Source organism: Bactrocera latifrons, unplaced genomic scaffold, assembly GCF_001853355.1.
Source record: "Bactrocera latifrons isolate USDA-ARS-PBARC rearing strain unplaced genomic scaffold, ASM185335v1 scaffold_95, whole genome shotgun sequence".
In the NCBI taxonomy this organism is placed as follows: Eukaryota; Metazoa; Arthropoda; class Insecta; order Diptera; family Tephritidae; genus Bactrocera; species Bactrocera latifrons.
Genome location: NW_017537656.1, coordinates 363154 through 417646, shown reverse-complemented (window position 1 = coordinate 417646; position 54493 = coordinate 363154). Strand labels below are relative to the sequence as shown.

Genomic DNA, 54493 nt, shown 5'->3' with positions numbered 1-54493 from the left:
AAAAGTAAAATAATTAATATTACAATGCAAAAAAAAAAAAAAAATTAACCGACTACTTAAAATATTTTATAAAAAAAGTAACTAATAACAATAATATATCCTTAAATTAACATGAAAATACCAGTACTGCATATTTTTGTTTAAGCACTAATGCAGTTAGCACCAGAATTCTGAAAAAAAAGTAATAAAAGCTGGCAAATGAATTCGGATAAAATGTCATCAAAATAGTACAAAAATAAAATTTTATTCAAAAATTACAAAAAAAGGAAAATTGAAATCAAAAATTAGAATAAGGCTTCAAAAGGTATCAACTTTCACTTTTTGTTTACAAAAATATAATAAAAAGAAATAATTTCTTCAAAGAAAATTTTTAAAACTGATTGATGGTTACAAAATTACAATTATAAATTACATAATTAAAAAAAAATTACATTCTTAAAAAAAACTAAAAAATTTGTTAAAACAAAATAATAACTTTTTAGAAGTCCCTCCTAAGCCGTTGAAACAAAATTATACACATATGTTGAAATTAATGTTAAATAATACCCAACTATGTATTTATATTTAAGTAACTAATATAAAAACACACTAATATTTGTAAAAAAAATTAGCTTTAACATTTTTTAAATAAAAAAAAAAAAACAATAAAAAATATGCATAAAAATATTTACAAAAAAATTTGAAGATTGTCGTTTTAGTTTTTGTTAGCTGGTTAATAATTCGACTACTACTTTGAAGGATTTTATATGCAAAGCGTTGAACCTTGTAAGCACATCAGCATGCCGCCGACTATGCATGCTCGACACAGCGGGAAAGCTCTATGAAAAGCTACTTAAACTTAGACTAAAAGCCGCTATCAACGAAGCTGGCGGACTATCCCCCTGACACCATGGTTTTAGATCCAGAAAGGTAGAACTCTAGGCGCTATCCGAAGCGTCACTGAAAGTTTAGAAGTTGCACAGCGTAGATGCCTCAAATATCAGCGAATAGTTCTGTCGGCGACCTTAGACGTTCGAAAGGCCTTTAATAGCGCTAGGTGGTCGTAGATGATCGACGTTTTAGAAGAAAAATTAGAACTACCGACTACCTCAATGTTGTGGTGCGAAGCTACATATCTTAGTAACGGAAAACTTATGCGCCAGATTAGAGAGAGATCCCGACAAATAGAAGTTCCGTCAAAAGCAGCACAATGGACGGAATACTAAAACTTGAAATGCCAAACGAATCATACATATAATCGGTTACTGAAAGAAATAGCAACAGTAATCACAGCTCGAGACATAGAGAAACCTTAACATGCCTTGACTTACATAACTTCCAGCTCGCTACAGATAGAATAGAGCTACGACTGTTGACTAACTAGCGCTCTCCCTCTCGTAAAGAATTATTCGCAAAATAATTAAAAGAAAATGAAAAGAAAAGAAAATGAAAGAAATTTGCCATCATCTAACGATCTCAATAATCTTAGTACTATTCTTCTGCAGTAATTTCTGTATCTAATATTCCACCTTTCAGCTTTTCTATACTAAGTCCAGAAATGTTCTTTAACTCTAACACTACTCTTGCAGATCCAGAAAACTATTTTACTATTATTCTTAGTCGTTCGTTTCGAGAAAATAACTTTGGTGTAAATGATTCACTCTCCTATTCCAGTCCCTTAGTAGTTTGTACCGATATCATTTCATCGTCATCATTGTTTCAGAGAATTCCATGTGATCCATTATCTTTGAAACGAAAACGAAGTTTCCTTTAAGTAAAACACGACGTTTTGTAGATCGTATTATATATATCTACACGTTTGATCTTTAGTAAAACCTTAAAACTTTCCGCATAATTTTTAAGGAACCTGAGAAAAAGGATCATCAGCTATTTTTGAGAGTCGAAAAGGTGTGCTTTACAGGTCTTGGAATAGTATATTTCCAGTACGAATTCCGATATACCTCTGCAAAACCTAAGTTCTAAATGCTGAATTATAGAAACAACTATTTCGAAAGGTTATTTTTCGAAATTTTAAATTTAAATTTTTTTTTTAGGGTTAAAATGCTTTTCGGGATCATTATCCTACGTGGGTGGTGTATCCACTAAACTACTCTCCCCTTCTATCATGGATATTTTCCCTTGCTCCTGCACCGCTTTCTCTTATTCTTTCAGAACAAAGTTCCCAGGATGCGCCTAATGCAAGACAGTTTTAACTCCGCCTGAGTACAGGGATACCTTTGGCTTTGTAGCCAACATCAAGTTGTTGAGCTCATCTTCTATTGATCTAAATTTTGCGGTGCCCGAGAGCTTGCGTCTAGGTCCGTTTTATTAATGCGTAGTACATACTCCATACACGTGGTAATTTTCTGTCAATTCTCGGCGTTGATTGTCGTTTTTGCTCCTACATTGTCTGTATTGGTTTCTCAAAGTTTATTTCTTAATGTCCACCGTTCTTCCTCCTCATCATCGGCCCTTAAAGAGGTATAGTTTGCTGCGTCTACTGGTTCGTCCTTGCTGCGTTGCTTATTGTGTCAGATCTATATCTTTCATTAGTTTCGCCGGCCATCTGCATTTGCTCTCCCTTGGCCACCGATCTTGCCCGTTTTCCTTGTCTCCGTTGCTTTGTTCCGTATGTTAGACAACTTCGCAGCAAGCTTCATATACACTGTTCAAAGTATAAGTATTGAACAAAGGAAGCAATTCTGTGTCTTTCAAGAAACGCTTTAAACAAACTAATAAATTAAGCGCCGTGATCAGTTCGATAATATAGTATTTAAAGCTTGGATTTTTTGTACATACCGTTATATAAATACACTCACCGAACAGATGAAAGGTGTGCAAATATAAAAAAGTACCAAGATAAGCCAATCAATTGACGTGCAAGAACCGCAAAAACATAAACACTGTCAATCTGGAGAATCTGCCGTGCTGAGGGTGTGGTAAATATCACATGATGTATCGAAGATGAGTAACAAATTGGACTTTGAGCAAGACAACAGCCGATAAATTAATCATTAATCAATATTTTTAAGTTTCTCAAAGTTCAACTCACAAACTTTTATATAAAGTGCGACACCCACAGGATAAGACGCATAATTGAATCAAACCTTTACCGTGCAACATGAAGTTTCTCGTACTTTTCGCAGCATGTAAGTCCAACACATTCACGGATATTACTTTTATATAGTATATAATACAATTCCTTTACAGCTCTGCTTTGCGTTCAAGCCTATCATATTCCATACGGATTCTATGATGGTTCATCCGAATCCAGCGAGGAGGAGTATCAGGTACTCGTGACGGCTAATAATCAACCACCACTGAGCTTACCGGGCGTTGGTGTCTACAATCACCCCCTTTTACAAGCGGTTAAAGTGAAGGTGCCACGCTATGTTAGCACAGAACTCAAGCAGCATATTATCACGCAGACCCTAGCTGCGCGCGGTTTGACTCTACACACACAGCCGCCACAAGGCGGCTTAAACAATGTCGCACCAACTACCGGTGTACGGCCACAACGAGAGGTGCTGGCTACAGCTGCAGTAAATAAGGGTAGCGTAGTGGAAAGTGGCATAATCGGTGGTGTGCAGGAGATAACAACGGTGGCACCAGCAGGATTAGCCGCTCCAGTTGTACCTGAGGCGCCAGTCATCCCAGTTGTACCAATGATATTGTAAGGGACGCAAAGCGACACGTTAGATATGGCTCTAAGTCAGCATAGTTTCCTTTTGAAACCGGAAAAAAATATTGTGTATTCTAAATTTTTTTAATAAAAAGTACCTTTCAATAAAAATTATCGTTTTCTTTGATATCCATTTCTATTTGCTTAATATATTTATCTTTCAATATTTTAGTTAACTACTTAGTTGCAATTTTCATTTCAACGGAATAGGAATAGTGGGAAGTCGATTCGGCGCCGTTCGCAGCAACTTGGACTGACGTTTGGAACCACTTGGCGGATTTTACGTCGAGATCTTCAATTCAAAGCGTACAAAATACAGCTTGTGCAAGAACTGAAGCCGTTCGACCTTCCCAAGCGACATCGCTTCGCTCTATGAGCATTTGAAAAGCTCCAACAAGATCCGACTTTTTCGAGCAAAATTTTTTGTTCAGCGATGAGGCCCATTTCTGTTTCAATAGGTATGTAAATAAACAAGATTGCCGCATTTGGACCGAAGAATAACCTGAAAATACCTTCCAACCTTATCTTCCATAAGTTGTCATCGAGGTTATCTAATAGTAGGCCCAGGAAACGTGGTGTTTCGACGTGGTCGGACCATAGAGAGAGAGAGATGTCAGATATGTAGGGTTAGGCTCGGCATGCAAAGAGGTGGTTAGTGTCATGCGAGGACTCGTTGCACACATATTTTTGATATGTCAATGTTAATTTGGATAAGTAAGAGTTTAACCTGCTACAATATCCCGAGCGAACCCGTGCAAGGGACACCCTCGCGGCAACATGAGCTCCTCGCCTGCAATGGGTTTTGGTTTGACTCCAAGTATGTTTGTCACTAAGAGGGAGTCGTTGAATGTGCTTATGGTCTACTGTGAATGACAGTCAAGACATATTTGAAGTTAGTTGCGTTCATAGTTGAGGAATAACGATTTGATGCACCCAGGAGGTGGTTTCGTTTCAAGTAGATGATTACACGGATGGTTTCTACGAAAACACCTCAGCATAAACTGCTTGGAGAGGAGCTCATTTCGTTTCTTAACTGGGTGCATGTGGACCTCACTGTGTAGATGTTCGATGGGAGACATCAAGAGGCATCCCTTTGTAGTCCTGCCGGCCGATTATGTTATAAGTTGCCAATAACGTTTCTTCGCCTTTTCCCCATGTGGTGCTGGCTAGCGGCCTGAGGATTGTGTTGCGGCTCTGTTTTTTGGCAACAATCGTAATCTTGTGTGGAGTGAAGGAGCACAGGCTGTTGAATGTCACACATAAAACCTAACTCTAACTTGATAGTCAGAATTCTAACACCATCGACTGCAATGGCTGTACTTCTTCGTCCGGTTAGTGAATATGTTAGCTGTGGGTTTAGAGGCGGAGATTGTTAGGTTCAGTGCAGTGAGGGAGCGAGAAAGGTCGGAAAGATAGCCGTCTACTGCCATTGGCTAGTTTAATAGGTAACTTTGTATGGCTGATATATGGCATAGAGGTCTGATATCGGTTTTTCCAAAAAATAAGCAGCTGCTTAGAAAGGAAATTATATGTTCAAAGTTTTAGATCGATATCTCCAAAACTGAGCTATGGTTTCTCAGGATCTCCAATGTTTCCTTCCACGCGCTACAAACTTCGTGGTAAACTTGGGCTATATCAAGTAAAAACAAAAAAAAATTCAAAACTTTGCTTAAAATCAGCGAGTAGTTGAGTGATGTGTACTTAAGGCTAATCGTGGATCAGAATATGTTTATTGATGACCTAAGAGAGAACGCTGTGGCTTAAATCTCCGCTTACAAACAGCCTATCAATTAAAATAAAAGTGAATTGATTCAAATAAGCTGAAATATATATGTATAATAATTACGCAATTAAACGTTTGATACTAAAAATTATATGTAAATTTATATATTTAAGTTTAATAAGAAATAAGTATTCATAAAACAACAATAAATCAAATTCAAACGAAACCTGGCACACGCATGCATAATGACGTCATTCAGATGATTCGAGTAACCAATAAAATAACATTTTGTAAAGCAAGTGTTCGGGGAAGGGTTAAGATACAACTAAGAATTTTTGTAAGTGTTTTGGGTATGCATTTAAGAGAAAGAAAGATCTAGATAACTTCAGATAAGCGAAGTTAAGAAATGTTATTGTATTATTAATAAGTCACACAGACTATTGTTATGCCCGTAAAGAGCGGCTAATTGCAGCGAGCGCGCCTTATTGCAGACCAGTTTATTTCAAAGTAAAACAATGGTCAATTTCAGAGTATTTTTAGCGCAAACAGCGACTTAAGGTGCGTCCAATTTGTAATGTCTGCCATATAAAAGCACTTACATTGAGGATCAGCGACATTTACGAGCAAAGCCTTAAGATAACAACATGAAGTATCTAGTGATTTTCGCCGCAGGTGAGTAAAATTAACGCTTATGACCACTTCGCACTTGGGTTAATATAAAAATTCTTTTTGCAAATTCCAAATTGCAGCCTGCGTATGTGTACAAGCTGCAATTTTGCCACAGATAACATTAACGGGTTCGTTGGAATCCAGTGAGGAGGAGTACAGCATTCTGTTGCCCGCTAAAAATCCGCTCAACTTGCCGGGTGTTGGTGTCATCAATCAGCCAGTGGTGCAAGCGGTCAAGGTGAAAGTGCCACGCTACGTCACGCCTGAAATCAAGCAGCAAATTATCACGCAAACGTTGGCGGCAAGAGGCATCAACCTGCAAAGCTTAGGCACACAACCCAAGCCTACGGATGCCGTGCCACGTCCACAACGTCAAGTGGCTGCTAAGGGCGCAACAGCCAGTAGTGTTGCGGCTGCTGTTGATTCACTAACCGTTGCTGTTAATCCCGTTGAAGGCGGCAAAGAGACAACGCTACCAATTACACCAGATGTACCTGCCGTGTTGGCAGTGGATAGGCAGGCCGTTCCACAGGTATCAACTCTCCCAGCAGTGCCGGTAGTGTCAGATGTAGTAAGCGTAACCAAGGCACCCGTCGTGGTTCCTCCCGTAGCTGTGTCAAAACAATAAATCAGCATTTCGTTCTTTCTTAAAGCTTTTGTAAGAAATTTAAAAAGCCAGCATTCGAGCAGGCATCGATAAAATATTTTAAAAAACTTTGTAAAATATATACATTTTTATGTAAATAAACTGTCTTAAAATTTAATAAATTGATTCGTAAACATAAAGGTTTTCATTTGCTCAGAAATATGATAGGAAATATGTCAGTCTGCTGTTGGCACGGGGTTACAAAACATTGTGAAATGGTATACTGCAAGGATTTCGAATATAATGCTCCAATTGATTTGACACTAATTAAAATATTATATAAATAATTTTTAATCTCATGTGGACACATTGAGAAAAATCACCTAGAAGTGCTATCTCATTTTATAATGGCTTCAAGACCGTTTTCCCGTTGATATTCACTATGATTGTAAAAAGTTAATATTAGGTTTGACACACCTAAAAGGATATTCCCTGCCGTGCCTACTCTAAAATATTGTAAATTAGTTTGAACTTCCGACTTTTTGCATGACTTTATTAATTTACTTAATTTTACGAGATCAAGTTTCGACGTTTTTCCTTTCACATCTGTAGAAATTATTTTCGCAAACTATATAAATTCTTTTACCATAACCAGAGGTTCTGCTTTGAAAGGTTGTCAATTCATGATATGCATAAAATATAGCCATTATAACGGGTGATCCAAGGAGCAGTACTTTTTCAATAGCCCTTTTATGAAAATCCATTTCGAGGTTCGCTAGTTTTTTAAAGAAGAAACTTCAAATTTAATGGGGAATGTTTATTATCATTCGAAAAAACATTCCTTGACATTTACTTTCTGCCGATTATCTCTTTCAAATATTGGTCGAGGCCACGTCTCAGATGGCCCTTCCGTTGAGTCCAATTTTCGATGGCTCGTTCGGGCATTTAGACTGGTAACTGACAAACTGTTTTGCTCCAAGGCCTGAATCGTAGCGGGATTGTCCGCATAGACCTTAGACTTTACATATTACCACAGCAAAAAGTCTAACTTTGTGATATCACAGGATCTTGCTGGCCAAGCAATCGGCCCAAAACATGAAATTATCTATTCACCGAAGTGTTCTCTTAAAAATGCATTTATTGATGCAATGTGTGGGATCTAGCGTCGTCTTGTTGTAACCAAATATCGCCGATATCACTATCTTCAATTAAGGCATTAAATATTCGGTTACGTTCTGACCAACATCATTTTTGAAGAAATATGAACGCATTATTCCATCGATTCACAAACTATCTCAAATGATGCTTTTTCTGGAAGAAATAGTGGCTCTTAAATCTCTGCAGGTTGGTCTCCCTCCAACGAATGCGGCAATGTTGCTTATTTACATACCCATACAGCCAGCCAAAATCTGCCTTCAAATCGTGGGATGTTTGCGCCAAATCGTTCCATACGTCAGGCCGTGTTGTTGCGAACGACTCTCCACGATCTTTATGTTCACTCGCAGCTACGGCTATATTCTCTCTGCATGCTGAACGTGATCTAATCGGTCGAATATTATCCGATAGTGAATGCTGAATGAATAAGTGCTCAAGACGGGCAATGGTGTTGTGCACAGTATGCTCAGTAGGCCGATTATATTGACCATATGTTGAGCAAAGCGCGCGAAATACACATATAATACGGTACATACATTTTTATAATAAAGCTGAACGATTTGAAAACATTGTGCAAGTATAACTCTATCCATGATGAAATTCCAAATAATACTGAACAAAAATAACATGGCATCTTGACACGATTTACGCGTGATCTGTCAAAAAAGGCTATGGAAAAATACCTCTACTATTTGGAACAGCCGAACAATATTTTGGTTTCGGAGACTATAAATAAGAGTTAATCGCAGATGGGCACATTTTTGGAATAGCAAAGACTAAATTTTGCGCAGGCTAAAATATCAGCAAGTAGTGTCATGTCGTTTCGATGACTTTATTATGAACTAAGGAAAGAGATTCTTCTTCTTCTTGATTGGCGTAGACACCGCTTACGCGATTATAGCCGAGTTAACAACAGCGCGCCAGTCGTTTCTTCTTTTCGCTACGTGGCGCCGATTAGATATTCCAAGTGAAGCCAGGTCCTTCTACACTTCGTCCTTCCAACGGAGTGAAGGTCTTCCTCTTCCTCTGCTTCCCCCGGCGGGTACTGTGTCGAATACTTTCAGAGCTGGAGTATTTCGTCCATCCGGACAACATGACCTAGCCAGCGTAGCCGCTATCTTTTAATTCGCTGAACTATGTCAATGTCGTCGTATATCTCGTACAGCTCATCGTTCCATCGAATGCTATATTCGCCGTGGCCAACGCGCAAAGGACCATAAATCTTTTGAAGGAAAGAGATTACGGTAGCGAAAATACATATAATATTTTTTGACTAAATCAAAGCAAGACAAGCCAATATTTTCGCTCGAAGTTTTTTTACAACATAAACATTTATTTATTTATACGCTAGGTGATTTATTTCACTGTCACTACTAAAGCTCCCCTTTAAGCCTCAGCATTTATTATTTTACCTCTATAAAGTGCGCATGAAATTTCATTCGAAACTTTTAATTAAATTCATTTACGTTTTTGTTGTAGCTATAGAAAACCTTAGCCCAATATATTGTTTGAACCTATGACAACTTGACAGTGTTGGCGAATAAAAAACGGATTCCATTGATAACCCGTAAACCAATCTCTACAGGGATCTTAAAATATTGTCAACGTTTTTGCGGCACGACAGAAATACTTCTTTAAATAATTATAGCGTTAACAGGCCGTGGATGGCTAAAAATTTGATTTCATTTCAAGATATTTCCATGACGAAAACACTGCCTGTCTTTCTTGGCCGTGTTTGGAGTGCGTTTCTCAAAAATTATTGGCATATTGGTAAATAAATGTTATACTGTGTTAACAGCATAATAAACTACAATCAGTTGCTAACGCGGAATGTTGTACAAAAATACAAGTAAGGACCCATAAGTATAAATAAACTCGAGAGACCGGCTGCGCAGTATTTTGCAGTGGCAACTACAAATACTTAAACATTTCTTCACCGTTGTATGAAGAAAGGGTGCTAAATAATAAGACAAGAAATGGAAATTAAAAATTTAAATAAAGCAAACACGCACCTTAGTAAATGTATGTGTATGTGTGCGTGTGTGCACGAATAAATATATTAAACCGGCAGGATAATGAAACAAGTATTAAAATTATGAGAGCGAAAACAAAATTCGACAAAATACATGTGTATGTACCTTAAGGCGGAACGATTTATAAGGAGCCGAAAAAAGGGAAAAGTCTCGTATGCGGGAAATATTGTATATATTAGTCAGACTGACTAAGTTTGCCTAAGAGACTATTGGTCTAAAAGTGGTTTCGAGCCAGCGGTGTTTTAAGCCCAAGTTTTTTCGACATCAAACAATGTTTTTTGCCAGTTTTTGAGTTATCCGTAAGCAATTTAATGGGTCTGGTAGTGAACGTGGGCAAGTCGAAATATTTTCTGGCATCAAAAAAAAAAAACAGCCGTCAGTAACAATATCAGCCTCGAAATGGAATGGACGCGGAATAGCTCGTGCCAGCAAGTGTTACTTCGGAAGGAGTAGGTAATTGAGCAGTAAGGTTTTCTCCCGACGAAAAAAGACCAAACTTTACAAGTCACTCATCATCTTCGTTCTGGTATATGATGCCGAGGCATGGACGATAACAAAACCTGATTTTGAGAAAAACGGAACGATGAACTGTACGAGAAATATGACGACAGGGAAATAGTTCTGCGAATTAAGAGATCGCGCCATACGCTGGCCATGTCATGTCGTCCGTATGGATGAAAATGCTTCAGCTCAGAAAGTATTCAACGCAGTACCTGCCAGAAAGCAGAGGACGAGGAAGACCAGAGAGAGAAGGAGCTGGCTATTGATTACTTGTCGGGATCGCTCAAAAGGACTAACTATATCACATACATATCTCGCACACAACTCTTACACACAGTTTTTTTAAACTTCGCCTTAAAATCGTTGGCTTCGGCAAAGTTCTTCAGAATAATCCGCAGACCCACTCTAGTATGCACATATGTATGTGCGAGTAAGGCTTATGACGCCGATTTCAAATTTTGTCAGATGCACACACCTTCAAATTGAAATTCGAATTTACGAGTGAATATACGAAATACGTTAGCCACAAAAAGGGCTAAAAATAAGTAACTCACTCAATACGAATAATTAGCTGACTCAGCAAATGGCTGTACATTTAAATTCTATATAAAACCCCGAATTTGAAGCGAGTGCGCGCATTGAGGAAACGAACGTGCTGATGAAAAGACAATGAAATTGCTTGTGATATTTGCCGCAGGTCTGTTACAGGGTGTGATAACTTGTGAAAAGCTAATAAAATTATTTACTTTCTTTCCTTGCATATTTGTCGCCGCAGCGCTGCTTGGCGTGCAAGCAGTACGAGTGCCGTATGTAGTCACCGACGCCGATGGAGAGAAATATCAAATATTACTGCCACAACAACGTCAAGGACCCGTATATAATCGTCCTGCATTTGAGTCTAAACCGAATGACTATGAAGTGTATTTAACGCCGTTGGATCATGAAGAAGTGAAGCTAGGGCGTGGCGTGAGTTTGGATAGCAGACGTCCCGTCTACGATTACAGCGCCGAAGACTATCACTGGCCGCCATATAGGCAAGATGTTGTTGGTGCAGCGCGACGCCGCGAAGATTCCGCGAAGCAATCGGACTCTGCATCCAGCGACGAAGAAGATGAAAGTAAACAGGAAAGACGTGGCAATGCGCGCAGTGGCCAACAATATGACTCGGATTCGCAGGAGCGTGAAACTGATGATGATGACGAATACAGATTGATTTTGCCGCATGCATTGCAAGGACAAGTGCATGTGCCCGGTCTAGGTGTAGTCAATGCGCCTGCCGTTAAGAAAGTTAAGGTTAAAGTGCCGCACTACGCAGATGCCTTCCTCAGACAACAAATAATTGAACAATACTTGGCTTCCCAGGGTCTAAACCCGGAAGGCTTCGATGTGCAGGGTTTGGTTGCACGCGGCCCACAAGCCGAAACAACGCGTGAACGTGGTTGGGATCTACAATACTCAGTTAATCAACAGCCGAAAGCCAGAAGATTTCCACGTCCAATTAATTTGCAACAACTCATGTATGTTACCGTGCCGGAACGTAAGCGACGTCAAGCTGTGGAAGTAAGCGCCACAACTAACTCAATCGATACCACAACAGTACCTGATGTAACCGAGACAAGTACAAACGCTGAAACGACTACAGTCATCGAGTTGGCGGAAGGTGTCACCATAACTACTGACACACCGTTGGTAGCCATGACAACATCACCAAATGCAGCACCTACTGTCGCAACGCCTTCCACTTCCGTAACTACCAGTAAACCTACAATACTACCCACAACCGAATCTGTACCAATCATACCGCTATTCGGTTACGGTTCAATATTACCAGCTGAGGTCTCGCATGTACCTTTTGCACCGCGTATACCGCGCAGCCCGACAGTACCCACTAGCAGCACCACTGAGCTTCCATTGGACGCAGTTTTGCCCTTCAATAAAGCTACAACTAGTGGTTTAAAACGACATGTGATGTCAACTTCGCACATAGTGGTAAACGGTCAGTCTGCAGGTGCTGTGCCTTTCGATGGAAAAGTCCGCACACAACTGACCAAGGTCACGCCGGTGCCACCGTTGCCAAATACGGATGTGCGTGGTCCCAAAATGTCCGACTTGTCACATATGCGTAAGGCGCGTGCTGTGAACGCAGCACCTGTAACTGCCACCGTAACGGAGGTCAATGCTCTCGCTGGGGAAGTGAAGACGGAAACAACGGCAGTCAATTGCGATATACAGTGCACCAAATTAGATTTGAACCCGGTTTGTGCATTCAATGGCGAGTGTTATCACGAATTCGCAAATCAATGTGCGATGGAGACCTACATATGCCAGCGTCCGGATTTGGGTTTCACGACAACGCCGAGAGAGCGTTGTGTTATGCATTGGCTCAAGCGTTGCAGCTCGCAAGATCTGAAGATAGAATAGTGGTTTCGCCGGAAAAAAACCAGTAAACCTTTTTTTACTTATTTTGATAAATATATATATATAATGTTCGGGAAGAAGATTCTTGAATCAAATATATTATGTAAATAGTAAAATTTCGATTATAAAAAATTCAAAAATTTAAATTTTGTTATTACTTTTATCGGAGGTCTTCCTCTACCTCTGCTTTCCGACATGACCTATCCAGCGTAGTCGCTGTTTCTTAATGCGCTGAACTATTTCAATGTCGTTGTATGTCTCGTACAGCTCACCGTTCCATCGACTGCGGTATTTGCCGTTGGCAAGGCGCGAAGAAACATAAATCTTCGGCAGAACATTTCTCTCGAAAGTACTAATGATACTAATAATATTGTTGGAAGCAAAAGTTAATACAAACCTTTAATGTAGCAGATTTCTAAACTCAGTAAATGTTGTGAAATCCAAGAATATCAAAAATTGAGGAGCAAGATATTGCCGCAATATTGAACACGTTGTTATGCAACAAATCCAAAGTGGCGTTTATAGAAGGCCCTTCAAAGTTGAACTTAGTAAGGTGGGTCAGAGTTGTTTCTCCAATAATCTTACTCCATTTTAGCTCCGCATTCTACGTGATCATACATTCCCATAATCATAATGGTTCGCATCATAAATGATAGAGATCTTTGGCATTTTGAGCGATTTTATCGGCAGTGGTAATGGTATCACTATTATTTGTATATGAATCTTACTACTAATTGAATCTCATGTAATCTTGATTAGAGCTGATCAACTACTACCGCGTAGACAGTCGCAAGATGCTTATGAATGGAGCTGAATCGTAGGAGATCTGAGGAGATCTCTGGCTCAGCAAGGTTAGTCCTCTATAGTTGTAGTCTTTCAATTAGCCATTGTTTTACCGGTGTCAAAAAGATCCTTATATAGAACAGCCGTAGAAATTAAACTTATTCTCTGGAACAGCATAATATCGTAATGAATAATACATAGGACAGAATCAATCAAATCTTAATGCATAGTACAGATATCGAAGGAATAAACGAAAAAAGACTACATCGAAGCAATAAAACCTTTCACAGATGCAGTTCTTATAACATAAGGAGGTACAAAAATACTATCCCTTTATTGAAGTAGTCCGGAGTAGTAGTTTTTCGGATATTACAGTGTTGTCTTGGGTAATATCTATGCCAAATTTCGTGAAGATAGCTTGTAAAATGAAAAAGGTTTTCACCGCAAGAACTTGATTTTGAACGGTCATGACAAAATGGACCCAGCTCATCATGACGAAGAAGAAGACGAAGAAGAAGATATATAAAAACTATATTTTTTAGCTGATTTTCTCTTTGAGATAAGATGGGGGTAGGTTATCCTGGTAGGCCAATAACCCGCGCTTAACACGAATTTTAACAGACTCTGCGGGACTATCGATACCTTCTCCAGTGTATGCCGTGGAGACATTTGGTGCTTGCAGCGTAGTTTTGCCAATGCGGGATAAGTGCACAAGAGATATTCCATTGTTTCCACGATGCCCTGTTCTAGATATTTCCTGCAATCTTCTCGATATTTTAGCCCCACCCTGCGGTCGAGTGTCCATGTTGAGTTTTTAATTCGGGGGTCTCTACTCCTAGCTTTTTATACCTACTGCCAGGTACGTCATTACTAATGGCCGTTGTATAACCCACCTCACCTACATACTTCTGAGGATGCATATAAAGCCTTCCATCATAAGGGGCTAATTGAGAAAATACCTCAGTTTCGCTAGGAGTCGTTTGCCTGCATTGTAACGACTCCGACAGGAGCCAGCTTGAGATCTTGAATTTTAAGAAGACATCCTTTGCCCAGTCGACACCCGCGCGGACTATTTAGCTAAGAGAAATTTTTGCCGACCCCTTTGTTACATACTTACAATGTCATGTTTGGGGTACAAAAAAGATGGAGGACAAGAAAGGCTCGCTAAAAATCCACCGAGCTCATTCACACTAAAGAAATACAATATGGAATTCTTCTCAATCGTATCACCAGTTGCTTTGCGGAACTGGGGTCTAAAACTGGCCTTCAAAATATCCATAAATTTGAAGATAACTATATTGAAGATAACTGAAAGAAAGGCAACTGCGTTAAGATCAAATAAACATAAAATTCGTTGAACTGTGGTGTCTATTGATTGGAAGAATTCTCGAAGGGCTTTAAGCTTCAATTTTAAAATCAGAATACAATGGAATATTTTAAGTTGGTAGTCTCCTCGCTAATTAAGCAACTGAACTGTGAATTGGTAATCTCGTGCAAAGTTCTATAGTTTGTGATCAAGGTCAAAACTAGGGTCAAAAGTTCTTGATAAAAAATTTCAAAATGCACAGCTTTAAAAATTATATATATTATTAATAAATAAGTATGCTTGCAGTATATCTATTATATATATATTTACAATTCAATAAAACTGTATTAAAAAAAATTAATACTTAAAAATATTGCGTGATATAAATATAAAAAAATTGTAGCATGACATTTTTTTTAAATAAACTTAATTATTATAAAAAATGTAATTATTTCACTCCGTTCACTTTAGCACCAACACCGCTTTTTTCTTTCCACGGAAAAAGTCGCATGCAATATTTTATCTCATGCGATAAGGAAAAATATCGCTGACCTGCATATTACCGCAGGCAAATGATCACATAGCGCGTATAATTTTTTGTTTTTTTTTTTTCTTTTGAAAACTAAATGATTTTTTCGTATGCAGAAAAAATATTCTTTTCTTTTTTCTTTTTCAAAACCAACAACAAATTTTTAGTGGCAATGTGAATGCTGTTCACTTCTTCGTGTTGTGACAGTCGATACAGCGTGCTTTACCGTTTGCTGACTTCCACTGTGCGCTGCGCTGCTTATCGTAAGGAAAATCATCATCATAGTAATGTTGTTGCTGTTGTTGTTGTTGACCATGCTGCTGCTGCTGGTGTTGATTGCTAACAAGCGCCCAGCTGGTTGTTTTGGTGACGGTGATGTGAAAGAGCGCTGCAAATTATAACGGTAGAGAGGGTTTATTAAAGTTTAAAAATTTGTTAAAATTAATAATTATAAATTTAAAAAATAATTTAAACGAATTAAAAACACTTAATTAATTAAAAAAAATAATACATTTTAAATTAATTTAAAAAATTAAAATAATTAAAAAATTAAAATAATTAAAAAAAATAAAAAGAGAAGATTAAAAAAAAATAAAAAATAATTTAAAAAATATATATTTTTTATAAAAAATTAAAATAATTAAAAAATTAAAATAATTGCAAAAAACAGAAAAAATAATTACTTAGGCAGAGAAAGGCGGTGAAGTACTTCATGATCTTAGCCTGTTTTCTACGCGTTGTAAAGAAAAACTTAATTTTTTGCAATTTTGTCATTGACTATGTAGTGGCCTCTTCTTCCGTTCGCTGCTTGCAATGTAAGTGTTAACGATCCTCAAGCAATTCAAAGCTTTTATATTTTCACACTGCCCTTATTTGTAGTTGTTTGCTGTGACGCAAATCGGTTAGGAATTTCATTTTGTTTTTGCCACTTTTCACATCCATTTGCTTTATTTTGCGCCAAATGTCGTGTGGTACCACAAGACTTGCTGCTCGTTTATTTCATGCAATAATAAAAGAATATTAATAACAAATTAACTTTTTTCTTTAATATTGGCACAATCGTGTGCTCAATCGGCACACATATTTTATATATACAAATTTATATATATGTATGTATTAGTGCGTGTTTGTTACATTCGCCCCTGTTCAAGCTGGGTGTGCTTTGGTTGATTTGGCTAATTTGCCTTCTGACGCGAAGAAATGCATATATTATATTGCTGGCCAAAGCAACGTTGTCAAGACGGACTTTCGTAAGATTGTTTGTTGTTTTTGTTGGGTTTCGTTAACACGCATACATATTTGTACTAATACTGAGTTAAGGTGCGTTCACATAAATATTCCGTGCCATAAGTGACCAGAAATTAGAAAACTTGGAGGCCTTACGGACCGATTTTAATTAAAATTTCAAATGAGCAACAGTTCATCCATCAACTAATCGATTAGCATGATACGATAGCGCTCGCCATTGACTATCATGTTCTCACCGGCATAACTGATTGATGAAATATGGACCGTACTTGAAACTTTTCAAGAGCCCATAGAGCGAAGCGATGCCACCTGAAAAAGTCGAGCGGCATAAGCTGTCTTTTACACGACTTCAATCTAAGATCTCGACGCAGGATGTGAAAAGTCGTTCCATAAATCCGAGTTGCTACGAACGGCGCCGAATTGTCTCTCCACCATCTTCGTGTACACTCTCAGTTATGGCTGCTATATTTTCTTCAGTGTGTGCTGGACGGGGTCTATTCGGTAGAATATTATCCAATGGGTCTCAATATGGGTGATGGTGTTGCGAGTAGTACAATTAGTAGGCCGTTTATGTTGACTATAAGTTGAGCGAAGAGCGCGAAACACATTCTTAACAGAACTTGAATTATTGTAATAGAATTTAGCTTACAAATCGCTACGTTACGTTGTTCACGCGTAAGTCTTTTCATGACTATTGAATAAAGTGCCTCTGACTTTTTTCATTCACTGGATGCTAGATCGGGCTTCAGCTCTAAGTATTAGTGAAAACTACTTTGATGTTTAGTTATAAATTGAGTATCTCAAAAGTTTTAGTCCTCACCTTCTTTTAGATTTGAAGTCGGAAATGCATTTTTAATATTGAAATTCCCGGCCGAAATCGGAAAGTATTTTTTCACCGATATACGAACTAATTTCAAAGGGACTCAGTTTTCACTTTATTTTTGTTCTTCAAGTAGTTTTGAAGATTGCATAGAAATATCGATTTATTTCTGACATATATCCTGACGCCGATCTAACGAAATTATTTCCTGTTATTTTGTGATCTCGTGAATCTCTTCTTCCACGCTTTTATTAATAATAACTTCGTATAGTCGGCCAACATAGCTCTAAGTTTCGTTAGCTAAGTTTATATCAACTTTATTTACGCATAATTTTCTGTATAGAAGTTACATTCAAGCGTACTTATTGTAATGATCAATCCGGGATCCACAGGACAAGCGCTAGATTGCAAGAAGGCGACGAACTATCCCCGGATGAAATTATGGTAATGTTGCATTCTATAAGAAACTCATCGGTTTTACAGTTTCCAGCAATTCTGCCATATAATGGCTATTGTCGAAGCTGTCAGAAGGAAGAAGGAGAGGAGATTATGCTACGTTAATGTAAGGCATGTATAGGACTATATTCACAACTAAAAGCACAGGGTTTCTTGACAACATTTTGGAGGTTGAACAGATAAAATTTTTAAAACTGTTTACGTTGGTGAACTTCTTCAGAAGCATGGGATGGTTCAGAGTTGAGACCAGTGAATGTGGGGATTTTAACGAGTCAATTTAAAAGTCTAAGCCGCTACTAGAATTAACTCCATAACCTTCAAAAGGAGCAAGTATAAATTTGATATAATCAAGAATTTCACGTGTTGATAAAATATTGCTTTGACTTGATGATGAGTTTCCGGACACTGCCTCAGTAAAATCAACCATCAAGTATGGGAATCGTAAGTTTAGAAGTAGTAAAATAACCACCGACGTGGATAACAAAAAGTTCCATAAAGTAATGATGGATGATCACAAAATTAAGTTGCTTGAAATAGAAGGTCCTGTGCAAAGCGCACTCTCGTCTCGGCTCGAGCTCACTTCTGACTAAAACAACGACGAGTTGAGGATCTGGAGCAATGTTTGGAAATGTACAAGCTTAAAAAGCCCGAGTTTTTGCATGGATATATGACAATGGATCAAACATCGCTTCATCATTTCACATCGGGGTCCAATCGACAGTCATATGAGTGGTCTGTGCACGATGAGCTCGCTCTAAAGAGTGGAAAAACGCAAAAGTCGGTTGGCAAGATTATGGACTCTCTTGGAATATAATTTCTTGAATTCTTTGAGAAAGAAAGAAACATAAACAGCAACTATTATAAAGTATTATTGGACCGTTTGACGAAGTCGCCGAAAACTACCGCATTTGAAGGAAAAGAAAGTGCTGTTTCACTAAAACAATGCACCGTGTCACAAATCAGTGAAAACGATGGCAAAAGTAAATAAATGGGACTTCGAGTGTCTTCCGCATTCATCGTAGTCTCCAGATTTGGTCCACTCTCGGAAACAAGAGCGTTCGCTGGGAAGAAATTTTCGTCGAATGAAGAGGTGATCGCCGAAGTTGAGTCCTATTTTGAACCAAACAACAACTCGTACTACGAAATGGTATCATCCTTGAAGGGAACTATCTTGAGTAAAAAAAGAAACGAATTTTGTCATCAACATTTTTTTACTGTGGTAGGCCAGCACTCACACAGCCACTCTTTAAAATTGCATACCTTCAAAAAAGTTATGTTTAACAAATTGAAAGAACAAGTAAAACGCCTAAAAGTATGCTCAAGTAAATTACAACTCTACTGCAAATAATTGGTTTTGTTTATATTTCGCCAAAATTAGCAGACGCACTAAATAAAATTTGCTTAAATTAAACAAAGCAAAAAAATGTTTTCGTGTCTCACTTGAAACTGGTTCTTGTTGTTATTCCACTTCGTTCTTTTCATATATATCAGCCACTTAACGCAGTTTATTTTTTGCAAAGACATTTATGATTAACAGTCAATTTAGTAGCAATTAATTATGTGTACTTGAGAGCAATCGTTGTCGAACGCTGGCGCTTGTTGTGAGTGATCATGCTCAGTGATCTTCTTGAGACACGAGCAACTCAATTCCAAAGCGATTATAACATTTTGACTAAACATTTCGTATATTTCAATTAAATTTGACTTTGTCGGCATTTACTAATAAATATGTTAATTGAATGGGTTCTTTGACGCGCTGCCGACTTCTGTTGCTCGAATCGCACAACCGTTAATGTGTAGCAAGTTCGTGAGTAATGTGGTGTTGTTCCGATTACTTTTTATCAGCAAACGGGGTTGAGGTGGCAACGATCTTCTTGTGAGCCAGCTTTTGCGTAGAAGAATTCATCATACATAAAAGCTATTTAAAGCTCAATGAGCCATTCCAGAAGGTTGACCCCATTCACAAGATTACACCGTTGCGTTGAATAAAGGTAAAGATCGGTTCGTGCGACAGATCATGCGCTGCGCGCAGTATTCGTTCGGTCGGCATAATCGCCTAGTAGAGTTGGCCACCGATACCTGCTATCACAAGAAATTTTCATCCAGCGATGAAGCTCACTTTTGTGCTGAATGGCACTTGGAGTGAAGACACAAACCATTGCTGAAACGCTGGAGAAGGAAAATCTTGGTCAAGAAAAAAAAAAAAAAAAATTAAGAAAAGTGGAGGGAATACACTCAGAATCGGAGTTTCATCCAAATTTGATCAACAAAAAATCTTTTATTCTTACCAATATTGATAATTTTTCAAAGTGCTATGGAAAATCTATAAGTGTGTTTTGGTCATACAAAGTTTAAAAAGGTGGTGCTATTCAAAGATGGTACACTGATAATAGCAACCCTACAACTCTTCGATACCATTTTTGTAGTAGGAATTGTCCTTTGCTTCAAAATAGACCCAAGTTACGGCGATCACCGCTTCGTTCAACAAAATTGTGTCCTAGAAAGCATTTTTTTAGACCTGAGAATAGAAAATAGTCACTGAGAACCGTATACTCGAGCTCGGATGACAGACGATTGGACTTCAGTGTGAAATAATGGTGCCATGTTTTATTCATTGTCAGATATCGACGAAAAAACTTGGGTTTATTAGTCTTGAGCATTTCCAAACACTGCTCCGAATCATCAACAAATGAGCGAAAAGGGCGCCACCCACTTACTACAGAGCTTTCTCATACCAAATATTCGCGTGAATGGTATGATTTACATGTTCAGTTGATGGCTAAAGAGTATCAGCTATCTCCAACAACTTCATTTTACCGTCATCTAGACTTATTTTGTGGCCTTTTTTGTTGTTTTCTCCGCAAACAGCTTTTTTGGGGTGTCCACTGCATACATCGTCTGCAGTGCTCATTTCGCCGCGTCGAAACATAGCATACCAATCCCTGGTGGTGGATTTTCCTGAGGCAGTGTCTGGAAACTCGTAATCAGGCCAAGTTTTTGCTTCAACTGTATTTTTTCACTTCAAAAAGCCATATTTTATCAACACTCAAAAATCCTTTTTATCCATTTTTTCCACTATAACAAAATGATATAATAATTCACAAACTGTTGATCTGACAGCTGTCAAATTTTTAATGCGGCTTTTAAAGGTTACTACTAAAAATTATATGGATTTAATTCTAGTAGCGCCATCTTATTGTCAAGCCGAAGACTTTTCTATTGATCTGTGACCTATTACGTGAAGCGAGAGGCTATAATTTTATGAAGACAAGAAATGTCAAAAAAAAAAAATAAATAAATAAAAAAAAACACAAATCGGAGTATAAATAAATAAAATAAAAAAAAATAAATAAATAAATAAATAAAAAAAAAAAAACACAAATCGGAGTAAATGCAGCATTTAAGGAAATTAAGATAAAAAATATATTTTACTTGTAAATATGTTTTATCATAGTCTCAAATAAAATTTGGTGTTGCTAACCGCTTTCAATAAAAATATTAATACATTTTGTAAACTCACAAACATTTCTCAGTACATTTATAAATGTAAAAATGCTTGAAAATAAATCAACAATAAAAAAACAGCGCCATTGGAGCAGAAAAATTATTGCTACGCTCCGAAAGAGCCTAATGGAAATTAAACGTAATTCAAATTTTTGCAATACCTGTTTGAGATGAGTTTAAAAACATTAAAAAAAAAAAAATGAAAAAGATACGAGAATGCGAAAACGTGCAAAATTTTAACGAAAATTAATTGTAAAATATTTTGTCGCAGCAAAACGCAAGAAAATTTGCATAAAAATAAAAAAGTTTTAATTTTGGTTGATATTACAGACAAAGAAAATGAAGCGGTCACAGCTGTAAGTGCATCATTAGAGCCGATGAGCCGAAAAAATTACAAAAAACTTTCTTATTCTGACTGAGGTATAAAAAGCGCTTGCCGTCAGCAAACTGAAGCTCAGAACGTTCTCAGACGTTCGCTGTACGCATTTACACAAATTTGGAGCACAATATGAAGGTTTACTTGTTGCTGGGTAGGTCGTAAATATATTAAAACAAATTGAAATATTATTAAAATACAATTTTCTATACCAGAATTTATAAGAACAGACATTTTTTCTTAAAAACATTTTTGACTTATTAAAAACGCGTTGCATTATCAATTACAGCACTCATTGGTAGCGCTTGCGCCTACCAGATCAGCGCACAGCAGCAGAACATGGTCAGTGTGGGTCAGACGGGCCAACCAGGCCAATCTGGTCAATCGGGAAAGCCGGGTCAAGCAGGCCAACCTGGTCAGCCGGGTAGATCAGTGCCGTCGAGTCAACCGGGTCAATCGGCCCAACTGGGACAATTGGATCAAGCAGGTCAACCCGGTCAACCAGGTCAACCGGGTCAGTCAGGCCAAGCCGGGCAACCAGGCCAACCGGGTCAGCCGGGTCGATCTGGCCAATCCAGTCAACAGGCCCAAAAACCCCCACATCACAGTCATCAAGCACAAAATCAACACGCACAAGCGATTGAGCAACATGTTGGGCAACTTCTTGCGCATGGTCAGCAACATGGTTCGCACCATCAGCATGAGCAACAAGTTGTGTCCAGTCCACTGCAAGTACATCAACATATTTCACATGGACAACAACAACAAGTGCATCAGGCTCAGCAACATCAGCATCATGCCCAGCAACATCAGCATCATGGACAACAACATGAGCAGCAAGGACAGCAACATCAACATCATGGTCAGCAACATGGACATCAAGGACAACAGCATCAACATCATGGTCAACAACATGGACATCAAGGACAACAACATGAACAGCAAGGCCAGCAACATTTGTATCAAGGCCCGCAACATGTCCATCAAGGCCCTCAACAAGGCCAGCAAAATGTACACCATGGACAACAACAGCAACATCAAGGTCAGCAACATGTTGCACAGCAAGCCAAATCACAGCAGCAACAATACCAAAAAGTACCTAATGCGCCGCAACTAACGCTCACCGGCGTCGTGCAACATGTGCCCATACCGCATCAGAACTATAAGGTGCCCAATCGCGTGCAACATGTTGTCGATCTGGCGCATGCGCACATACCACAAGTGCTGAACTATCACAAGTTGCACAAGAATGACGTGAATCCCGTTGTTGTTGCTGGCAAAGCAGTAAAAGTGCCCGTGATACCGCCGAACGTGCAACAAATTGTGGAACATGTACACACACACGTTCCACAAGTAGTAAATCACCATATACAACAACAAAAACAATCGGAGGTTGTGCAAAATCAACAAGATGCCAATGTCAACAAGGAACAACAACAACCAGTGGCTGGAGTACAAGGTGCTATTGTTGCGCGCAGTCAGTCGGTCGCGGTGCCACCACAAGTGCAACAAATTGTCGAACATGTGAACAAACACATACCACAAGTGATCCTCTACCTAAAGGAGCAAGCACAAAAACTACAAGAGTTTATCAACAAATTTCAACAGCAACAACAGCAGCTAGCACAAGATGTTGCCAGTGAACAGCAGGCGGTGTTGCCGCAGGTACCCGCTAAAGTGCAACAAATCGTTGAACACGCGCATCAACACATTCCACAAGTGGTCAGTCATGCACAGCAACACATACAGCAAGTACAGAAACAACAGCAACAACAACAAGAGAATGAAGTGCGGCAGGTGCAAACTGTTGGACTCTCTCCAGCTGTTGCAAAGGTGCAATCTTCCGTCCCCGCAAATGTAGCGCCAGTTGTCAATCAAGCACAGCAAGTGCAAAACCAACAACAGGGTGTTGTACAGCCGGTACAGGGTGTTATAGTACCACAGCAGGTTCATAAAAGAGTCTATACTGTGCAACAAGGTGTCACGAAACAACCGAATCAACCAAATCAGGCACCGAATCCTGCTGCTGGTGTGGCTGGGCAGCTAACCGTTGAAGTTCAGCTGTGAACGCCGAAATATTGTTTCAATGCTTCGATTTTCCAAACACTGTTTCATAAGATTTCGTTTAGTAAAAAATCACTGCCTTCATTTTTGATATAAATTTTTTTCTGAAACACGCAAAGACACTTTTGTTTTATTTACTTTTCCATTTTGATATGGATGGAGTAACATCCTTTGACATCGGTGAAACTTTGACTTTCGATTTTGAAGCGCTTAGAGCTCTGCATGAACTCGTTTAACGTTGCAGTACACTTTTCCATACAATTTAATGAGCTTTCGTTATTCCCATGCCTTTTTTGCTCTCTAAGCAAAAGTCTCTAAGACTAAGTAAGATCCAAAGTTCCGAATCTTCCACACTTTTCCTTAAAATCCCATGATAATCCGTGAGTCTGGAGCTTCTGAGAAAGTATCGTAAGTAAGGAATTTTCAAAAGTCATAAAGCTTAGGAATCCAATCTCGCTCACAAAATTAAACATCCCTATACTGTTGACTTGAAGATACTGTGTCAGGTGGAACTCTATATATATGAGGTTGTCAAAAAAGTCTTGCGGTATAGCGCATAGTTCTAGTTTTATTCCTCGCATCGGGTCATGCTATACCTTTTTGGAAAGCTCATTTCACGCGCTAACACGTGTTTGATTAATTTTCGTTTCTTTTAAGTTGTTTTCGACGGTTTTCAAGCATAAATCGGCCGATACTGCTGCAATTTCACGTTCGATATTCGGCCGAAGTTCAACAGACGTCGCTGGCTTATTGGCATAGACCATAGGATAGGGTCATTTCGTGCGATAACACGTTCACCAAACTTGATTTTCAATAAAACGGAACTATTGGAACCACATATTGTCCAAGTTCATATCGTTCAATTTGGGCCAAAAATATTTGGTTATCATTGAGCGGTAGCGATTCCCATTCACAGTAATGTACGGCAACAAAGCGTAATTTTATCCAGATGCAATGGTAACTCATGAATTAAGTGTGGATTGCTGCCTGACTAATAATGCATACTTTGTTTATTGAAGAAGCCATTCAGCCAGAAATTCGTTGAAAATCCGGGTCATTTTCAGGTTTTTGCTCAGTAGAATTCACGAACACACAACGATTCTGGTGGTCAAGTGGCTATCTAAAAAACAATAGTAGGGTTATTCATTTGAAGGCATGTATTTAAATTCATGTATACAAACGAAATATTTATCGAGTTTCCAACCATAAAATCCAAGAAGCATATATGACTTCAGTTAATTTTTCCGGAACATCTAGTGAAACTTGGTAAAGTATAAGCTAAAATTGGAAATTGTTCTCTCAGCTTGGAGACCGGAAAAAATGGGTTCGCAGAGGTTTGTTCAACATGTATCGCATATCAGTTTATTTTCGGTATAGCCTTCCGAACCTTCTTCGTTTCAGTTTCTATCTCCTCAATTGTGTGAAAACGGCGTTACCGTATTATCCTTTGAAGTTTGCTAAACAGCACGGAGCCAAATCAGGCAAATAGGGGCGATTATGCAACGACATGAAACGAATTTGTGGTAAAAAAGTAGCAAAGAAGCAATGAAGTTGAACCTGTTGAATTTGAGCGATTTTGAAGCTTTCGAGACTTCATGTGTTCGCTCCACAAAATGCTTTATCAAATTATTCAGTCTGACGTACTATAAATCGTCACTATCGGCGATCTCTCTAACTGTCAATCGACGATTTTCTAGCAATAAATTTTTGAAGTATCCCTCGTCAGTAAAGGTTGATGGTCATCCAGAGCGTCCAGACTTTACAAAAACACGTGTAATTTGGAGATAATTAATCTTTTAACAAACAGACTTCTGGGAATTATTATACACGGTTCTACCCATCGTGAAAAAAATGTAACTGCCTTCCTGATAATGTAGCCCGCGAGAATTCAAAATTCACGATACTTTTTGTAGCAATCTCATTGGGCTTTTGTTTCGAAATAGAATATATCAAATTCTCTTCTACATAAGTAACTATTTGTCTTTCGAAATAATATAAAAAAGTTTTTGTATACATATTGAAAATTTATATTTTTATCTAACTTAGAGCTAGTTTGGTTTTTGAGAAGAAACTTCCCAATCTAAGGAAAAATTTTAGTTGAAAGTGAAAAGGTAAATCCATATGTGATAACATGAATTTCTTAATCTAACACATATTTCCATCAAATTTGCTGAACTTTGTTTTACCAAGCTTTCAGCTGCCCATTTTACATTGCTTGAGTTCATCAACTGGTCATTGTCGATATTCCTGTGTCTCAACTTAACCATAAATGCGCGCGTCTTGTGCAGTGGCTTCTTGTGGTCTAAAGACTTGTGCGAGTATGTGTTTGGTATCCAAAACATTGCCATACTTAGGCACCTTAACCTTCACGGCTTGTAGAACGGACTGTGAGACGACGCCTACTCCCGGTAATGGCGCTGGACCACCAGGCGGTAATAGAATAACTTCCTCGCTACTAGATACAGAAGAAATGGAATCTGGCACCGGTATGATTGGTTGAGGCTGTCCGCCAGGTGTAATCAGTAGCTCCTCACTCGATGCCGACGAGATGGAGTCGACAACGCGTACTCTGTATGCGTTGGCGTATAGGATGACTGTGTGCAGAATGAGAAGTAAATAAAAGTATTGAGGTTAAAAGGTCAGCACAATAATATTGATTATTTACTTACTGGTTACAAAAGTCACAAGGAATTTCATGTTGTTGCTTTAAGTAAACGCAGTTCTTAACTGTCTTAGTTGAGTTGCAACTGAAACTCTTTTATATAGTGGATAGTGAGCTCGCGTTGCAGCTAACGCCCCGCCTAAAAAAGTCTTAAAATTAACTTATTTGATGGGATTTTTGTACTCTTTGCATTATTGGTAAGCTTAGTCGGTTATGAAAACTTTCATTTCCATTTTTCAGAACTTTCGAATTCCTCGCACGATTTATACTACTGCATAACGCTCGACAGCCGAACACGCGCTGGGTATATCAAAACCACGCGCCGGCCGCCGCTCGTGTCTTAATGCCAATATATAATTTTATTTATGTATTCTGCTATAACTTTAAATTTGGTACTTTTTCGATGTCTTCGTCTGTCTGCTGTCTTAGTGAATCAAATGTGATCTTTTTTCGCACACCCACTTTGTTACTCATCCATTTACATGTGGTATGTAAATGAGATTGAGGGTAAGTCGCTCCAAACAGGTTGGGCATTATTTGAATTGATTTTTCGTTTATCATTTAAATTGATATTAAATTACGATTTTATTATCTTTTCACTGTGCCATATTAGTGTGTGGCCTGAGCAGCCGACTAGGTTAGGTTAGGTGGCCGATCAAAGATCGTACTTGGCCCACTATATGTAGACCTGTGTGAGGTAATAGAAAAAAAGACAATCGATGTTATTGACAGCTAAGGTAGACACTCCTTGGTCAGCCCTGAACGCACTGTTAATGACTTAAAGCTATTATCGCCGCTCTGCTATTTGAATGGATGGTCACTTCTCCGGAGGAGGCTGCACTTCGGAGCAGTAAATCTACTACTTCCTTAATAACTGCAACCTTGGCCTGGAAGATACTGTAATAGTCAGGAAATCTGAAACTGAAGGTGTCCTCTAACGGCTGATTCCCACCCACAACTCCCTCGACGGTATATGGGTAAAGAAGAAGTCGCTTGACTTCGGCTTAGCGACTCCATGATCCAAGAGATCCGGTATGTAGTTAAAGTGAGTGAGGATTCCCGAGTGTCCAGACTCATGTTCTTTTAGGCACCCAGATCCTTTGGGACTGATGGCAACTTTCGCAGCCATTCACTACCCGACGATGTCCACGGACAATATGTGCAGGATGGCATTAAGTGCCATGTTTGGAGTGAAGCTGAGTGCACCGCATATGCTGATGAACGCTCTCGAGTTTCTTTGCCTGTGTGAACTTTTCTAGAGTGCTCCACCACATAAAGACCATAGAACATAAAGGGCTTGACAATTGTGTCGTAGAGCTATAGGACCACTTATGGTGAGAGACCCCACCTTTTGCCAATGACTCCTCTACAGCAGTTCAAGGCAATCGATGCCTTTTTTCATTTCTCTTCGATATTCGGCTTCCACGAAAGTTCCTATCTAGGATAAGACTTAGATATTTCTCTGTATCCGCTACTTGTAAAAGAAGAAAAAAATCTTCAATACATAGTTTTGCAGATTTTTCTTAGAAGCTCAGTCAAATATCTATTAAATTTAATAGTTATGTTAACGATCTAGATTCCATAGCAACATGTCATTAGATTAGACCTCAATTCAATTACTTTTGCATCGTATGATAAATATATGGTTAGGTTTGATTTGTTTCAGAGTTAGATCCAAATAGGAATCTCACTTCGATAGATTAGAACGCCGGCCCGAATAGACAAAGTGCCTAGATCCTATTACACATTTTTTGAGATGGCTATGGTCAGTTTCGTTTATGTCTCCTTGTTAAACCACAGTCAATGCAAAGACTGAAAAGCGAAGGAAAGGCTGCTTGAATGTTTTCAACTCATGCTCCTCCATTACAATTTAACAACTGGGGTTCGGCAAAATTTTTACTCTAAGCCAAAATAAACTTCAACAAATTTCTTTGACATAAGCCTGAATTCTAAATGAGAAAAATGAAAGATGTACTCAGTAGGGCCGAAAAGCTTCCATCGTTAAAAAAAAGTTAACGGTTCTTAACAAAATACCCAGAAACCAATATAATAACATTCATAGTTCGTAATCCCGAATCACAGCTCTTCGAGTGCTTAAGTAGAACAAATTGAGGTACAAAATTTCCAGCGAAATGACTAAGCGTCTAATCAAAGCTAAATTATTTAGCCGCACCACACACTGTGCCGCAGAAATGGGTGTTAACTAGCGAGGTCGGCGGAAACTAATTGCGTATCGGCTGACAAATGTTTGCGTATAAATAACACAAAGTACCGTTAGCTACCATGTAGGCAATACAAGAAAGCATAATATGATACTGAATGTACAGAGCGAAGAAGCACTTCGGCGGCGAAGTGAGTCTCAGTGAAATGGAGGTGTAAGGCATGGCTAAAGTGAGATTAGGCATTTCAACGGTTCTTAGCCGGTAGCAAAAAGCCACGATCCAATCCTGTTTTTAGCGTGTGCGTGCCACATGCGTGTTGCACAATCAATTTGTGTTTATAATATCCAGGTTGCTGCAACACGCACTGAGATTTTGCGCTATGCTACCTTGCCACATTTATGTAACTGCAAGAAAAATGTGCCGGTGGCATAAGTTCGGGGACAGGCGCAGCGTGATATGCTCACTTTTGTACGCCCAAAACATGTAAATAAATTAGGAATGCATTAATCGCTAAATGCGATGCAGCAAATAATTCAACCGATAAATATGTATCTATGAAAGTGCAAATAAATACGTGTTAACACCAAGGCAGATGATAAATGGGTGCTTATGGCAGAAAGGCGATGATAATGTAATTGCAATTAAGCTTGGAATGTGCGTGCGGCATGTTGAAAAATTTGTATATTGTTATTAATAGGAAATTTTCGCATATTACAAAAAAAAAAAAAAAATATAATATTCAAGCAAAAAGAAAAAAAAACTCCGAAATTTACTCCGAATTTCCCCCTAATTCCGAAAAAATTTATACTCCGGTTAAGCCTGCTGAAAGGTTTGTTAATTGTTAAAATGTGGGCCGAATGTTTTTTTCTCCGAAAAAATACTAATCCCGACAAATCTTAGCTGCTGAATTTTAGGGATTCGTATTTAGGAGAATAAAGTAAAACTTAATAACAGATATAATTTTTTTTTATTTTATTTTATTTTTTTTTTATTTTATTAAAGCTTACATAATAAACAAATTATTAAATAAACTAAAGTACGCAGCGCTAGCATCAAAGGCTTTCGGCTGAAACAGATATAATATTTAATCAAATCAGAAAAAATATTAAATCCAAAATTTACTCTTAATAAAATCCCAATATTTGCTTATTCCAAAAAATATTAATTTCGAAAATTGTTAGTTAAACTCCGAAAAGTAATTTCGAAAAAATTACCAAGCATTTCGCTTACTCCTAAAACTCGACGTCGTATGTAAAGTTCTTTAATTGGTTTAAGTACTTCGATATTTTTTCCAGAGCGTTCAATGAAGATTTGAGGTACTCTACCTTGTAAATAAAATGTATTAAAATAATATGATATCTAAGCAAACAAGCTCAGAAGAAAACATTTTAACTCTGAAACTCACTTCGAGCAAAATAGGAATATTTCTCTACGCGGAAAAACTTAAACTTCAAAAAATTTTAGTATAACTCCGAAAAAAACAAAATTATAAACTTACTCAGAAAAGTATTAGCTCCGAAAACTCTTCGTTTTTGACTTCATAATTTCTTACTCCGAAGATTCATTAAACTTTACCAAGCTTTTCTATTACTTATTTATTATTTGGAAAATTCTATGTAGAGTTTTAACTGATTTATTCCTAATTTCTAGCCAGGCTTCAGAATTTCTCCCATTAACTCCAATATTTGCTCTGAAACTTCAATCCAAATATTTTATTCGATTTATTCCTAATCTTAAGCAGAGCTTAAGCATTTTTCAGAATAACTCCAAGTTATACTCCGAAAATAAACTTCAAATATTTTACTTAATACGAGAAATAGTAACGCTGAAAAGCAACTCCGAAATTATTTTCGGAAAACTCTGTAATTTTTTTTTTAATTTATTAGAACAAATTTGCCGATTATAACCATCTTAACATTTGGTTTCCAACTCATTGAAAATTTCTACTTCATATTGTCTTAAATCTTAGGATTAAGAAAAAAAGATTTGGTAGACATTTTCAAAAACAAGAATATATTCAACAAAAACTCGGCATTTGACTTTTGCTGAAATATTCCATAAACGATATATACTCTGAAATATATTTATTCCGAAAAAGCTGGTTCGCCCTTACCTGTAGTAAAATTGTAAAGTTTCAAATATTCCTATTAAAAAAAACTTTGCAAAAAATTAATGTATATAAAAATACTAGTATATACACATGTATATCCAGGTATTATCCACGTATTTTTTTTAAATTCAAATCTCACCCATTTACGGTCCAACATAAATTTTAAAGTTACTTTGACCCACTTTAACTTCAATAACAAATAACTTTTGTGCTGAATTCATTCATCTGGAAAAGAAATATGATTTTGAATTATTCCAAAGTGCATATGTGCCACTTTTTCTCAATATATTTTATATATGTATGTATGGCTATACATAAGTACACATTTGCTGCTCACCTTTCGCCCAAAACTCATTCAACTGAAAAATTGCGAAAATTTTCTTTGCCCCCAAACGTGGTGGTAGCAAAAACACTTGCAGAATTGTTGCTGCCACTTGCACCCTTGAATGACTTCGCGGTATTGAAAGGTCCCTACAACACCTATATACTATATATGCTATATTTGTAAGTGTTACTTTCACCTACATACTTGCAGTGTATTCATGTGTGAGTAGCTTATTGGGTTGTTTGTTGCCAAATCGGCGTGTCATGCCACTTGCGTCGAACTTGCCACACCTGAGTGCTTTGCTGCGATTTCGTAAATGATATTTTATATTTTTCCGTTATACACTCGACTGTGAGTGAGGAAAGTCAGCGCGAAACTGGCTTTCGAAGTTGTGAATTTAAGTTCAACTAGTTGCCAGAAAACTCAAATTCTTTGGGAATAATATTATTTAGTAATCTGTGATATGGACTTATTGTATATAGAACCGACAACTATCATCAAAAATATACAAGTTTTTGATAATTTAACCATCTATTTCACCTTTGCTCCTTCTCCTCAGACATTGTAATATTTTAGCCAAAAGCATGAGAGCCCCATTGGAGATGCAAAAAAAAAAAAATTATGAGAAAAAGACTGGCGCCGAAAGTTACGCCGACCTTCAACATCTGCGACGCTATTTAAGGTACCACATGAAATCAAATGACTACGGATATTCCAAAGACACAAAAAGCAGTAAATTACCAAGGCATAAGACTGGCCTCCAGACTAACTTCCTGAGTATAAATTAAGCACACAACAGCTAAACTAATAGCCAACATAGAGAGGCCCAGCCAAAGGGACGACTATCGTTATATTATACGGAATAGAGATCTAGAGAGAAGTGCTGAAAAAGCAAAACTGACTTAAGGTATTGGCCAGAGTGCACCGAATAGTAGCCCTCAGAGTTGTATCAGCTTATCGAACAGTGTCAGGTGATATGGCACGGCAACGAAAGATTGGATAATGAGAGTCTATGCAGATGGACTTTCAGCCTTCTAAGTGATCAAAACATATGGATAAGTGCGGAGAAGTCGATTTCTAAACAACTCAGCTGCTATCCGGTTACGAACACTTCAAAAGGCAGCTCCACAAATTGGGAAATATTGAAGAGCATTGGGCCCGCATGTCCTCATACAAGGATCTGTATCAGTATGGATCTGTCATGCGACAGATTAATACTCTGAACATATATTCTTCAAACGCAATAGAGAACCTGATTGAACCACTAATCATGAATAATTTAGCTAGCGTCATCTTGAAAAACAAAGCAAGCTGGGGGATTATCCAGAAAGCCGCAGCAAACAGCGGAACCTGAACACAGTTGCGCAGATGTAAATCTCTCAATGAGAAAAATGGAACGCCACCATGAAGTAATGGATAACCTGCACTGTGGGCACTTTATCTCGCTCGTGTTTGCTGGACTGTTTTTTTATTAGATGCCGTTGTGAAGGTAAAGTCACAGTTCTAAATATTTAATTGAATTTTTTTTATTCAATAAGATAGTGGTTGCTTGAAAGACATTTTGTTATTTTATCGTGCATTTTTCTTGCCAATCGTTTACAAATTAAGAAGCAGAGAGAGAGAGAGAGAGAGAGAGAGAAATGTGATATACTTTACTTGAGCCATGTTATCAAATATTCCTAACTGGAAGAACAGAAGATCATACAACAGATCTCTATATTCAGGACACCCACTGGCGATCATTTTTCACATTAGAGTTTGTAACTTCAAGCAAAATTTCTTTAAATGTTACTACATAACTACATATACTACAAGTATATATGAATAAATAGAGATCACGTTCATCGAAGTTTTGTTACTCAGCGACTCCTCAAAATCCTTGCAACTACTTTGTAATGATTTCGAAGTGTAATTACAATCGTTAAAACTATTAGAGCATGAGCAAGGCTATACTTAGGCTACTCTTTGTTATTGTAAGAGCATACATATTATGTGTTTAAATGAGTTGTGGGCTTTCCGGTTGTAAAAGACAAACTTAAGCGCCTCTATTCGCGCCTGGGAAAATATCGGCAGCTTCTTGTCGAATATAAATATATGTATATACCTATATAAATAAATCTTTGTATATAAAAATTGTCTTCTCGCCTATACTTTATATTGTTCTTTTTTTTTTTTGATAATTGCTTTATTGCTGGTCAGCCTAAGCAAGAATTTGCCTAAACAACCATGCTGCCACGCGGCCACTTCCCATTCCAAACACGAGTATCTTCTAGAGCTTCTATGTCCTCTATTGTGTGTTTCAATCGCTTGACGCTTTAAGCGCTTTGTCAAATCTGCTTGTTCATCGAAAATAGTTGTTTTGTTGGCTATATAGACACATATGTACATATGTATCTTTGCGGTTATAAGCAACTCTTTGCTCATTCGTATCGACATTTATTTATGTCTATAAGCCTTCCTCTTTGGGCTTGCTGCAGGATATGACAATTCCTTTGTGAGGCTTTGCAACCATTAACTGCAGATATAGAGTATAATGTGAGGTGTGTGAAATTGGTTTTTTTATTGGTCACAAATTGAGAGGCTTTTCGCACAATCTTAATAACATGATTTAAGCGTAACGATAAGTTCAAAGCTTCGAAGAATGGCGCTTATTAATAATGCAAGTTATTTTTCTACAAGAAGCTTGCATACCAAAGTAGCAAGGAGACTTCTGACTCATGCATAATAACTGGAAATAGAATTTAAATTTAAAAAACTGAAACGAATTGCAAAGACTTTTTTGTAGAACTCCGTATAGTCACCGAAATCCTCTTCTAATTAAAAAATGTCGAATTAGTTGAATAGAAGCGTCGCCACTCCACCTAGCCACTGGTGTATTAAGGGAAACTTTTTCCTTTCAGAAGGGCATACCAGATTCTTAAAGTTCACTGCTTTTAAATTGTATCATGATTCGACGTTGACTCGACAATCTGTCGAACCGATGTGTGCGTTCAACCATAACCATAGCAAGCGTAGATCTATGTAAGTGTAGTTTTAGAATAGAATTAAACGGACGACTTTTTCTACCCTTAAATGTCGGCACAATATCTGGCCCGAACACGGATCTGCTAGAGATCTTCATTAATGTTTAGGTATTCAAAGCATTAACAGCTGGTCTCAATCGAGAAAATTGAAGCTCATGCCATCTAAGAAAATAAAGCGAAGAAGTTGCTCCCGATATTGATCTACTGATAGAAGCTCATATTGAGTTTAACTGAAAATATGCCTACATGGATCTCATGATTCTGGATATGTTCATTAAGGCATTTTTTCAATTTGCAGGACGTCGCAATCGCTGGACTCCCCTGCACGGATTTTCCAATTCTAATTATGTTTAAGACCTTAGCCTAAACAACGGCTTACTTTGGCTTCTGTTAAAGCCCACATCGGGTTCTGCGTTAAGATCATTCGAAAAAATCACGCCATGAACTTTTGAATTTAATCAACAGTGAATCTACTCTGTTTTTTATTTATGTATAAAGAGTGATTAGGAGCTTGGTATTCTCTACATAAATCACTGATAATGATTTCTTCAGTTCCATGAGTTTGAATTAATTCTAAATAACATCAGCAGCTTACATACTTTCGAAGTCTGTACCTAATCAACCTTTTTATGCCCAGAATTTTAGATATGAGTGAACAAAAATTAGGTCGGAGTTATATCATTCGTTGTAAGCAAGATTTTGGTGAATAAAATAGGCCATAAATAGACTTCAACGCTTTATTTCGGAAAGAAGGTTCCACACTAAAACCACCTGAGGCATTTACAAAATCCTTACACGCAGTCCAAAATGACTAATGGCGTGGGAGCCGAAGTCTATTTTTCGGAGCTGGCGATCGTTGAATCTTTTGAAATACTACGGCATCTTCAAGGCGGAAGAGTCAGGAAAGCGGCAGAGATAGCAGGAAACTACATAAAGATGACCAATATTTACGTCGGTAGCAAGGCGGCAATTAGGACAATATACTCACATTGCATTATGTCAGAGAATGCCTTCAGAAGCCGGGAAGCAGTAGATGTAGCGGCAGCATGAAAGCTTCTGCTTATGTACTGGGTGTCATTTCACCAAGTTATTCCGGAAATCGAAATGGCTATCCAAAATGTACAGGAAATACGAAAGTCACTTAAAATGATATATAATGAAATTTCCGAAATGGTTTACCGAAGGCTCAAGGCGGGAGGGAATACCTTATGAATATGCAGACTCAACAAAATCATATGTAAGAGCACTGGAAGAATGCTTTTCACTCATTCGGTCCCGAAAGGACTACAAGACGATTATCGGTCTGATGACAGATCAAAATCTACTTGCATCACATGCGAGCCTGATGAACAAAAGTAATGACGATACTTGCAGAAAGTGCATGAGGAGACGCTGGAACGCCTCCTATGTTTCCATCCAGCCTTCAGATAAGGTCTCGCCTTCTATCTTTATGGGTTCGCAGTTTAAGAGACTGATGAACGAGGACAACATCTGATCGGTCGGCGTTACGATGAGCTGTACGAGATATCTAACAGTATTGATATAGTTCAGCGAATTAAGAAGCAGCGGCTATGCTGGGCAGATTATGTTCTTCGAATAGATGAAAACACTCCAACAGAGGATACGAAAGACTTCCACGCCGTTGAAAAGTGCAGGTGGAGAAGGACCTGACTACATTTGGAATCTCCATTTGGTTCAAAATAGCGCAAAAGAAGCACGACTGACGCGGTCCGTAAACTCGGCTATAACCGTGTAAGCGGTGTCGACCCCAATAAGGAAGAAGAAGATATCACGGCTGAATTTTACTTATATGTCTCTGAAATCTTCACACACGCTGTAATTTTAAAATTAGCATCATAAATTCCAAACGCCCTACATGCGTCGTTCTAAACAATGTTGCAACAGCATTAATTGCCGCACAACTGTGTGTGATAGCGCCGCTTGCAACATGTTGTTGATGGCTTTTAATCAATTTGATGCACTCGTTTCATAATAGCCGCTCCGACTGTACGAGTATATTAAGATTTTGTGTTGGTGTAGCGCAAAAATGCTTATTAATTTACCTTTTGCATAATGTATGCATTAATATCAATTTTAAGCTTGGCAAATTTATGCGCTGCTTGGACTACTTCCACGGACTTTCGAGCCTAGAGTGCTGACGGAAGCAGTTAGGCGGTGCTATGATAACAGTCTACTGACAAGCGGCGCAGATGAATTTCATTGAAAGGCTGCTTGAGAAAGTATGCAGATTCTTATTTATTTTGTTCTAAGCTGTTCTTCATTTTACAATCAATCAAGCAATATTCTATAATATATTGCTTATTGGAAGTAATTTGTATAGAGACAGGTGTATGTTACGGAAGGAATGAAGAATGTAAACTGCCTGGAACGCAATATAATTGCAGGAGTTGCACAGTTAAAGATATATGTATGGCAGTTGTGTTATCTATGTTAAAATATTTGTTTACGGCCAGTTAGGAACGTGATTAGGTACCAGTGACTGGTTAGTAGGAGACTAGTACTTCTGCTTTAACAGTTTGCTAATCATCTATCGCTGACTTGTTTAAAGTCTATCTCGAAAAGTGAGGTCAAAGCCTCTTCCAGTGCTTGATTTGTCAGAGTGACGTTGAGCATAGCCATCACTCTGTCTCTAATAAGAGACTATATTTTAGCCAGCGTGATTCAGTCACGTAAGCCTTCTTCAATATATTGGAGTATGCAAATCTTATCGACATCGCAAGCTTTAACAACGTAGCCATCAGCATAGAAAAAGAATCGAAAGAGGTTGGCCTAGTTTTGAACGAGGGAAGACAAGCACTTTGTTTATCTCGTAATCAGCATAAATACGATCAACAATCAAAGCTCACAAGTTCCGAAAATATAGTTTTAGATTCAGAAGCGTTTGGAGGAATTTTCAGAACTCCACAAGAGATTCATCAGGTATCAAAGTAATCATATTGGCCAGGTTTTCTGCGTCTGTTAGATCCGTGCAAAGGAATTCTAAGTTTAGTAGGAGCTCACATGTTGAGTTCTACGCTGCCTTGGACAACCTGGGTGCCCTCGCATACAATGGAAGGACCAAGTACATAGAGTCCTGTCTGCACTTAGGATGTACAAGGGGCGTTCCAAAGTAAACAGAACTTAAAAAAAAAAGGATAGATGTTTTTTTTTGGCAAAAATCAATTTATTTTATTCAAAACAGTCTCCTTCTGGTTCAATACAGCTTTTTGCAGAAAGCAGAGCTAACAGCGCGGTTGTTGAGGCCAATGATGCTGTATCAAATACATTATATATAAAAGCTGTAGTGTGCCACACAAAACTCTATTATTGTTCATTATATACTTATAAATATGTATATATCGAATCTGTCCATATTTTCAAAGCGGACTAACCTAAAGTAAGCCATGGTCCCCACTGAGCGACGCTTGTCGGCAATTAGTATTACTCCATTGCTATTGCCAGCAGTTGCTGCCACAATAATGGTACAAATTCATACAAGCCTGATATTCCGCTGTCACGACTACACATTACAGTTAAATATTTCACAACACCAGACTTCAAGATATTTCCCACAAAATGTCAATAATAGAAGAAGCATAAACAACAAAAGATAAATAAATTGGCAACTGTAATGAAAGAGAATAAAAATGTTGCATGGAAGATGTCAATGGTGGCTGCAAGAAACACAAGTTGCATTGAAAATGTGTGCGAAGTTGTGGGTATTATGAGTATGACAACTTAGTTGTAGCCACCGTTTGTTAATCGACAGAGAAGAAGTAAACAACTGTTTATGTACCTAGCTACCATAACAGCTACTTTGCAACGGACAAGTTATCGGCACATATTTATATATATACATACCTATAATGCTCCATGTAACTTCAGATTGATCGAAGCTGACACTTGTTGCCTTATTTGCGCCGCTTTCTTCTTCAACGCTTCGCAATCAAAACTGAAAGCTGCGTGAATAAGCTACTTTCCTATAGTGCTTCTAAATCTATTTAGTTCCATCTCCGTTACCATTGTGGCGCCTCATTACACGCTTTTATTAGACGCAGACGCGTTAGAGCTGTCAGTGTTGTGTCATTTCTTCGTTGTGAAAGTCTGATTAGGCAGAACATATATCCATAAGTACGCTGAGTAGTCAATATACTAAATTAGAGATGCGCTCAACCATGTTTACTTATTTGGTTTAGTGTCACAAGTCTTCTTTTAAATTTTGTGGGGTTGCCCATTTATGAACTCCGTGAAACTACAAAGCAAAGAGGAACAATATGTCCGACAAGACGCGTTGAGATTCTACAGCTGTTATCGTCTCTTGAACTATAGTTCCTCTCCAAAGACTATCTGCTTATAGGCTAGTCACTAGACCTCACAAATGTCAATAAATTAAATAAGATCAAATTGGAATTGGAATCCAGGAATTATAAGAAATGACACTTAATTGTCAAACTAGAAGTACTACAGCATAAGAGAAAATAAGATCGAATTACATGAAATAAAAACCACTTGAATGGACTCAGCCTTCCATTGTTTTTTTAAAGTCCAAATATAATTTTTTAATTATTTTTATTTTATCAGGCAATCCGGCACATCATAGATGTCGAACATTCCGGCACAGTACAAGGACATGTTTTCTTTCTTAGTCGTGGCTGACCATCAAAAGAACGCTTCATGGATATGGATATCTAAAGATAGAGAAACAAAATGTGAGTAAAGCTCAGCACCTTTCGAATTGAGTCTTGTAAGTCAACTACACTTTTATTCAGTTGCTACAGCCGATTGCGGATCTATATGCCTGATTCCAATTCTCTTGATTAACATCATAAGGACTTCGAGTCCATTTCAGTCACTAAGAGTCAGTCGATGGAGCTCGATTGCATTACATTTCGATTTATGTGCATCTGGTTGAAAGAATCCTCAATATTATTACCGTCTGGCTATCGAACCAGTACAGGAAACACAGAAGTCAATTTAAACTATTTACTTTGAAATTTCCTAAAGTATTGATAGAGGAATCATAGCGCATGCTTTTTACTCAAACGGTCTCGGTAGCAAAGGACGATTGTTGTCTTAAGCACAAGCCACAACTTACTGACACCACCTTCTAGTTAGAAGGTAATAAGTAATGATTATACTCGTACATGCAGAAAGTGCCGGAAAGTATGCATGAGGAATTCCACTTATGCATCTATTCGGCCTTATCTACAGCTTGTCTTACATATCTATTATCTTCGGAGTTCAAGGGACGAGATAAACTCTCAAAATTATACGTCAGATCGGCTTTAGAGCTGAAATTAAACTAGCATTACTAAAGACCAGTAGGTCTATGCATGACGTGACCAGGCGCTCCTGATATGCAGACGCCTAGCTGATAGATCCTGGGGCTGCAAGCAAGGTATTATCAGATGGCTGTAAACTTTAAAAAGAAGATTAGATCTACTCGCGGTAGTAAGGCGGAGTGGAGTGATTTCACGCTCGACCTAGTACGAAAGGGCATCCAGTGGTACACCGACGGCTAAAAAAAAAAACACAGTAAGGCTTTGGAACACGGATTGCGGAACGATGAGACGTTTTCCGAACACCTTTCAAGCAGAAGTCGTTGCTATAAGTCAGTGTGCAGAAATTAATTTCCATCTCAACTATCGCCTCTCAGCTTATGAGATCAAATAGCTTTTAGTGGAGAAGTGTATACCAACGCAGGGTCGCTTAGTTTCAATCGTGTACACCTGACCTGGGTGCCATGGCATAAAGGAGTAGCCGACAATGAGCTGCCCGACAAACACCGTGGCAGCTTTCAGGATGAAGGGACCAAAACCAGGGTTTATATATATAAAAAAAAAAACCTCACCCGAGACAAATTCCTTGTCGCGTAGGCTTAGAAATTACATGTCCAACGTGGGCATAGTCTTTTAGGCAATCTTCCGGTTTTGCGACATTGAACAGGAAACTCTAGAACACTTGCTTCTAGATTGCTCAGCAATTTGTAGAAATAGGCTCAAGGCCCTAGGTTCCAGCTACGTGGACTGGGATCACTTCACCTCAGTCGCGTCCAGCAAGCTCCTGGAATTGTTCAGATTGCTGCAGCTTTGTGACCATATGCGATATATGAGAGGGCACAAAAGATCAATGACAGCCGGTTCATATAATCTAACCTAATTTCAGTATAAATACCTAGATGGAGATTGAGAGCTAATCGATTGATGATGAATACAGCAAGCAACCCTGATTATTAGTGGACTTCAACAAAAGGTTCTACGTCAACTAAATTACGATTTTAAAAAGGGGAATATAACTATTCTAATGACTGTTAGTTCCTAATAAAGATTAACTTTGGAAGCGCTATATTTTTCAACGAAAGTGTTATTAACGCCGTTCAACAAATATGCCGCCAGCAAATTGCTTCCTAAAGCCAAATTCCTTCGAGCAGGCATTTTGAAGACTCTTGCAATTATATACAAACGTATATATAAGTATATATATTATATGTACTCACGATCCTTCATGCATAAAAGCTTTAATGAAAAATTAATGCAATCATTTTTGAAAAATTACCAATTTCACTCAAATTTAATTGAGCAATTTGCAAGCGTTTGCAAAACTAAAGAAATGCAAGGTGCCACACGCTGAAAGCGGCCCCAATTCAACCGCCAAACATACGCATACATAAATGCTACATTAAATCAAGTGTGCACAAACATAAGCACATAATTGGACTCGTAGGGTACCCGAAGTGCAAGCCAAATTAATATGCACGAACGCTGAAAAATCGCTTAAGCGGAAAAAAACTTGTATGCACACATACATAAAAAACAATTTTATTAGGGCGTAATGGCCAAACATATGTATGTATGTATGTGCATATAAAACAAAATGAACACAGCAAACGAACTGCATTTGATCGTGTCCGCATCGTCTAACCAACAATGGCAACGTGGGATGAGCCCATTGGCGACGTTCGCTCTTGAGCTGGCATCCGTGTCGACTGCAGCGAGTGGTTGTTGCACTGGGCAAGTTTTGCACCAAAGGCATTAATATGTCGGTGATTTTAGATATGACGTTGCCATATCTGTTTTCATAAGTTGCAGATGCATTTCCAATTAGCACGAGTCTAATGGCGCTATTGAAATTATTTGAAAAACCACTTTGAAAACTACGGAAATATTGAAATAATTGAATGAATGCGCTATGGTATTATGAGAAAGATTCATCTTGTTCAAAAGAATTGTACGAAAAACGGCTCACAAACAAAGTATGTCCAAAATGGTGGCTCGATGTTCTGACCTCAGGATTTTCGTACCTTTTTTAAAAAGAACTGTCTTAAAATGCTTGTTAAAGATCTCTCACATATACATACCATTTCGTTATAACTCTGGTTATAATGTATTTTTTATTTTTTAAGTAGAGGGCAGCATAAAAAGCCGGAATGCGAAACTTCAATCCGCTAAACCTGACTCACTCCCAACTCCAGACTCTTCCACGGAACCAACAGTTTAAGTATTACTTCGTAGGAGTGATAACACATTTAAATCTCCCCCGTGGCATGGACTGACGGACGCCTGCTCTGCTCTGTACGTCACAGTTTTGTCATGATGAAGGATGTCGCTTCGAAGGCAGCTATCTAGTTTTCAGTTAACGGACACATGTGTGTCATAAAATTTTTCACTCCAAAACTACCACCAGTGCAGCTTTAAGTTTTCCCTTGTACACAAAAAGAGAAAGCAATAAATAATACATGCTTAGAGTCTTCAAAACACTCTAAACCTTTCGAACAAGTCGGACTAATGTTGTGCTGGAGTCTGTAGAGCTAGCTTCTAAGGCACCCAGGTCCCCATGTCATCTGTTTGGTTATCACGTCGATGGTAGGTGCGACCGAAAAATAATCCCAAGGGTTGACTGACTCTCAAAGTCTTCGACAAAAAACTGAAAAAGTCCAACATTCATTAGCAGACTGTTACTGATTTCGACAAACTGCACTTTTCCCGAACTCTGTGTACTCTAGGCAATGAGAAACAATAGAACTGAACTGATTCGTTTAGACTATACAGTTTTTATTGCCTATCTTTCCACTCCTAATGCTGTCTGCCTTTAGGTTAGTTTGCTAGACCTCACGTATGTCAAAAAGATCTCTGAAAGAACTAGAGTCGTATAGAAAATTGAAAGCAATAACTTGAAAGGAAGCCTCTTTGAATAGAAGATGACTTACTTATGATCGAAAACTCTAGCTTACTTAGAAGTATGCTTCTTCTTTCTTACAAAAACAGTTCATCAAGCGCAATGGTCCACTTTCGTAACTATTTTTCTCCAGATTTCCCGATCTCATACTAAGTTTTCTGCATTTATCCATATTTTCTTTAAACTATCATACCAACACTTTAAGTTATTGCGAAGTTCTGTTTTATTATTGAAACCTGAGTTCTGAAAGATCGTTTTTTGCAGAGACAATTATGTATCCACAGCTTAATACTATTGAAGTATCAGTGAGACGGATTGGTTCAAGTTTTGATCGATGAATCCAACCCGGTTGAAGCTTAATTCATTGGCTAATACAATAACCAAAAAGAGATTTAATAGCCAACTGACTACAGGTCCGTCCTTTCGTTTCCGAGTTATGTTGCTGKCGCGTTGCTAGAACACATGTTAGGCACGCTAATAGCCTGAAAGCGAAGCTTTTCTCTTTTCCATAAAACTCGAAATAAGTATGAAGACACAGCTCGCATCAGCGGCGTTTGAACGAGTTCACTACAAATGCGGAACAATTGCGGCTCAACTATTAGCACGGTTGCGGGATTGCGCCGATCTGGTGGCGAGTGGTCAGTGCCAACTTGACAGGCATTTAAAATCGTCTTATACGCTGCACATTGTGGCATGCCACCATATGTTAAGGCGGAAATTTAAACGTTTCGTCTAAGACTTGTGGCATTTACGCAGGAGGCGTAAGAGCAAAAATTGTTGTAGTAGCCTGAAGTAAAGGTAGCAACAGCGGAGCGAAAGCATCTTCTGCTGCACTTCATATTTTGCTATATTTCTAATTTCTTCTTTGCTATCTTATTTTGCGAAAACCCAAGTCAACTGCTCTACGGTACAAATGCCTAGTGGCCGCTAAAATGCTCTCCAGAAGTCGCTTTACGTACGCTGTCTCGCTTGATGAGTGCCACTTAAGCCGTGATTGCATTTAAACCAAACAACAACTGGTGTGCAATTAAGTTGCCAACAAGTTTGAAATTATGCAATTATGATATAAAAAATTGCCCGACCATCGGAAGCCGTAGGGGTCCAACGTTATCAAGAAATACACTACAGGGTATGTGAATTGAAAGGGTAGCCGTGAAGCGCAGCCAAAGACGGCTTTGGTAATGGGTAGCAGCGCATGGCTCACACAATCGCGGCGGCTTCTGTTGCAGGAAACGTGCCAACTTTTATTGGCTCACTTGTGCACTTGACTGTCAGCCCGTTGATTAGTCGGTCATTTGGTGCGTCTGCGAACGCGTCAAGTTATTTGTATGCCATAGTAATTGGCCCCCACTACGCTGGACATACAAATGTGATTAATATGTTCATATCGGAAAACACCGTTGGAATGAGTTAGAGATCTCTCTCTCTCTCTCTCCTCTCTCTTGCTTTCTTATTACTGGCATATCTTGGCGAGCTTTTTAACCAAAACCGATTTGGAGTAGTTCCATTATCAACTTAAGTACCCAACTGTTGGGTTTACTTTTACTGGAATATAGCGTTGAATAGAACATATCACCTGGAAATGGTTGAAAGAAATCCAAAATGTTCTAAAATCTCTGATCATCAGTTGACTGCAGAATGTCAAGGCCCTTGGATCAGTCTACGTGGACAGGGATTACATCATCTCCATCTTGCCAAAATAGCTCCATTTCGACTTGTGGCCGCTTTCTAGGTCAAGTTAAGTTCATTGGCTGATCCATAAGATGGGAATCGCAAATGGAATACTGTATGTAATCATTTGTTGAGCCATAAAAATATAACTCCTGTACTCCGCGTCTTGCATTCAATACAAATTTGCTTAGATGGTTAATTCCTTTAGTAAATGTGAGCTACCAAATGTGTAAGCCTTGACCTCGAGTGAAAATTACGACGGAAGTGCTGAGATGTTTTCACATCGTCTTCCACCATATAGCTTCTTGGCAATCATTAAAATTCCCAAGCTTACAGCATGGATGCAGAGAGTACACTGAACTCACACAACTGTGACAGTATCGGAGTGGATAGTCACTAGTCTGAAGAAAGCTGCACCTCGGGTCGCGGTTTATCTTTAGAATAACTAATACTACAATCAGCCTTACCGGAAGCGAATATATGTGTTTCATAAAATTTAGGTTAGATTAGAAGAGTAAATTATTGAACCACGCATAGACCAGTTTTGGTTATTAGCGATTCTAGATGTAGTGTCGTTAGGTAAGCCAAGAGGAGAATTTTGAATGCCTGCGCTAATGCGGAGTTTAACACACGCTTTGGCTTCACGTATAATACCTCTTCCAGTATCTCACACCGTAGGAGCCCCAAATGCTTGAGCTTTGCGTCGCCATGCCAATGCGAAAGCACATGAGATGAGCCAATGTCTTGCTCTTAACATTGCAGTCTTCTCGAGCTATGCCGTGCGCCGCCTACAAACTTTGAAGATTCAGTATTCCGAACACTTTCCTATAATCCTTTGTATTGAGGGATAGTGGGAGTTTTGTATAATGTATGTGCTAATTAATGTCGATCTACCACTCGTGGCAATCTCGTGCACTATCTCTTTGCCTTCGATGCATTTGTGGCTTGGCTTCATTTATGAATTCGCTCTATTCTAGCGTCACTCTCCATTGCTGCTCTACTCACCAAGGCAATTCTGAAAGCTATTAGAATTATTTTACTCTTACGGCAGAAGTGTCCTGCAGAGATTTTGGAACGATTCTCTATAAAGCTTTTTAAAGCATTGAGTAAATTCCATTTTTTTTATTGAGGGACTTTTGGTTTATCATAGGCTGGGGGTGGAAACTATCTGCGGTAAGGTATGCCTCTCGGAAGAGGAGATTAGAATCCAATATGCACCATGTCTCGAAACTTCTTGTCAGAGAGAGTGCTATAACACTCCGCTTGAACTGTTATTATAGACCTTGTATGAGATTCTTTCCAATGAAAAGTAATTTGAAGTTCAAGCAACAAATGTCACCAGTCATTGAGTTTGATGGGTGCACAACTGATAGCAGCAAGAGCTACAAGGTCTGAGCAGGGACTTAAATCTGGTACCACGGGGATCAGTGAATCCTTGGAGTTCGATCCAATCTACTCGTTGGGTTTGGGCCTTTGGAGAAATTCGTGTTGGCTGCGGCAGGTAGAATTGAAAATTCAGTTCAGTGTGGAGTCGCACTGCGCCCGGCCGCCGCACCCACAGCACGACAGAGGTTTTAGGTCGGCATCGCACCCGATCAAGTTGGAAAAGCTGTCCGTTCCACCTGATCAATTGGAACATGGTTTTTGCAAGTATTATTTGTGGCGCTGGTCAATGTATTGTTTTGAAATGTGTGCTTTTAAGCACCGTACGGAAAGTCCGTCGTCGGCAAGTACTCACGTAAAAGCACAACGACTGTTTTATTTTATGATGATAGTATTCTACAGCATAATCTTTTCTCATAAAACTCAGTTTATCTAAACTTTCGACATTTGTGCCGATTACTACCGGTTCGATTACACCAATTAATTCCATTCGACTAAGCGCTTCCTAACCCAGTTTCCACAACCCAACAGCAAAACACCTACATTACATAAGACATACGAATGCTTAAAATGTCTGCTATTCAAGAATTTATTAATAAACCGCTCATAAAATTCTTTAACAATATAAAAATTTAATTAAAAATTTTCTAGTACACAGAGCGACGACGTTTAATAGCGACAAATGGCAAATTACAACGCACAATATTCAATTAATAACAACAATTCAACCGCATTACAACAAAAAACAACAACGAAAAACATAAATAATAACACAAAAACAACAAGAACAAAAGTGAATGCAACAAACCATTAAGCAACAACAAATCGATCGAGCTATTAGTGGTGCGAATGCAACAAGTTTTACGATCGTCATAACGAAATCACACGATCGCCGTGCTTTCAACAACTTCTTGCTATATGTTGTTGTAGCTTACTAAGGAAACCAGCAACAGGAGTTGCAGACAATTGCTGTCGCTGGTGAATGAATAGCGTCAAACAGACACACACACACACATACTCAGACGCTTATGCCGCACGTCAAAAGCCATTTGATCTTCAACGCTGACCGGTGATCGTTGATTGGTGATTTTTTTCTTGCGCGCCAGCTTTCAGCATACATTTTTATAGTCTATAATTATTTGAGTTACAGTTCTGGGACGTTGTAGCAGCAAGCTAGCGCGCACAAAGCAGAAGCAACGCCAGCAAAAACGGTAGCTGCAACAGCAAATAATAGTCCAGGCGACATTGTGCGCTTGCAATTGCTTGCTCTGCTTGTGAAACTCGGTGAACACTGCTGCTGGCGGGAGTTTTCCGCGTTCGCCGGCGCGCCGCATAACAATTGGTACTCGATTTTCCACGCGATTCATGGAAAGTCGTTGATTTTCCGCACTGCACACAGAGACACATACTCACAGCGATCTCCTAATACCTACTGGTGAGTCGGAGTGCGGATCACAAATGTAGAATTATCAGCGCAGCGCATGATCGTCAACGGATGATCCGTGAATAATGGCTTTAATGGCGGTAATTCATGCACATCATTCACAATTTGTCGGTTTAAGAAAGCAAATTTCAATGGTTTGATTATCGCTTTAATTGCATTCTTTGCATGCTACTTATGGCGGTTTATATTTGTGTGGACTAAATTTGATTTAGGTGTGCACAACGTTGAAGCTTGATTGAAAATTAGATTTGAAAGTGTGGATGATGGTGGGTAAGAGATGAATAGTAAGCTGTAAGTGCTGCGACTTAGATTGCGTATGCTGGGTCTTACAATTAGTTTACTAGCAGCTGATATTACGGTACTACTTTTGAGAACGAGGGAGGACAGTCTCAACATACGCGTCATATGTGTCTGTTTAGGGGCTTGCAATCCTCACATAATTTTTAGTCTCATATTTACACATGTAAGACCATATGCGAAGACAATGAAGCTCCTTTGTGTGAAAGACCAAAAAAAAAAAAAAAATAAATAAAAAACATGTTTTCTTTAGAGAATTGTCTCTCCTCCGGATTTGAGTTATGTATTATTTCTGTGTTCCCTATTACGCAGAAACCAATCTTGGGCCCCTCCTTTAAGTGGTTGAAGTACCAGCTGCAGTGCCTCCGCGACAACAGTTTGAATTGTTGATATTGAAAATTTTTATTATATTTTTTTTTTGTTTTTTTTTTCAACCCAAAAATTTTGCTGCGAGTTGGCAAAGCTGCCACTGCGGACTATTTACTGCAGCCAGTAGGAGCAACAACAGCGCAACAAATAAGATGCATTGCTATTGACATTTATGATGATTGAAGGAAAAAGACAACGTCGCTTCGTTTTTACTTATTTTCTTTGCTATATTCTTCTTATTTTTTCTCTAAAGGAATTTTACCAACAAGACCGTTTAAGCATTTGTAGGGTTCGTTATTGATGGTTGACAGCTTTGCGGTCTCTACTGTCGCATGATTCCCAATTGTATTGTTGCTCGGATTTCTATAGCAAATTGTTGTTTTTACTGCAGTAAACAATTGTACGAGAAAAACTGTTTACGCAGCATAAATGTCATTAAGTTGTAAGCTCTGGGGAATTTATAACTTTATTTTCGATAAAATATTATTTGTGTGTTGATTTAAATAATGAAGAATAACATTTGTTGATTCTGCAAATCAAATCAAAAATTGTGAGGTTAAATCTGTATGGAAGAGAGAACGAAACGGAAAAACATTATTTATGAACTTATGTATATTATTGAAGGATGGAGAGCTGCACCGTGTAGCTGTAAAGCATCATTGTGAACACTAAAAATTAGTGAAGGATACAAAGCGAATGAAGTGAAGCATGCTTGAGTGGAAACAAAGACGAATTTCTTTACTTAAAAGTAGCTCACGTCTCTTAGCTAAATCAGAAAGGTATGGAACATTGAAATATTGAAGAAATAACTATGTCAATACACTTCATCTCTTTCTAAAGCATACGAGTGGATCAGATACCAAGACTAATCATTCGTATCCGATTAGAAGTCAGTAAATAAGAGCTCGGAGAAGTCATATCTCTTGTAGTAACCAAATGTTCGACAGATCTTCGGATACTTCTCCATAAAAATGTATCGTTTTCGTTGATTCTCTTCAATTAAAAAGAGTTCGGTCTTGAAAAGAGGAGTATGTCAGAAATATGGTTAAAATATTGATTCTCTTCATCTGTCTTCGCCAAATGATCGACAGAGCTGTCAATGTTTTCTTATTTAATCATTTTCGCCGAATTTCTATATTCAAAAGCTATGTACCTTTGAAGGAAGCTTACTGTAAAAAAATATGAAGTTGGATGAATTCCAAGCGGATCACATACCGTGAATAATAAAACGAATCCTTTTAAAAGCCAGAAAATAGGAGCTCTCGCGATCTCATGTAATTACCAACAGTTAGAGGGGAAATATTAATACACCTGAGGACTGTTTGTTATTTGTTGGAAACTGGGATCTATTCTAGGTCCTGCATTGTTATACTGTGCGGAGTTCCACGACATCACGCTGACCGTTATACTATAATAACTATTAATATATAGACAATTTCACTTCTTGATTGGATTGACCTAAGATCGTACAAAAGTGTTCGAGAACTTTTTAAGAACCCTGAGGATGAAGAAAATATATGTTGATCTCTATTTGGCTAGAGTCAGATAGTCCAAACCAAACGGTTGTTCCGTACACAATGTAGTCTCAATAACAATACTTTGAAATTATTTGTTATTTTGGTTTATGAAATTGTTCTGTGAAGCTCTGACATAAATCAAAATAACCGAAGTACTTGTTAGATCCAGATCCTCATGTCGTTCTGGCATCCGAGACTCAGCAAATCATGAAAAAAGCTTCAGCTTTTCTTCTTGAGGCTTAATAAAACTTTGGAACTTCGGTAGTGTTCAGTGCACTAATAAACAGTTTTCTTGAAAGACAGCTTTAAGGATCTTCTGCGATATCAAGTTTGAGCTTTCTGAACCCAAAATTTTCGGGCTTGATATTCACATCGAAAGACTTTATCGGACTCTTTTAAGTACCCAAGCCTAAGTAGCTAAAAAAGCTGGAATGTTTCAGGCTTTATGAAATCTCTCGAGCATCGTCTCTCCCTCAAAACGTTCTCTTGAAGCACGACATACTTTTCTACTCTACAAAGTGCAAACCGTTAAACAAGTTTTCACACCGCCTTACGCAAATTTATATTGTGGTTCATTAAACTTCTGTTCGTAAAACTATAGGTACATACATATAATTAAGCTAGACTTCGTTAGATCCCCTCACACTACTAGCCAGACGACTTTTAGTCAAGCGGAAGTGACGCGATATATCGGCTACCGACAAGTGTCACTGTCACAAATTCTAATTGGTAGCAAACTGAAAGCCTCACAAAGCCCATGACAGAGATGAAGTGTAAAAGTGAAATAAATAAAATGGAGGAATAACCGAGAAGAGGCATGCTGAAGATTTCTACGGTTGCGCCTAAGTGTCATGTTCATAATTAAGTTATCGCACGGAATGCCACGATTAAGCAATACTTGTTGCAACACAATTGCAAGCAAAATAGCAATAGTAACAGCAACTTAAACACAGCAAATAAACCAAAAACAACAGCAAGTCTGTAGTCTTCGAGAACGAAAACGAGCCAACAAATGGCAGATACCAAAGCACATTAGCCATGCAGTGATGCCTCGGACAGAACGCGTCGGCTTAATGCATACGGCCACAGCTAGCGTTATGAATCCTGTGCCGTGCAGCGGCTCATACCGGTTGCGACGGTCTTACACGTCCACTGTCGGATTAATGAATGCATGCTGAACGCTGTGTTTTATGGTCAAACGCGCTTACATGCATATTCATATGGGAAGTACGTCATTTATGCCACATAAGGGGTGATCCAAAGTCAAATCCAGCGCTTTTATGAGAAATATAGAACTGCAAACAGTTTAACAGTTTTTACTACAACTACTGAAGAGTGTACATAACAGCATCAAGCGGATCAGATATCATGATCAATCCATCGAAACCGATTGGAAGACAGAAAGCAGGAGCTCGTGTGATCTCTTCAGACCTAGTCAACTAATTATCAATATAAACATATTTGCCAACAGTAAGAGAAAAGCCTCGGTCAATATCTAACAAAAGCTTTGGAGCCTATCTGACGAGGAAAAATAAAGTTTCCAATTAAGTTTTTTGTTATTTATAGGATATTTTGATCTATCACTGGCCCTTCATGGTGATACGCTGAATAGACTACAATTTTGTTTGAAAAATTGTTAGTGATGAGAATTGCTGGCTCATAAGTATTTACCAATAAAAGCAGGCGAACCTCGGTTGTTATCAAACAAAAGCTTTGGAGCCATTTCTATCGAGGAAAAATCAATATTTTAGTTTTCGTTATTAATCGTAAACTAGAAACAATGTATCACAGGTCTTGCATTTTGATAGAGTGCCGAGATTTACTTCATCACATTAGATGCCACTGTTTTTATTTTCTTCTAGATTCAACCCTTAATGCTACAAAATGGTTCCAAAATTTTAAGAGATCACTGAGGTCGAATTATAATATTTGGTCTGTTTTCGTCGGAAACTTGAATCTAGCCTAGATACTGCGTTGTAATACTGTACAGATATCTACTACACCACGATGGCCGCAACTGTCTATAGAAAATTTCACTTCTAGATTTTAAAAAAGTTCGCATGAAATGGTAAGAGAACTTTGTGAGATCACTAAAAAAGAACGAAATATATGTTGAACTCCTTTTTTTCAGTCAGATAGCCAAACCAAACCAACGGTTTCACGAACCATCCAACGTCACTAACAGAAAACTTTACAACTTAGAAGCCTCGAGGTCTTAAAACTTGGAGTCTTGAAGTTAGACTATAATTTTTCACTGTTAAGAAATGTCCAAGAAGTTCACATCATCTTATGTTCTTTATATTGGAACTGGACGAAGTAGGCCGATACGGTTTCACTCTTATCGCAAATCGACAGCTTTTGTTATCGATGAATTCAAATAAGATCGACGTCCTTTTCTTCCCGATCTAAGTTTCATAAGCCATTTATTAAGGTCTCAAGCATTAAACCAATGCTGACCGCGCTTGAAGGCTTCGAAGAAAGACACTCAGCTGAGAAAAATGAAGTAACCGTTTGAACCACCTTATCCAGTTATTTAGCTAGTAATTGTTCCCTTCTTCGCTTTTTGCACATTAATGCATTCTTCTGGCTTTCTTTGCTTGTATTATCTGACGGTTTTTTGGTTTCTTTCTTTGTAGTTGCATATAGAGTTTGTTGCTGGTTGAGATTTTTTACTTACATTGCAGTAACCGTAAATGTACATATGTATGTATGTACAWCGACATTCATGCAACATCGGCAGTTGACATATGTTGCTTATGTGCTTAACAACGTCGTTGTGCGACGAATTATAGTATTGTTGCTGCTGTTTTTGTTGCAATTGGACCGTGTTTTCGTGGAAAGTGAAGAGGTATGTAAGCATTGCTTGCAGTCTTTACCGGAATCAAGCGCTAATGAAAGGTTGTTTTGTTGCAACATATTGGCACTTATATATATTCTTGTGTGATTTCTCTAGGAAAATCTTAAGTTTTGTAAGAATTAATCCCACAAACACCGCAGTGGCAGTTAAATTTTGGAACTCTTTAATCAATGCTCTTTTAAGGACGATTTATGGGCTAACACTACAAAGAAAGACTTTAGTATATTAATCTTGGAACTTTTAAATCTATCCTCTATAGAGAATTATTTATGTGCTGATGCTATGTCTGAGCTTTGGCAGTCCTTAAGATTTCTGGTAAGCGGCTTACCATTTCTCATCGAACTTCTCTGTAGAAACCTTAGGCTTTGTGTGGCGTAATCAACGAAAGGTTATAATGGTTAATTTAATCTTGGAACCGTTTAATATTTAAGGAATAATTAATGGCCTGATGCTATGTTTGAACTTTAGTAGTCGATAAATCCTTGAGTCGAGTTAATCCTTGCTGGGTAAGCCATAATCACTTTCCTGTTCCATCACGCAAAACCTACAGTTCATCCTTGTTGGATAAGTGCTTCCTGAGCCTGCAGGGCCTTGTATAGAGCGCGACAAGAAGACGGTATTTGTCTCGGTGGAGGTTGATCATATCTCTACACCTTGTCAGGTTGTAGTAGTAGCTTGCCGTGGCGTATTCCTGTTGCCTGCTGGCAGTGCCGATCTCTCCCCACTCCCCCCTCCTTGCGAGCAACTTCTTTATGGTGTAGATCCTTACCACAATGCACGGCTCTGGCCCCATCATCCTGAAAGTCACCGTAGAACCGGCTAGTTCGTCGGCTAGCTTATTGCCGGCCCTGCCAAACTGATCGGCGGTTCAGCCCTCCTATACACTCCTCCACTAATAGCGATTTGATCGGTTTCAGTGACGCTTGGCTATCGTTGAGTATAGCGATACACTAGTAGCGATGGAGATTTCTGCTCACTGATTTATAGCAAATACTTCTGTTTGAAAGATGCTCGCGAAACGTCCCATTGGTATGGATAGTTTGGTATGGGATCTTCCGCTGGATACACTGGATAGTGCTGCCCCTCAGTAGTAGGTCAAGTATGGACTCCTTCTCCTTATTACCCAGAGTAACTCTAATCTTCTTTGTAAACTTTAAACTTTTCATAATATCGTCCCTTGGAAGAAGTGCCAGTGGTGTATCTACCCTAAAGCCTTCATTTGTTGAGACGGCATTATCTTCCCTTTGCCAAAACTTTCTAGCTGTCTTGAGCAGCATGGTATGTTTCGCTACCTCTTTGATCACTAGATGCCCTCCATCAAGTGTTAGGGACCTCAAGCTGGAAATAGATCATCGCTTTTTAAAAGGGGCGACGGTTGTTTTTTGTTTTTTAAAACAAGCTACTTGTCTTTTCAGATATCTACTGCCTACTACAAAGAAGTGTGATTAGCTCAATAAAAACCGAAGTGTTTCACAAAGTTCCAACAATTTAACGCACGCAAAGAAATATATATATGTTTAACCCACATACTAAAATTTTAATGATATTGCTTTCAGCGATGTGGTACATAAATGAATGGTACTCAGTACGCGTTTAACGTCCTTTGGCTTACTCTTCCACCTTCATTGCTCTGCTTTTTATGCCGCATATTATTTGTTCACACTGTGCACCTGAAAATGCCTTCAACTTTCGGCATCATTAACGTTTTTATTTAATAACCTTGCGTGTGACATTTATGTTGGCACTTTTTGGCTCCTCACACCCCTTTCATAGCCTTTCATTTCCTGCACATGTTTCACCCTCATGGCTGACTTTACCACATTTAAGTGCCACTGTTTACTGCCATTTATGCGGCACATTTAATTTACGTTTAAGTGCGAATTTTAAACATATAGTACATATTTACTTATATCTCTATACAAATGCAAACAATTAAATTTTCAGCTGATTATCACATATAAATATGTACTATATATAATATACAAATATAAAATTAAAGCAGCATGCGTATGCCATAAGTATAGTTGGTACTATGAGGTAAGTTCATGTGTGGAAAGAACGGAGTTTATGTTGCAGTGGTAGTTTGAGCGATCTGAGATCTTTTTACTTCCCTGAAGTTAAATACAACTCTGTGTTTGTCAACTGTCTTCTATATATATCATCATATCATTTACAATCTCATTTGCGACAGGACAGTTGGTGCGGATTTGGGAAATGGACAAGAACTTAGGAAAGAAGGGTGGTGTCATTTCTCATTTGCTCTGGATCCTAGTAGCGAACCATCTTTTGAAAGACACAGATCATCAAGCAAAAGTAAACATTTCTGAACAACGTTTACGATCTAGCCCAAAGATATGCAAATCCAAATAAAACTGCTCCGAATTGCAGCATGCTTTAGAGAGGTGTGTATTTACTTCTAATCCCTCTTTGTGCTCGCTGACTGTGGTCCCAAAACTAGTCAAGGAGTATATGATCTCATATGGATGCTATATGAATCAACAGAATCGTCGGAAAGCGTGCAAGGTTTGTAAGGCAGCCTTTCCTCAATCTCATCCGAATGGACGAAAGTCGGTTTTCCGACATCTTCTTGGAATCTGGCGTTGGATCTTTAGATTTTTAGTGAGTTCAGCAAGCGTTATTCAGCATCAGAATTTATACGACTCTGC

The 54493-nt window shown here is 38.4% G+C and overlaps 5 protein-coding genes across 5 annotated transcripts; 4 read left to right on the top strand and 1 right to left on the bottom strand.

Annotated features, from left to right (window-relative positions):
* The first annotated feature begins 3087 nt into the window (after nucleotides 1–3087).
* LOC108977760 lies at nucleotides 3088–3711 on the top strand. Its single transcript, XM_018947625.1, has 2 exons — nucleotides 3088–3128; nucleotides 3190–3711. The coding sequence occupies exons 1-2, from the start codon at nucleotides 3101–3103 to the stop codon at nucleotides 3654–3656; spliced, it is 495 nt and encodes a 164-aa protein (XP_018803170.1). The 5' UTR covers nucleotides 3088–3100; the 3' UTR covers nucleotides 3657–3711.
* Nucleotides 3712–6008: 2297 nt separating this feature from the next.
* Nucleotides 6009–6739, top strand: LOC108977759. The gene is made up of 2 exons (XM_018947623.1): nucleotides 6009–6056; nucleotides 6134–6739. The coding sequence occupies exons 1-2, from the start codon at nucleotides 6029–6031 to the stop codon at nucleotides 6679–6681; spliced, it is 576 nt and encodes a 191-aa protein (XP_018803168.1). The 5' UTR covers nucleotides 6009–6028; the 3' UTR covers nucleotides 6682–6739.
* A 4223-nt stretch (nucleotides 6740–10962) lies between these two features.
* Nucleotides 10963–12788, top strand: LOC108977758. Its single transcript, XM_018947622.1, has 2 exons — nucleotides 10963–11025; nucleotides 11104–12788. Exons 1-2 carry the CDS (start codon nucleotides 10998–11000, stop codon nucleotides 12747–12749), a joined length of 1674 nt encoding a protein of 557 aa, XP_018803167.1. The 5' UTR covers nucleotides 10963–10997; the 3' UTR covers nucleotides 12750–12788.
* Nucleotides 12789–21803: 9015 nt separating this feature from the next.
* LOC108977757 (chromatin modification-related protein eaf-1-like) lies at nucleotides 21804–23950 on the top strand. The gene is made up of 2 exons (XM_018947621.1): nucleotides 21804–21922; nucleotides 22058–23950. Exons 1-2 carry the CDS (start codon nucleotides 21901–21903, stop codon nucleotides 23833–23835), a joined length of 1800 nt encoding a protein of 599 aa, XP_018803166.1. The 5' UTR covers nucleotides 21804–21900; the 3' UTR covers nucleotides 23836–23950.
* A 1900-nt stretch (nucleotides 23951–25850) lies between these two features.
* Nucleotides 25851–26579, bottom strand: LOC108977751. Its single transcript, XM_018947612.1, has 2 exons — nucleotides 26502–26579; nucleotides 25851–26426 (listed from the first exon to the last, which is right to left on the bottom strand). The coding sequence occupies exons 1-2, from the start codon at nucleotides 26527–26529 to the stop codon at nucleotides 26092–26094; spliced, it is 363 nt and encodes a 120-aa protein (XP_018803157.1). The 5' UTR covers nucleotides 26530–26579; the 3' UTR covers nucleotides 25851–26091.
* Nucleotides 26580–54493: the final 27914 nt, after the last annotated feature.

Excerpts from the sequence above, each read along its gene's own strand:
- LOC108977760 (XM_018947625.1), top strand. The coding sequence starts at position 3,101 with ATGAAGTTTCTCGTACTTTTCGCAGCAT. Across the intron at positions 3,129-3,189 it reads TCTCGTACTTTTCGCAGCAT|CTCTGCTTTGCGTTCAAGCC; the intron begins GTAAGTCCAACA and ends ATTCCTTTACAG.
- LOC108977759 (XM_018947623.1), top strand. The coding sequence starts at position 6,029 with ATGAAGTATCTAGTGATTTTCGCCGCAG. Across the intron at positions 6,057-6,133 it reads TCTAGTGATTTTCGCCGCAG|CCTGCGTATGTGTACAAGCT; the intron begins GTGAGTAAAATT and ends TCCAAATTGCAG.
- LOC108977758 (XM_018947622.1), top strand. The coding sequence starts at position 10,998 with ATGAAATTGCTTGTGATATTTGCCGCAG. Across the intron at positions 11,026-11,103 it reads GCTTGTGATATTTGCCGCAG|CGCTGCTTGGCGTGCAAGCA; the intron begins GTCTGTTACAGG and ends TTGTCGCCGCAG.
- LOC108977757 (XM_018947621.1), top strand. The coding sequence starts at position 21,901 with ATGAAGGTTTACTTGTTGCTGG. Across the intron at positions 21,923-22,057 it reads GAAGGTTTACTTGTTGCTGG|CACTCATTGGTAGCGCTTGC; the intron begins GTAGGTCGTAAA and ends TATCAATTACAG.
- LOC108977751 (XM_018947612.1), bottom strand. The coding sequence starts at position 26,529 with ATGAAATTCCTTGTGACTTTTGTAACCA. Across the intron at positions 26,427-26,501 it reads CCTTGTGACTTTTGTAACCA|TCATCCTATACGCCAACGCA; the intron begins GTAAGTAAATAA and ends TTCTGCACACAG.